Source organism: Schistocerca nitens, chromosome 11 (assembly GCF_023898315.1).
Source record: "Schistocerca nitens isolate TAMUIC-IGC-003100 chromosome 11, iqSchNite1.1, whole genome shotgun sequence".
In the NCBI taxonomy this organism is placed as follows: Eukaryota; Metazoa; Arthropoda; class Insecta; order Orthoptera; family Acrididae; genus Schistocerca; species Schistocerca nitens.
Window position 1 is genome coordinate 145,522,920 of NC_064624.1, and position 72,089 is coordinate 145,595,008.

General features: G+C 43.5%; 1 protein-coding gene across 1 annotated transcript; it reads right to left on the minus strand.

Annotated features, from left to right (window-relative positions):
* Positions 1–12,854: 12,854 nt before the first annotated feature.
* LOC126213023 (uncharacterized) lies at positions 12,855–60,603 on the minus strand. The gene is made up of 5 exons (XM_049940587.1): positions 60,558–60,603; positions 48,259–48,438; positions 37,296–37,471; positions 27,897–28,105; positions 12,855–15,450 (listed from the first exon to the last, which is right to left on the minus strand). The coding sequence occupies exons 1-5, from the start codon at positions 60,585–60,587 to the stop codon at positions 13,961–13,963; spliced, it is 2,085 nt and encodes a 694-aa protein (XP_049796544.1). The 5' UTR covers positions 60,588–60,603; the 3' UTR covers positions 12,855–13,960.
* Positions 60,604–72,089: the final 11,486 nt, after the last annotated feature.

Here is a 72,089-nt window from a genome sequence, read left to right on the forward strand (position 1 = left end):
ATTTCCTCCTTTATATGAAACACACTTACAAGGGAATCTCCCCATCGCACCCCCCTCAGATTTAGTTATAAGTTGGCACAGTGGATAGGCCTTGAGAAACTCAACACAGATCAATCGAGAAAACAGGAAGAAGTTGTGTGGAACTATGAAAAAATAAGCAAAATATACAAACTGAGTAGTCCATGCGCAACATATACAACATCTAGGACAGTCTGAGCTGAGGACCGTCGTGGTCCCGTGGTTAGCGTGAGCAGCTGCGGAAGCAGAGGTCCTCGGTTCAAGTCTTCCCTCGGGAGAAAAGTTTAGTTTTTTATTTTCAGTTTATGTGACAAACTGTTTATGTTTTGATCACTTTTTTGGGAGTGATTATCATATCCACAAGAAAACCTAAATCGGGCAAGGTAGAAGAATCTTTTTACCCATTCGCCAAGTGTACAAGTTAGGTGGGTCGACAACATATTCCTGTAATGTGACGCACATGCCGTCACCAGTGTCGTATAGAATATATCATACGTGTTTTCCTGTGGAGGAGTCGGTTGACCTATGTCCTTGCGATGAAATGTTTTCGGTTCCCATTGGAGAGGCACGTCCTTTCGTCTACTAATCGCACGGTTTTGCGTTGCGGTCGCAAAACACAGAGACTAAACTTATTACAGTGAAGAAAGAGGTCAATGAATGAACGGACAGATCTTAACTTTGCGAAAATAAAGAAATTAAACTTTTCACTGGAGGGAAGACTTGAACGAAGGACCTCTGCTTCCGCAGCTGTTCACGCTAACCACGTGACCATGGCGCTCCTGAGCTCATTCTATCCTTGATGTTGCATATCTTGCGCATGTACTACTAAGTTTGTATATTTTGCTTATTTTTTTCATAGTTCCACACAACTTCTTCCTGTTTTCTCGATTGATCCGTGTTCAGTTTTTCAAGGCCTATCCACTGTGCCAACTTATAACTAAATCTGAGGGGGGGTGCGATTGGGAGGTTCCCTTGTTAGAACAACAGCTGCACTTTGCTTTCCCATCACCTAAATCGGCGAAGAAACCCCAAATATCCCTACTTTTACGCGATCGCGAGTTGCTAGCCATAGTATAAGAGAGTGTTGGGACGAGACGAAGCCACCACTCGGCTGATAACCCGAGGAGAATTCGTCGAGTGACCCTTCGGTTTCCGGGCTCGCGCCCCTCCGCCAGGCCAACCAGACTCAACAGTCTCAGCAAGCTGGAGAGAGCCTTTAATCTCCCCTGCACAGCCGACACAGCTGTAAGACTAGGCGACAGTGGTGAATGGTAGAATGGCGATGTTGAACAGCTGAAAAAAAAATTTTTTTTTTGGTCTTAGTCTCTTTCATGGTTTCAGACCACTCTTTCTCACTTCTCTTTCGCGCTGCATTTGTCATTTCCTCACTGACGCAAAATTTCCGCTCTAGTTTCCTGTTACACTTTCTCGGGCACGCAGTTTCGCCAGCTTGTGTCCTAATTCATTCGCAGGACTGCAGACTTTTAGTTCTGATCATTCCAAGATGAGGTGCCACTTCCCCTTGCGCAGTTATCATTTATGCCCTTATTTATGTAAGATTGCTGTAATTTTTCAGGGAATCCAGCGTAACTGGACTGTCTGTGCATATTTCTCGTGAGTCGTCCTGAGCTTCTGTGCCTATGTCTGGAACAAGCAGCATTTTCTAAAATATATTTTCCAGTTCCTAAAATTATTCTCTGTTCCGTGGCTCGAAATGCCTCGATAATGCCCACGTGTAGTTCATACATGTCAACAGTCACAGTTACTTTCATCATTTCCACCGGAAGATAGCGTTGGATTTGCAAGTATGTGTGCAAACTGACGAAGTAACTTAATGAACCATGATCGCTGCACCTCAGAACTCTGACGATGCTAAAATGACGGTCGAGTGGAGGATGATTAAACTTTGCTATCAGCACACGAGTAACTGGCCTTTTCCACTACTATAGACATATTCGTAAGGTACAAAGAACGAAATACAAAAGGACCGACACGTCAAAAAGAGTGAGAGGTAAACTATTTAGTGCTCGTTCCACAGTATCGAACGTGAAAAAGTGCTCATAGCTCATAAGGTATGCATTTTAGAACTTCGTTTACTGGACCGTTTCTCTCTGATCGCCCTTTATAGAGGTGTTCATTCTTATTCTACTGAACTGGCTAATGCGCTATATTGCAGTATCAGTAGCTTCAGACACATTTAAGCTTGCCTCTCCATTACTTAGTACTTACGTATTCCACTTTTTTGCGTATTGTTTCTTCCTGACTAATGTTTCCAACTTCAGTCTACTCTTCACCACTATTAAATTGTGAGCTGAGTCTATAACTGCTCCTGGGTATGCGTTACAATCCAATAACTGATTTCGGAACCTCTGCCTGACTGTAATGTAATGTAACTGGAATCCTCCTGTATCTCACGGCCAGCATGTTCTCCAGACATAAACCCTATCGAACATGGCTGGAACAGATTGAAAAGGGCTGTTAATGTGCGACGTGACCCACCAACCACTCTGAGGGATCTACGCCGAATCGCTGTTGACGAGTGGGACAATCTGGACCAACAGTGTCTTGATGAACTTGTGGATAGTATGCCACATTGACTACAGGCATGCATCATTACAAGAGGACGTGCTGCTGCGTATTAGAGATACCGTTGTGCATAGCAATCTAGACCACCATCTCTGAAGGTCTCGCTGTATGGTGGAACAATATGCAATGTGTGGTTTTCATGACCAATAAAAAGAGCGGAAATGATGTTTATCTTGATTCTATTCCAGTTTTCTGTACAGGTTCTGGATCTCTCGGAACCGATGTGATGTAATACATTTTGATGTGTGTATCTACAGGCAGATAGGATTTGCAAACCTTTTTAGCATCAAATGCTAAGCATTGTCCTAACAGAAAGCCTGAAGGTAGTATTATTGGACCTCCTCTTACAAAGTCAATACCGTCGTTAGTTGCTCATATCTCTCTTTAAGTATGTGGGTATTTGCAAGTAACTTGAACCCTTTATAAGCTGTTTTAAATGTGTGTTTATATCGTCGAAATTTATTGACACTGTACCATACTGGCTCTATTCATTCAATGAGTGAATATATTTACTGTATATATGATTGGGGGGGTGCGGAATAGTATGACGTGTTTATCATATCTGTGAACATCTTGCATAATATTTGTTTTGCACTGGTGCTCTTACAATGAAAGACAAGTACACATTGTAAATAACTTTGTTTATTAACGTTTTGTACATGCAGAAAATAAAATATCCCTACATTATTCTTTAAATAACTGTTCTTTTTACGCTATACATTCTGCTTCCATTGTGTTCAAACCAACGGGAGCAACGACGTATTTCCGTTCTCTGTCTGTAAACCAGGCTCTACAGTTTCAATATTTATAGGAGTTAACAGTAGCAGCCATCGGTGCTGCAAGCATACATATATTTACATATTGTTCTAAATCATCTTGTATGCAACATTCACTTACATAACATACAACATCGTTTAATAACGCTTTCACATATAGTTGCCACCGTATTTGTCTGTTGCAATGCATGGAGCACTGCATAACCAATACAACTTCACGACACTTCAAAGTTTTAAATAAACACACCGTGAAGAGTCCTCCGCTGACGATGAGAACTTTAATTAGGAGTTTTATACAGGTCGATGATGGTTGCCTTATTGCTACAGATGTTCATGTGGAGAGGAAGTTGAAAAGGATCGCAGTCTGTTGTCATCAACCTCTCAGTGTGCTTCATCGGCTAACAATGCTCGCCCTAACTCCTATCTGTAAATTGTGTTTTACATTACGACGGACATCCACAGTTTCTACTATAGCTCTACACTCACGATCACAACTTAATCCTACATTTACATGTTTTGAACCATAAGCTGGTATGTACTGGTAAAGAGTAGCATTCTGAAATGAACTGACAATATAAGAGAGCTGTATGGTTTATATACCTCTCTGCAGTCTAGATCACCACGAAATCGCAAGTCTTAATGCAATAAAATGTAAAAATTATATACCACAATGGCAGGGGAGTTAACACACTTTCTGAGCAGTGAAGAGATAGTGAAAATGACACTGTGCAACGACTCCCGTCGGTAAGTACTATTTCAGTATCCACGGCCCAGTTCACCTCAGGATACAGAGACCAAGACCGTGGGAGAAGCATAACTGATAAAAACATATGTAATTATTTGATGAAATTATGATATATATCTCAGGATCCAGAAGACAGCCCCAGGGTAATTACATATCTTGATAATTAAGCATGCATATAATCGAATCAGCACGTTTGATGATAAAAGATCTCTGGAATTAGCACGATTTGATGTGACGTCACAGCAGCGGGCAGGGCATGCAGCTGCCTCAAGGGTGTTGCAACATGTGACCCTGTTTCTGTTGTGATAATACTGAGGCCATTGAAACTGGAATATTTAGAAAGCGACATTGAATTGTCTGTAAATAGAACACTCACCCCATGCTTGAGATAAACACATCAGCGTTCTCCACTGCTAATCCATTTCAATATCCTCTACTGATGTCTGGGGAGATGTGGGTCCTTGACTAGATGCTTATTGACTATTGAAGATGGATTCCACTGAATTTTCCGTGAATGGTTGACAAAAAGGACACAACAAGGATTTCTGCTGTGCATGATGAGGGTTTCCTTGATCTCAAGTGTTGATGTTCTGCCTGTGCAGCATCTCGATGACTGGCTAGCTGAGGATTCTTCAGAATGTTTTTCCAGACCTTTAGGAAAGCTGGTTTCTTAGAGGTGGAGGTGGGATGGTGCTGAGAACAGAAAGCCTCAGAGCGATTGTACTCTGAATACATCCTGTAATACCTGATTCAGTTGGACATCTATCTTCTTAGTATGAGCACTATTGATCCTGGTCGAATAGTAATCTTCAGCAACAGAGCACCTATGATACGGTTAAAGGTATGGATCTCAAAACACGAGCATTAGCTCCCCATAAGATACCACCAAATTTTTGAAGACTGTTGTTTCTCGTTTTGAGTTTAGGTGCTACTTGTAAGTCAAGAGTTCTATCTGGCGCTGTTCCTATGTATTATGGTGTAATGCAGTACAACGAGACTTGGTCTCTGAATCTGTCTTCTGGTGTGCACTCTGACTGTCTTCTGCATAGATGTGATGTAGATACAATTATTTTCTGTGGAATTAGGTGGAGCCACTGTTTATTGATTTATATATCTAAGACTTCCATATCAGTGGATAAAGAGGTTTCAGCATCATAAACGTTGAGGCTCTGGGCCACCAAGCAAATGTCATCAGTATAAATCAATTTTTTTGAAGACTTTTGGTAAGCTGTGCATGTACAGACCAAAGTGGTAGTGGACTCAGAACAGACATTTGAGGTAAACTATCATTTGGTTTAAGTACCCTGCATCTGTCATTGTGAGAATGGATATGAAATGCTCTATTGCTTAGCATGTTGTTAAGTAAGTCCTTAAATTTACGACACAATCGTGAATTTCTAAAGAAGTGCTTCTCACCAAGCAGTGTCGAGAACAGCTGATAGGGCCAAAAAGGCAGCTACACTTACTAATTTCTGCTCATACTCATTTTCGATATAAGTAACTAGAGAGAGTGTCTCTTCCTTAAATTACTTTCGCTTCTGAAGCTGGGCTAGCGCCTTTATTCTTAACGAAACAGTGTGTTTCTATTGTTACTATATGTTGAGAGTTGCACTCTGTAACTTTGTTGGTGTAACCAATAGTCTATGGAAAATGTGGTTCATTTGTCAGCATGGTATGTTTTCATTATTTCTATTTGCTTATTTCTTTAATATCTGAAAACAGTTTACTATTGACATTCACCCGATAGGTACTTTCCAATTACTTACACAGTTCCAAGATATGCTATTAGATGATGGCGTTCAAGCCTACAGAATTCATAGCCACATTGTATTTACTATGATTGGCATATCATCACGCAATACTACGTAACTTTGTTAAATTTTGTTAAATCTAAGGCAATTCCCTGTTTATTGTTTCTTTTACAAGCTAACAATAGTTGATTGGCAACCAAAACGTGTAATGAATGGTAAAGCAATGTGTTTTTGCGATCAAGAAAATTAAAAGGTTTCGTAATTAAGTTTTAATGTTTTAGAAATACATAAGATCACTTATCTGCAGCACCTGATAAGTCAGGTCTTAATAACATGTGATTAATTTCAAGATCATTCGTCGACTACTTCAGACTGACTTTGTTAAAGAATGTCTGTTTCTGAGTTGCTGATCCCAATTACAGTCACTGTTGACAGGGGAGAGGTGAAAATGAAAATATTTAAGTTTAGTACAACCAGCAATGTGCCTTACCAAACGTGTTACTCTTTGAACGGATATGCGCTTAATGATGTAGTGACGGTGTTCATCTTTAATCTGAGGCTCTTATTTGGTTTGGACACAGCGTGTAATCCAGGCGGATTGGAGGACGATGTTATTCTTACAGCTGAGTCCTGGCATTCGCCCTATGAGTGGGTTAAAACCTTCCTTTAAAAAAGCATCACCTGCGATTGTTTGTCGATCGTTACGGCATTTTGTGTCCTGTTACATTGTACTAGTAGTCTTTAAGACTAATGCTTAGGAACTGATCTCTAGTATGATACGAAGGGATTTGTAGCATAACCGTGTAAGTCAGAGGTAAGTGCCATGTTATATAGAAGAAACTGGAGTCCTTCTGAATGGTGTAGTGGTCTATGTGTTTGTATAGTGAATAGCATAGCTACATCATATTTAGAATTTCTGCTGTCATGACATCAGATAGGTTTGTTTTTTGCTAATGTAGTTATGTCAGATATATATCTTACTGAAGGTAATATTACAGATAGGGAAGTGGTCATGGATGTAAATGAGGTGGGAGATGTAACAATGCAAGATCAAATTTGACAGTGTTCTGAAATATCTAAGTCGAAACGAGGCCCAGGGAGTAAACAGTCTTCTGGCAGGATTACAGGCAGCCTCGGGAGAGCCGGCCACGGCGGTGCTCTCCCACCTGTTGTGCCCGGCGTATGAGACAGGCGAAGTACCCACAGACCTTAAGAAGAATGTAATGTTATCAATTCCAAAGAAAGCAGTTGCTGGTAGGTGTGAAAATTACTGAACTATCGGTTTAATAACTCGTCGTTGTAAAATACTAACACAACTTCTTTACAGAAGAATGAAAAAACTGGTAGACGCTGACCTCAGGGAAGGTAAGTTCGGATTACCGAGAAACGTGGGAACATGCGAGGCGCAACCTGACGAAATGGAGGGGCGGTTGGTAGGACACGTTCCGAGACGTCGACAGGTAACCAATTTAGTTTTAAAGTGAAGTGTGGGTGAAAATCGTAGAGGAAGACCAGGTGGTGAATACAGTAAGGAGATTGGGATGGATGTGGGCTGCAGTGTGTACTTGGAGATGAAGAGGCCTGCAAGTTATACAGTAGAATGGAGAGCTATTTTTAAAACCAGTCTTCACACTGAGGGGCGGAACAACATCTCTCTGTGTTATAACATCTTATTTTCCAGTTGGTGTATTTCTTCATTGTTGATAACTGACTGTCAGAGTACCTCTGAAGATGACGTGAGGAATAAATATTTATTTAAAGTAGGAGTAGTTGAAGATCACAGGTTGGTGCTGAAAGATAGATTTCGTGGATCCACTGTATTTTAATCTACTCGACTTGCTTAGCGATGGTTCCTGCTTGTTTGTGAAGGGGCTGACCTGCTCGTTAATTCTGCCGCATGTCGGGCCGCGACAACAGTACGCAGTGTCGTCTGTGTACAGGGCTCTTCTTTCGATCCTCGACCTTTAGCGATGTCAGCCGTGTTGTTGGTGTGTAGCAGTGTAGACGTGACGGTCCCACGCGGCGTCTCTGCGGCTGGCATAATACTCGTCGAATGGTGATCACCAAGCAGCGCTTGTACTTACCTGTTTCCAGCAACGGTTTTAGTAAGCTGCACACTTTGGCATGCGAAGTTCAAAAGTAACGTTTCAAAGAGCAGCCCAGCATGCCATAACCAATGGAAGGCGCCTTCGCCGTCTACGAGAAAGCGTGCTGGCGTTGCGCCTGCCGTGTTGCGTTCAGCCTGCGTCGCTCTGCTGCTCAGTCCTGGGACCGGGTCACCTGTGCTGTGGTTGCCGCTGAACCCGGCTTGTTCTTGTGCGATTATGTTGCTCTATTCTTTGAATAATTTTAGTCTGTCTCGAAAGCTTTCCCTGTCACTGAGAGCACTGTAACCTATGATTTGGTGTTGTTTTTTGGTCTTTCAGGTTGGGAAATCATCTTGCTTCCATTTTAGAGAGACTATTTTCAGTTTCTTGGGCGCGATGAAGAAACGTCTTATGTGTTTGAGGCAGGTGTCTTGTGAAAGGAGTGATTTATTTTGTTATCTTCCAGTGCCTCCAGTCTCTGAGCTGCTTTCTTTTCATTTCATATTCGTCAATCTTATAAAGTAGTGGATGTTAAGCGGTTGCATTCGGATTTTCGAGTATTACTTCTTCGTCGGTTTCATCGAATTTTGGATACCGTGGATGACCGTGAATGTTTTTGTAGCACTTTGAGGAACTTTCTTGAGGTCGTCAGTAATGAATGACATTCTCATCTGCTATTAAGGATGGCTGTTCGCAAATGGTGTGCTATGACCTGTTGGAACTTTTTTCCAGAAACTACTGCTATTGTGGGACCTAATTCTTGTGATTACCTCGCGCATCATTTGGTGGGTTTCTCTTCTTATTAGGTCATTCAAAACGTTCAAGCCAATCGTAGCATATCCATTTGGTTAGTGCCGTATGGTCTATAGAATTTCCCTACTGTTTAATTTTGTTTATTATGTACGTCAGGAGTGTTAAGGAGTGGTTTGAATAGTTGATTCGTTAGGTTTTGTGTTAAAACGTATCAATCTGAATTTTTCGACTATCCGATTTCGTGAGTTTATGATCGTTTTAAGTTTTTTCCTAGTTTTTGTGGTTCACCGCATAATAAATGTGAGGTATTCGTTAGCTATGCAGTCGCCAAATTCAGTGTAGCTTCAGAATGTGGGTAGCTATGTTATACGTAGTATATGTTCTAAGATACAGGTGCCATAGTGATTGATAAAAGGCGGCGAGTCATTTCTGAGTCTTGCGTGATTCAAAATGGCTACAACAAGTTTAATATCTTTCTTGTTCAATTTTTCAGCAAATATCGCAGATCTAGTACTGAGCCTCCTGTTCCTTTAGCTGGACAAAATGAGAGTATATAATTAACGAGATCAGTTGGCAGTTCCTCGGCAGGATACATCATTGTGGTGTTTTATATGAAAGACTCTGAAGCATCTATGTCAGCTTGTACTACGGTCTGGTTTGCGTGACAGATACAGTTATCTAGATTGATTTCTCTACCTGCTCATGAGGTATGTGCTGCGACTATAATACCAACTTCTTTTTCTCTTACTATGCCTTTAGGGAGTTTGTTTTTAGAGCAGAAACCCAGTGTGTTGACAATGCAGATAGTGGCAATATCTGTCTTAGGCTTGAATGAGAAGGTTAATTCTTGTTTCCTGGTGTCTCAGGCTAGGTTGGACACAGGCCTCCTTGTCTATCAATATGGCGATATAGACGTAGATCCGTGTTCGCCGAAGAACGTAGTAGGAGCTTTTTAGAAACTGCTGTTATTATTTCCCTTCTTCCAAATATCATGTAGTGAAGACTCAGAGTATGTTTTCCGTTTGATTGTTATCTTGACATTCTTGGACGAAGACCGTGATAGTTTGATAAATGCGCTTAATGTTTTCAGTTTTGTTTGCTGAGATAGGCTGTTTTGGTCTTTCTTTGCAACTCTCATCACTATTAACGTTATCAGTGTTGCAGCTCCTGCATTTTGGTGCTTCTTGTTTCGGGTCTATTTTGCAATTAAAAATTGGATGTGCTCGACTCCGTTCTTCACATTTAAATTTACGAGGCCTGTTCAGAAAGTAAGCTCCGATTGATTGCCAAATTGAAACCACAGTGAACATCAGAAATGTTTTACTTGTAACAATTAGTTACACCTTTCAGCTACTTCTCTACGTAGTCGCCGTTCTGACTTAGACTTTTGTCATAGCGTTGTACCAACTTTTCAATAGCCTCATCATAGAAGGCAGCCGCCAGTGCTTTCCGCCAATTCTCCACGCTGGCCTACACCTCGTTGTCTGTGTCAAAATGTTGGCTTCAAAGACACCGGTTCATGTGACCAGAGATGAAACTCAGGGGGAGACAATTGCGGACTGTATTGTGGGTAATCTAACATTCCCATTTGAAAACGATGCAGGAGCATCTTCATTGCCCCTGCAGAATGCGGCTGAGAATTGTCTTGAAGACGAAACAGCACGACAGTTATGTAATGTTAGCTGCATAGCTTCAGGCGAAATTTCTCACCAGGCCCTCGTACTTGGCGGCAGACACTATTTTCTAGACATCTTTACGCACTCACTGCGAGCTCAGAAATGAGAAGAGCGACGTGATGCTAACTGGGGTTATACTAGAGACACTACCCAACACATCTGTGCAAAGCTTTATCGGATTTTCATAGTCGTTTCCATTTCGCGACCGATCGGAGCTTACTTTCTGAACGCCCCTCGTATATCGCAGCTTTTCGTGTCTTATTGGAAAGTGTTGCAATATGGACATTGCTGTTATTGAGGAGGTAGTGTTTAAATAGTCCAACCTTGTAAGGTACACAGTGCATTCTGAAATGGTGAACAAGTAGCTCGTTAGTTGGTTCTTTGTAACTATAGATGACTGGAAGAAATAGCGGGGAATTTTGATTTAGTTTCCCGGTGGCTTTAGGTCCCCTTCAGTTTTTTCGTTTGTTATATCACGGTCAAAATTTGTTATCACAAAGGCGAGCGTGAGTCCGTGTGGTTTCTCTTTTGCTTAGTGTTTGGCTTGCGGTGTGATTTCTGTTACTGTTGCTTCAGATCGGTAAGTAACTCAAACTGTTCTCTCGGGTTTCGATATCTGATGGGTGTGTTGTGATGTTGGCAAATTTTTTCGGATTTTTTTGTGAACGACTTGGTGGCCCAGGCAACTGTTTTAATGCAGGTTACAACGATTTGGTGGTTTCTTTGCCACCTTCTTAGTTTATAGTTTATTGTAGGGTTTGCTAAAGTGCCATAAATTGTGTTAGATGTGCTTTAATTCCATCTGCATCCAACCAGTTGTAAACCTTGTTCTTCGTGAGATGTATTTGGATGAGTGTAAACTATTTGTAATTGGAGTATCGTGTTTGTGGCGACTTTGCCTGTTTACTTCGGGTTTCTTGTCTGGGTTTTCGGCGTAGCGTTGCGCTTCTGGAGATCTGCTGGAGACAGAGTTTTCTACTTCAGTCTGGTGCGCTGAAAACTGTTGTTGCATATGGGAAACAGGACGATCCATAGTCCCCACGCCCTGCTTGAGAACGGTCGCAGTCAGCGTTGAGTTCTGTGCCTTTAGCCTGGGCAGATGCGGGTTGGTCGTCCCTGTCTCAAAGTGTGGCGGTTGTGCAGACTGCCGATCCCAAGTCTGAATCGCTCTGACAATGCTGCATTTGACGACCGTGGCGTGAGTTACGCATGATGCACTTTGCAGGGGACATCGTCTGAGTAACACGTGTGCTACCGCACAACTACGTACATGTAACAACAGTTCAAGCAGTTTCGGCTGCGAGAATGCTTGTCTCCAGATATATGAGAGGAAAGCCCTTAATAGGTATATCGCTTGCAGAAGTTAATGCTTGATACCCCACGAGTCAAAGGGTTGTAACAGGTGATTCCCTGACCACCCATATCTTCTCGCTGGTTCGCCTTTTTGAAGACCAGAACGTGACAGCAGCGGGTGTAAGCAGCAGCAGGGAGTGGCCAGTGGTGGGGCTTCCAGTCCTCTGCTGCTCCTGATTGGCTGAAAGGCCCATGTGTAGAATGATTTCGTGGAGAGGCTCGGAGCTCGGGGAATCGAAAGCTGGCCGTCGGCGCCCGTGTGGCCGACGTGGCGGGTCGCGGGCGCTCTGGAGCGGAGTTCTGTGTCGCGACGCACAGTGTTCTCGAGTTTCCAAACGCCTTTTCGTTTGCGCGCATCCATTACCGCTTAAGAACTTTCCTGTCGTTATCTGCGAATGTTGAAATAGTAATTAGTGTGGGCGTTTACGGCGAATTGTAGCTCAGGGAAAACTCGGTGATGTTAGCGAAGTGGTAGTGGTCCTCCGACTCAGACTGACTTGGCTGGGGTAATTGGATAGCGATAATCTCAGTTTGTTATCCAAATCTGGGAGTAATGTTTTTTGAGTGACCGTCTTCCTGTTGAGTTTGAACTGTGTATTTCGTACAGCCAGTCGAAAGTAATTTCCTGGACTTGGCTGTGAATGTCCCCAGTACTGCGGTCGGAACTCGGGATCTTGCCTGGGGGTAAGTAGGTAGCACGAGGGCCGTTAACTACTGGCTTTCGAGCGATGAGGTTCGATACTTTCCAGCGGGTCGAGGCTCGGCTGGCGACCACTGTGTCGGACCGACTTTACGCGTGTCCCGGTGGTGCAGGACGCTTGTGTGGGTGGGCCACGTGTCGGCTCTGGCCGCCACCACCTAAAGAGGAGGCCGCGGCGCGCTCTCGTGACGTCACGCAAAGCGGGCCAGGGTTGGCTTGGCGCTGCGCTGACGGCATCGAGGCGCACGGCCTGCAAATCTTCGTCAAACGGTTTTACAGAATGTGTTGAGCTGCCTCCCTCGTGGCGCTGCGGCCTCTGGTTCCACTGCGTCCAACACGGAAATCGCGGTTAACACTGCGGGTGCCTGGTAAATGCAAAATTCACGAAAATCACTCCACGTAGTACTATTTATCACAGGATTTTCAGTTGGGCTGGATACTAAATTCACACAGACACTCCTTTACTTTGCTCACTCAGGTTTTATTTGAACAAATGGGAGATCGTCTATTGATTACGAATCACAACAATTTCGGCGTACTGTGTGCTCCTAGTGAAGCTACTATGGCACATGTTTTCCAGGACTCACAGTACTGGCACAAGTTTATCCTTCCACAGTACTGTTTCTGTAAATACGCCTTTAAGTAATGTTCTTCCTTGCTCAAGAGTGGCACATGGAACATTAACTTTTAACATCTGCCATAGTACCCTTACAAACCTCTAGCTTAACAAATCACCATCTTGTCTCACAAAGGCAATAATGCTAATCTCATATAACTCTGCCATTCGACACTTTGCGTTCACTTCAAGCCACATTTCACACAACAAGTCATGTGTTACTTTATTACCATACCTGTTTGAGCCACTCTATGTCATCGAACTACTAATAAGCTGAACAAACCCATTTACACTTTTATCCACACACCACTTCAGTCATTGGCGCCTCTCTTTTGATTTTATATCTGAATGTCTCTTGTCATGGTACTTGAATTACAAATCATGTAAAAGTACATCTTTCACACACATATGGAAAATTTCCTTGTTTCAGACATAATGTTATATACTAATATCATACATTATACATTAATAAAACCGACAAACTGCAAAGACAGATCCTCGAAGGAAAACGGAGAAAAAACGTCCTACGAACATGTGTCCAGAAATGCACCATCGCCACGGTAGATGACACTGACCAACGGGAATTCCTCCGACAACGTGTTGCGTTTTCCTTGTATATAACAGGCCGTGTGACTGACGCAGCCTATTGTATACACGAAGCATTTCCCAACAGTTTTAGTAAGTAGTCTCAGCGCAATAGAATACGTAGACAGAGGCTACCACTCACAAATAAGCACACAGTTATAAATGAAGGAGACGTTAGGAAGGAGAAGTACTGGCTGTACGATATCAGATTTAATGACATTTAATATTGTCATACCAGGTAGAGTCCATTGTTATAGCTGGGTTTAATGCAGTGTAGTGTGGAGACAGTTATTTGCGAAAAATACTGAAGGAGGCTACAGCGAGGATTCTGAAAAGGGAGACTGTTCATTGTTTCTCCTGGCCAGATTCCTCTCGGCTGCCGAACACAGCTCTAGACCTGCAGGGATGTTGGTTGGGTTCCACCAAAGAAGTATCCTGTTCTTCAGTAGGGGGAGCGTCGTTCCATTGCAAACAAAACACACGAAGAGCACTGGCCCTTGCACCATCGTAACTAGATGCATATAGTACACTAACTGCGCTATTCCCTGAGCTTGGTGGAACCCAATTCTAATAATAATTCCTGTTCCACTCAATATAATGGCTTTAACTGACATAAAAAGACATTGCTTCTTTGTGGCAAATTTCTTGTTATCAACAATTTCGAGTTGCCGCATGGAGCACCGATTACGTAGGTACATGTATCCAACCAGTCCTAGACAAATAAAATTGAATCCCACAGACACTGAAATCCCTGCAAGGACTACTATACGACTGTGGATCAGGTAATGTTTACTCGTCTTTTCTAAAGCAACAGCTGCCACACATACTATACTCCACGGTATAAACACACACAGCACCTCACGACAGAATAACTGTCTTACTTCAGCAGGTAGCAGCTGGTCAGGAAGCCTGAGATGGCGAACACAAGCATACATGTGGTAGCAGAATGAGTTCAGCCAGATACAGCTGAGAAGTGTGAGGGCGCTGTCTATCAGCACTGCTGTAGGTAAGTCAGGGACGCCTGCCATACGATACACGACCTCAGAACACAGGATCTGGGTTATGCACGTGATCTGAAAGGACAAGAATATCTTTCCAGGCAAGTTACGTAACTGGGGAAGGTACAAGTATACTCCGGCAGTCGAAAAACGGAAAATTATATTTACCAGTACAAATGAGATTTCTAAAGGCTTCAAGCTGTCGATTTTGAAATCCTTGTATTTCAAGGTGGCGTTGGTTAAACTGTTTTTGTAGTTCAGTGTTTCTTCTGTTAGCTTTTGATCCAGTATGCGGCTAGAGTTAGCATATCTAACTGGGACCTGTTGAAATCGGTAATGAAAGAGCGTACAATTATCAGAAGCCTTAAAGGAGGAAAAATCGCGACACTTCAGCAACAGAATAGCTCTGGAAACAGAACAGATGGCATCTGTAGTGCTCGACTGCAGACATGATTGATCACCAGGACTATCGAAATAGCAGCGAGCATCGTGCACGGACTGCATCATACTAAACGGGACGTCCTGACAAATGCCGTACGAGTTGACAGCCATCCAGGCGAGCAGACAGAGGTTGACATTTACCCTCTGCGTGTAGGCCAGGTAGCTGGTGACGGGTATGTGGGGCGACCTCTGCACCACGTCGTCCCACAGCTGCTCGCGGCACTGCTCGCGCTGCTTCACGGCTTCCAGTGGCAGGTCTTCCAGCGGACACGTGGGGTGGTCCAGAGCGTTCACCAACAGCTGCACGCAGTCAGTGCCCACGGAGAGCGTAGCGTGGCTTCTGTCCTCCAGCTGCCACTCCTCGTCTGCAAGTAAACGACAGCAAGTAGGTGGTGGCCGTACACTGCAGGCAGCTGAATCCAAAGTCTCCTCTGGATGACGAGCCTGGGCGTTGTTTACCCACATTATCCAGGTTCAGTTACCCAGAACTATGTAAGGCGGCATGTCAACACAAAGTAAGAGTATTAACATAGACAGATATCATGTTACTATGCACGTCTATTTCATCATGTCCAAGAAGTCCCTGCATCGCTCTTGACATAGTAAAAATAAGGAAGTAAATAGGTTTTATTGATAGTCCTGCACTGAAGATGTTAAAGAAACAATGTTATCAGAATTATATTTTTGTTTCAGCACTGCAGTCTTTGAGTTCCGAATCCATGGACCAACAGTTATCTTGTAAAGGAGAGATTAGTGGAGGATTCGTGGGGGCATGAACATCCGCAGATAGGAAAAACTATGTAAGGCATGATGAGACCATTTGCCTCAGTCCCCCTCGTAAAGTAGCCATGCCTGATTGAGATAAATGTCCTGTATTTTTAGGCTGTCTCAAAGACAGACCACATATTGGAAGAAATAAAAAGTGACAGGAAATGTGTGTCACCCACTCTTAATCAGATGAGCAGTCTCCAATGAAAATCATTTGCAAAAGAGCAGTTCGACTTCAAGCATCTTGTTCAACAATGCACGAACATATTGAAAAAATATGAATACGAAAGGATTTAGGCCCATGTTTGTTACTGAATTATCTGACAGTAGTGTGGACCAACGATTTGTAACCTACCGTACTTTGTTGTGGCGACTTCTGCCATGTCTCGCTCAAGAGTGTTGTTTACGTATAAATGTGCCATATACCACTGTTTGCTCAGGAAAAATATTGTTTTCTTGTCTAAGGAAAGTACCCATTATCAGCAAGAGTTGGAAAGGAACCTACCTCACATTATGTGGGCCATTGTGTGATCAGAATACCTGTTAGGACCACATTCTTTTGAAGCTTACATGAATGGGAACTTCCATTTCTCTGTACAACAGAAGTTTTCAGTATCTCAGCTCCATGACAAGGCAATCACGGATCTTGTGTGGTTGTAGAAGGAAGGAGCTTGAGTCTCGTTTTGTTGTTCAGATGTGTGGGTTTCTTAATGAACAACTTATTCTCCGATTGTATTTGGTTCTGCAGCATTTAAAGCCACATTAAAATGGTTACCACGAAATCCCAACATTACCACCTCAACAACCTTTTGAAATCGTCATGACAAACTTTTGATCTTACCATGCAAATAACTGAATATGAAGAATAATAAAGTCTCATGTGGCACAACGTTGAAAGATTAATGGAAAATTGACACAAGTGTTGAGGAAGTCTTTCTAAGCAGATTTACTAAAACGATCCGCAATAAAGCAAGGGGGACAGCGAGACACATAGATATCTGAGGAAAGTGTGATCGTCCATACACTGATCCGTTGGATACGTATTTTTTTTATATCTAACTGCGTCCATATAGAATATACTCTTTTGACATAACTCCATAGGCGTCCTGTACAAAGAAATAGGATGCAGGCTGAATTCTCGTCTGTGTGAAATTTCACTTTACTCCGTGAAGTTAATGACCCCATCACGCAGCGTAAAAAAAAGTGATGGAGCGTATTTGTCACCAGTTTGTTTCGTTAGCACGAGATAGTCGAGAAATAGCACAACAAAATACAGTAACTTACGATTTTGGAAGTACCTTTACCACAATGAACGATTTACTGTTAATACTCTGTTTGCATACATTCAAAAACACGCAAAAAATGTAATTACTTCGTCTCATTCGTACCTTGTGTAGTGATAATGATGCAGCAATAAATGCAATTGGGACATATATGCCTCAGCTGCTGAGTGGATGAATGTGGGATTACAACTCCAGAGATTTGGGATTCAGGCATTGCTCCCGAGATTCCTTCTGTCATTTATCTCTTCTTTCACCTCTGATTTATGGAAATCGAAAATTTTGGAACTGTAGAATTGTTCGGAGACCCAATAATTAATTTTGTCCCACAATTATTAACTGGGTAAGTTAGTTCAAAAGTAGGAAGACGGCGAGTGACCACAACCTGCAGCAGGACAGCACTGTGGTGACCAAACCAGGCTTCAGCTTGATGACGGCTTTACCTACTGCATTCTGAGAAGTCCTGATGGTCGTTTGCCTCGAGCACTATTCCTGTTCAGAGTACAAATCAAACGAGAATGATACTGATATGCTACACATCATCCAATGTATACAGGGTGAGTCACCTAACGTTACCGCTGGATATATTTCGTAAACAACATCAAATACTGGCGAGCCGATTCCACAGACCGAACGTGAGGAGAGGGGCTAGTGTAATTGTTTAATACAAATCATACAAAAATGCACGGAAGTATGTTTTTTAACACAAACCTACGTTTTTTTTTAAATGGGACCACGTTAGTTTTGTTAGCACATCCGAACATATAAACAAATACGTAATCAGTGCCGTTTGTTGCATTGTAAAATGTTGATTACATCCGGAGATATTGTAACCTAAAGTTGATGCTTGAAACCTCCGACGTTCAGTTCCGTCTTGTAACAAACACGGTCCACGGTCGGCGAGCAGCATCTGCAGGGACATGTTTACGATGACGACCGTGTTTACGAGTGTGGCTGTAGTGCACTGTTGTGGTTTGGTGTAGCTGTCGCAGTGTCCGCATGTAGCGCTTGCTGCTATTGTTATTCTGCATTCGTCTCCGCACGCAGACCAACTGTAGTACACCGTGTTACCAGACGTCTGTGATAGTGTAGTGTTGTAGGAACTGTGACCATGGTGTATTGGAACTCTGAAAAGGCGGAGATGATACTCATCTATGGCGAGTGTCGACGAAATGCAGCTGAAGCCTGCAGAGTGTATGCAGAATGGTACCCGGACAGAGAGCATCCAACTTGCCGCACATTGCAAAACATCTACCGCCAACTGTATGCAACAGGTATGGTCGTAGCACGCAAACGGATCTGTAACAGGCCCGTCACAGGAGAAGCGGGTGCAGTTGGTGTGTTAGCTGCTGTTGCCATGAACCCACACATGAGTACACGGGACATTGCGAGAGCCGGTGGACTGAGTCAGTGTCATGCGCATACTGCATCGTCACCGCTTTCACCCGTTTCATGTTTCGCTACATGAGCAATTACATGGTGATGACTTTAATCATCGAGTGCAATTCTGTCAATGGGCATTAACAGAGAATGCGTTGCAGTTCTACCTGTTTACCGATGAAGCGGGTTTCACAAACCACGGAGCAGTGAATCTACGGAACATGCATTACTGGTCCGTGGACAATCCTCGCTGGCTCAGACAGGTAGAGCGACAGCGACCGTAGACTGTAAATGTATGGTGCGGAATCATTGGCGACCACCTCATTGGTCCTCACTTCATTGCAGGGGCCCAAACAGCTGCAAAATACATCGCGTTCCTACAGAATGATCTGCCAACGTTGCTCGAAAATGTCCCACTGGAAACGCGTCGACGTATGTGGTATCAGCATGATGGTACACCTGCACATTCCGCAATTAACACTAGGCTGACCCTTGACAGGATGTTCGACGGGCGTTTCATAGGACGTGGAGGACGCATAAATTGGCCAGCCCGTTCTCCTGATCTTACACCTCTGGACTTCTTTCTGTGGGGTACGTTAAAGGAGAATGTGTACCGTGATGTGCCTGCAACCCCAGAGGATATGAAACAACGTATTGTGGCAGCCAGCGGCGACATTACACCAGATGTACTGCGGCGTGAACGACATTCATTACGCCAGAGATTGCAATTGTGTACAGCAAATGATGGCCACCACATTGAACATCTATTGGCCTGACATGTCGGGACACACTCTATTCCACTCCGTAATTGAAAACGGAAACCACGTGTGTACGTGTACCTCACCCCTCATTGTAATGTACATGTGCGTCAGTGAAAAAGACCAATAAAAAGGTGTTAGCATGTGGACGTAATGTGCTGTTCCAGTCTCTTCTGTACCTAAGGTCCATCACCGTTCCCTTTGGATCCCTACATAATTCGGTGCTCTCCGATACACACGATCGAACAGCGGAGGAGTGGTACTCAAGCGTCAACTTTAGGTTACAATATCTCCGGATGTAATTAACATTTTACAATGCAACAAACGGCACTGATTACGTATTTGTTTATATGTTCAGATGTGCTAACAAAACTAACGGGGTTCCATTTAAAAAAAACGTCGGTTTGTGTTAAAAAACATACTTCCGTTCATTTTTTTATGGTTTGTATTAACCAATTACACTAGCCCCTCTCCTCACGTTCGGTCTGTGGAATCGATTCGTCAGTATTTGATGTGGTTTACGAAATATATCCAGCGGTAATGTTAGGTGACTCACCCTGTAAGGTTCATTGGCGTGTTGAGCGCAAATGTATACCCAGTAAGACGAATAAGTTCTGAAAGATTCTTATACACAGGCACATTCTGTGAAAGGCCGAATGCACGACTTTGTCGTAAACACTCCATTTTCTTTGTCATTTGTTCCACTCCCACCACATTATCGTGTGGTGCGCAAGCTTCGGACACTTTGCTGCTCTTCAGCCTATCGAAGTTAGGCCAGTATAGCTTTTATGAGAGAAAGAATAAAATGACAGGTTTCAAAAAAAATAAAAGCCATAGCGTCTCTACATAAACACATGTACATTGAAGTTGATGATGGTGCTATGGTGAAGATAAGGCTCGAGCTTCTGGAAAGTCACTGGCAGTTACTTCCCAATAACTACTATGAGGGTAATACAGTATGATGCAGGTGCCGGCCAGAAAGGGTGTATGTATTCAAGGTATTGGAGTGGGCTGGGAAGTATGATTGACAAGTTGATGTGGGTAGAGGGAGGTGTGAGGGAGGGATTACAGTGGTCAGGAGGCTGGAAGCGGGATCATCTACATATTGAAGAGGCGTAGACGCTAGGATTATAGCTGGTTGGAGGAGTAAGTGTCTACATACTATTCTGGAACAGGAAGAACCAGCCAGCTGAAGTTCGGCTCGAATAGAATACAGAAGGGTGGCAAGTGGAGGGTGGATATGACATGTTGGTATAGGCGCACCAGAAGCCTAGGTATCCAGAGGATAGGCGAGAAATATTGCTTTTGTTCCCCACGTTTATGGAATGTTTACAATTTGTGACAAAGTCTGAGGAACTTCAGAAGAGAGGGCAATGTAATCAGCTGGCAGAGGTTGCGTCTGAGACGGCAAATATGATACAGAGTGCAAGGTGTTCTAAGACTGTAAGGAATGGTAAATTTTTGAGAGTGCTGAGATCCAAGCTATATTGGCGAAAGTGACACTGGGGCCACTAAGGCTTTAGGAAAGACGAAGGAAGAAACAAGATCAGGGGTTAACGTCCTGTTGGTGAAACAGCTATTAGAGCATAACCCAGAATTGGGAAGAACGGGGAAGCAGGACAGCTGTGTCCATCCATTCACCATCGTGTCATTCACCATAAGCTGTGTAGGGACATCGAAGAGAAACTAAATATGGTCGAAAATCAAGTTTGGAGCCAACAGCTTACCACAGCATCGCCTCGTTCAGTGGGTTTTACCCAAGTACAGAGGATGGCTGAATGATGGAATCCCCACATTGTCGAGTTTCCTGTCCTCTTAATTTGAGTTTGTTGTAAGCTGAGGATGCGTGATTATTCCAAGATATGAGAAGGTGAGAGTACTCTGCCCACGTCAGCAGAGAGGAATGGAGCAGCAGGTCCACCGCCTTACTGCAAGCGCTTATCTTCCTCCACGTAATTGGGCACTGTCCTTGCATTGTGAGAGAACTGTGACTCGGAGTTATCTGTTGAGTGTACGTGACTGTAATGGATGCGTTAAGAGCTTAACATCCACATCTGACACACATGTTGTTGTGTCATGCTTTTAATAAATTTACAAGCAGATAAATGAAACAGTCAATGATCAGAACGCCTTATTGTTTGGAAAGCAATACACTTATCTTTAGCTCGTCGTGGCTGTGGCTGTGTGAGTACGTGTGGTATTAATTGGGTTCAGATACACAGGAGCTGCTGAAAACACTGAACGGCATTACAGTGCAAGTCTGCAGATGATGAGCACTGAACGTTTACTACAACTGTGAAAAATATGTGTCTGTTGTTGGCCATCGACTCTCTGTACGTGCATGCTTGGCCTAGGCTTGACTGAGTGACGTTACGCCGACACTGCACTCTGAAGGCAGAGCTTCGTCGCTTCTCTGCAGTCGTCATGGAACTGTTGATACCCTCGTAGACAGAACAGAACTCAGGCTGGACTCTGGCAGAACTCGTACCAGGCACTGGCAGAGCTGGAAATACTTGTCGTGTGTGGCGCCTCGAAGCTACAGGAGGAGTGGCTTACTACTTCTTTCTCATAGGCGGTGGCGACGCTGCTTAGGTGTACAGCATCTCTGCGGTGGTCGATTGACGATTTGCTGTAGGCGATTATCGTCGACACCACATGTGTCTCCTTCAACAGTGTCACAGGCGTCATCAGTGTATCACGATACACTGAGGAGAGGTAATGTAATGTAGAACACTGACACGAGGTCTGGTGATGAGAAACTTTATGCTTCAATTCCCCCTCCCATTACTGGGGAAATACCAGCAATGCAAATTTCTTCCATCACCTGGATTCGAACCAGCTTACCTTTGAAGAGAGTACCACCACACAGTCATGTTTATGTGTACCATGGTGGAAGTTAGGGAGAGAGAAATGATTGGTGGTATTTATTATAATAATTCCTTGGGTTTGTAACAAAAGTGTTTTTGATGTAGCAGAGGCTACACCAAGAGGTGAAGTTATCGAGGCAGATGGAGATATGCTGTTGAGTAAGATTTACAGTGACAAAAGAAGCATGGTGTGCCAGACAAGGAGCTATACAGTAAACATAATTCATTGGGACACCTGGCACTTGCCAGTTTCCTCCCAGAGATCCGAATGTGCGACTAGTGCGGAATATTTCGCTAATTGAGGAGTCATCATACCACTTTTCAATTATAGGTCACAAGTCCTGTGGACAGACACCAGTGGTTCCCATTACCTTCTGCATTCTCATGCCTTTGACCACTGCTGACTCTTCAGGGTTTTAGGAGCAGGGGAAAAAAGTGCCTTGAAGCTCTATCCGCCCATCCATCATTACTGACGATTTTTGTTCTAAATTTAAGCAGTAGCGAGTTCGAACCTGGGTTCCATGACGTTTTGATTAGTATACAAAGACACTACCCTTAAAGCATAGGTGAGCCGTGGGATATAAACATAACCTGACTTGAGCTAGTAGGAAATAAGAGTTTCTTTTTTTAAGAAGGTCGAAAGTAATGGAGTCATGAGCAGCCTCTCATAAGAATTTCCTGAAATTGTAAGACGTCGTGGTCTCCTTCATTGCTTACATATTCCGCCCTCACAATCATATTCTGCACATCAAGACGCTTCATTCGAGCCCAAACTCGATAAGATAAAGTCAGTATTGTATGAATTCATGTAAACGATATGCAAATAACTAATAAATCGCAAGTGCGCACCGTGATTGAAATACCCGAGGCTGGCGTACACACATACATTCCAGACTCGACGGTCACAGGAGCTTTTAGGAGAGAGGCAACTGCACCCCAGAAGGCCGGTCCCAAGCTATCTACGTTGGCCAGTGAGCGCCTGTAGAGCAGACAGCGTTAGCCCGAGTGAAAGGACGACCCCGTGTTCGGCTTAAAAGCAAATTCCGCTACATTGTGTGTGGGCGGTTAGCCTACGCATTCTTTACACATAGCACGCAGTTTCAGAGATTTTCACAGGGAGACAGCAAACGCCAAACACCGATACTACAGATTTCCGGATTGGTTGCCTTAAACGAAACGTCATTCTCCCGTTTTAGAAGAGCAATGCTGATTGGCAGACGATATTTCTGACGCCTTGAGCTGAAGGAGTAATGGAAGAGTTCGAAAGATATACCCCTTCACGTCTGGCGTGCAGAAGGGCCGTTCCGAGAACACGTAACAATAGCGTGCGCGCTCGTACATTTACTCAAGGAGCTAGGAACAAGTCTCTCCTCAGTACTTCACTGGGAGAGCACCTCTGTCGAGAGCGAATCGGAGTGCGACTCTATATTGAGTCCTTGCGATTAAGCATTGTTCGCTGTGTTGGCCGCCACACTTATTGTGCGGTGTGAACAGACTGAGTAATAGTTAAACGCCTGCGAGCGAATTTTTGAGTGGCATCGCGGTGGACTGGTTATCTGACTGGTGTACCACGCCAATAGACTAGGGGCGAATAGGAGTCCTTGACTTCATCAAGGCGTAGGGAGAATTTGATTGGCAAAGGTCAAGTTATAGAATGAGAGTTATCTTATTTGTCGGCAGCGAGCGGCGCAGACAGCAGTCATCACAGCTACAGCTCTTGCGTCCCCCACATTTCCTCAACAACAGTACCCTTCACTGCATGTCACACGTGACAGCCTCGACTGTACCTAGCAACATTCTAACCGATAAATATTCAAGTTGAGTAGGTGCAGCTCTCAGCCATTCTGCCAAGTCAATAACAATCTTAAACTTTGTATAGAAATTTCATTACCGAATCCTATCCTTAAGAGGTAACTTCACATTCTGAAAAGAACATGCAAATAATGTGTTCAATTCATAACTAAAAGTGCTATTGTGATTTCTCAGAATTTAAAAAGAAAATAATAATTTTCGTTACTTTCATGTTTTTCTTACACTAACTAGCACTACTCCAGTACCAAGTATCCCACTAGTTACGTAAGACATTTTGTGAATTTTTGTGTCATTTCCTTACAGCGGACGACTCCAGAAGGTATTTATTGCTGAAAGTTTTTAAGGCATTTCTCTTTGGAACGTCAAGACTGTCTGTCTGACTTCTTTAGTAGTGTGGGGGTGGAAATTGCATCTTGCAGGGGCCAAAGGGTAAAGGGTACATCTCAGATTAATCTGTTGTGCAGAATGACAGAATAGCACCAACCCACACGCTCACAAAATGTGTGCCTTTATAGTCTTGTGTTGTAAATGCTATATTTAATTCGTTTTGTGGCGTTATAGACAGGTATTTTAAACTGGGACCAAGAGATATGGTGGTCGTATTTGTGTGACATTGTACGTACCGATTTGTCGAGCAGTAATTAGATACAGTGAGCATATCTTTAAGATATGAACACTGAGTCTGGCTTGTTGAGGTTGTTTGGTAACGTGTGGTTGTTATGGATGAGAGGACAATGAATCCTTTTTCGATAGATTGTTCAGTTTATGGAAAATGTGGCAGTGTTTCTGTTCATGTGTATCGCCAATCCCAGGGTTTCTGATCTGCAGAATGAGGTGCTGGTATCAGGATATCTCACAAGCACCCATTGGCAGTACCATCTGATTGTATGTTGTATCAATTATCTGTGCTTTGTAGAGTGTAGAGTCACTGGGACTGTGTTACGAGACTGTAACAATTTTCATTAAAGCATAGGTGTAGCATTGAGATAACATGTGAGTGATGAAGATCTCGTTGGAGCTGAGGGAACAGGCATGTGGGTTGAATGCTATGCTGCTGCTTTGTCTTGTGTTTTATGTGGCAAAACAAGGTTAGGTGTAGGTTTTAAGCTGATGTTTTGGTGTGGATGAAGTTGGATTGCTTTTTGGAATAGGTGACTTGGATGTTAAAATGGAAGGTGACTGTGGCTGTTATCGTCATCTGTTGGACGATATGTGGACGTTGAAAGAGAGTGAATGTTGTGGGAAACAGTGGTTCTAAACTGGATGTCTTTCATGTTAGGGACGCGACACAAGAAACTGTTGGGAAGATGACGGTGAGCTCGACTGATGGTGTAGAAAACTGTGCATCTGAACTCAATATCTTTGATGGTGAGGATGCAATGCATGTAGTTGTTGGGATGCGGAATGTAAGTTTAGTGTCGTGAATAATGCGTTTACTTTATACTTACGAGATCATTCGAGTTGAGGCTGTGTAGATCATGCAGTTGTGCAAGGATTGTACATTTGGGCACAGTTAACATGGGTGGTTTTACGAACTTCCAGTATGCTGCAGTAGTTTGGGTCAACTTCTGCTAATCAGTGAACGAAAAAGCGTTCCAAGGTTTTGTTCATTGTAGGCCAGTTGGTTCTGCGATACTGTGTCAGATAGTCGTCACACAGGAAGTATTTTTGACATCTGTAGCCTTGGATTTGCGATTTAGTTGATTTTACACAATGGCAGCGACAACAGATCAGGGCTTAGTTCTTGATACGTTGGTCTGTTGTGGGCAAGCATCTAGTTCTGCTGGACAGTGATGCGTAAAGAAGCCGGCAGAGAAGTGCCACGGTTTTAATAGTGGCGATGGCAACTCTTTCAGACAGGGGCGTTGTAGCAGCCTGCTTGATGGTGCACACCATTTCGAACATCGCTACGTGCTCAGAAGAGATTCGCATCAGTTTCTTCTTTCCCTCCCCTTCCCCCCCCCCCCCCGTCCCCCGTCACCCCTCATCTCGACCGAACTGCCACGACCTCTCCGATCTCTCTGGATTATCACAACTTTCCCCTGAAGATAAAATGGCTCTGAGCACGATGGGGATTAACATCTGAGGTCATCAGTCCCCTAGAAGTTAGAACTACTTAAACCTAACTAAGGACATCACACACATCCATGCCCCAGGCAGGATTCGAACCTGCGACCGTAGCGGTCACGCGGTTCCAGACTGAAGCGCCTAGAACCGTACGGCCACACCGGCCGGCCCCTGAAGATATCTTCAATGTCGGGCTTAAAGTTAGCTTCCAGACAAACAGCTAGTGGTCCACAACTCTGTAAGGTCTTGTCGCTGCTCATTCTTTAATATCTTGTCGCCATTCGTGAGGAATTGAAACATCAACTACAGCTCACACGTTTGTTCTCGGTGTCCATAACAGTTTCAGTCATGATTATAGACATGCTGCAGAGTGCAGCTCAGTCTAGCAACAGATGGGGTAAGAGTCTGCTTGTTTGGTAACTTGCTAACAATGCATATTTCCTTTTATGTGCCAGTGTCTGCAGTAAATTATCGGCGACAGCCGAAATTTTTGAAAGGCCTTTCTTCTCAGTATTAGAGTTCCTGGTTCTAATATACGGATATTCTTATGATAACTTACTTCTTTATCTGTTGCAACCCTTTTGACCACCTTAGTTTCTTAATTAGTCGGCTTACTACCATTGAAAACCCTGCAAGTTCGATTGCCTGAAGCGGTCAAGAGTGACAACGGCAGGCATAAATAATTTTTCCGCTGAGAGAGCACAAGCCCACTGTCCTCCCTTCCTCTCATTTAAATGGAGTTACTCCCTGCCGAACAAGAAGCTATCAGACAGGTACAAAGAGAGAAATGAACGATTACAACTCGTTTCATGTCTGGTGCACGATGGATAGGTGATCGAGTAAGAGATAAAGTCCAGCAACGAGAATAAAATAATAAATTAAAAAAATATAGTGATTCGAACAAATAGAGTTGTTTAGCAGACAGGTGCGATAGCTGAAAATACAGTGTTTCCTCAGTCCTACTACAGTTCATAGTATTAACACTTCTAAGGATAATATTAACAGTGTACCTCATACAATTAACTGTTCAGTTACAAATCAAAATATTGTTCGTCAAAGAAAATTAGTAAATACGGACAGTATCGTGCTAGGATCACACATGAAAAATTTAGATCACTACACCTGTTACAGTATTGACAGAAAATTAGCTTGTCTGTAGCCGTTATGTTGCAGAAACCATTCGCCATTTTTAAAAAGCCTTAGACTAGGTCTGAAAAAAACTATATGTACAGAATTTTAGAGTGTTTATAGAAGATAAAAAGGAACACTTTTTTATATGAGGCACGTGTCGCACATGTATGAGGGTCTTATCTGCACTGGCGTTCAGAGCCGTTGTTCAAAGTGCTGTGGGATGGGCACTGTTTTAGAGGTGCTGCGTGCCTCCTACGGGAGGGAGACGAGGTGTTCAGTGTACCAGGCACTGGCAGACACCCCAGGTGAGGTGGTCGCCTGTTGGGCTGAGGCTGCAAACATTGTTCGAGAGAGACCCACTTGTTTCGAGTGTGTTAGCGCCCAGCTGCCACTTGAGTAACGTCTCTAAAACATCACACCTGTGACATTTGTGTCACATAAAATTTGTTCTTTTTAATCTTCTCTAAACACTCCAAAATTTTGTCTACATTTTTTTAGTCCCTGCATAACAAAGAAGTCAATAATACATCGAAATGAAGTAGTTAGCTTGTCATAGATCCAGACGGAGAGTTGCCGAGGAATCGAAAAACTGACTTTGGAAAGAGCACCAGAGATCATGCGTGGCGTGCAAAATCACGCAAGAGCTAAAACTACATATTCAGAAGGATATTTGAATATCATTCCTCGAACAACTGAACAGTTGTCAGCGCATAACCGTGAAGTGGCCGGGTCTCAGTATTAAACTTACCTACAATCTTGAAATCATCTTCGTAGAATGTATCGATGTAGTCAGCTGCATTGTACCAGTAGACACGATAGAAGGCGTACAGTTCGTCAGCGAGGCTGAATATTTGCGACGCCTCTGGCTGCCGCTCCTTGCACAGCGCACTGAAGTCGTCGTCAGAGGAGAGGCTCCACGGATGATAGCGCAGCAGGCGTTTACTCAACAGCGGCCGCCTGTAGCACACAAGCTGTCAGGTTAAAAGTTAAAAACCTAGCATGTATAGTTTATGCAAGAACGTACAAGTATCCAGAACGGATTTCCACTCAGCAGTGCATTAGAAACTTCCTGGCAGATGAGTACTGTGTGCCAGACTGGGACACAAACCTGGAACTTTTTCATTCTTTAAAGGCTGCATAGTAACACAGCAAACAATCGCAAATCCACTGGTCTTTTTAGCATTTTAGCGCATCGAGATTTCATCTTTAGTTTTCAGAGCACTTGAGTGAGACACCGATTATAACTATTTCTTGCAGGTCATCCACTCCGTTCTGTGCTGCTATATCGTTTTAAGTGGTTTCAGACACATCAAACAGCAGAACAGCAGCGCTTCCCGCAGAATACCTCTTTTCTTTAAAGAAGAATTTAGTATGCATTGCAAGAGAGTGAACGTGTGACATTTATGTTAAGGATATGAAGGACTTGTTCGAATTTGTTATAAATGATTTTAGATGCTGACATGTACACATGTCTGTCATGAGCTGAAGCAAAATCGTCCTCATTACCACTTGAAAATGACTCATAAGGTCGAAACTGCAATTGTAAAACAATTTTTAAAGTCAATGGCGAATATGACGTCCTTATAAAAATAGACATCGAGCTGGGCAGGCAGGAACCGAGAACCGCCGTCACAGCCTTCTCGTACTTCCGCCAGTAGCTCAGCCGCTGCCTTCCGGCCGTCACAGAAGCTCCCCTGCACGGCCGGCGGGACCAGCGCTGCCGGAAGGATGGGCACTGCAGTGACCAGAGGCCTCGGGAGTTGCTTCCTGGACGAATCCTCACTCTGCAGTGGAGAGTGAAGTCACTTGAAACGTCGGGGATCCGACACACGGCTCTGACCTGCCAGGGAGTTTCCTATCTGCTTTAGGTGATGTGACATCTGTGATAATTTTCCGTAAAGACTGTATGACACAGGAAGGTGAGTTCAATGGACAAACGTGAATGTACCGTCAAGCAGCTCCACTTATTGAGTCCCTTTCAGCTGATCCAACGGCTAAGGACAGCGCTATACGATGACTTAAGCTATTTCAAATCCGTCTTTGCAAATACCAAACATGTGTTTTTATTTCACAATAGGTCTTTCGTTTTACTCATTATACCCTTACCAGTTGTGGCATTTTTATAATGTTTCTGCGTACATCCGGCAGTGTGCATCGCACCATCTCACACTTCTATGCTTGACGTGCAGAAGTACATGTCTGCCGACGAAAAACTTGACAAAATGACGCTTCAAAAAAATGGTTCAAATGGCTCTGAGCACTATGGGACTTAACATCTTAGGTCATCAGTCCCCTAGAACTTAGAACTACTTAAACCTAACTAACGTAAGGACATCACACACATCCATGCCCGAGGCAGGATTCGAACCTGCGACCGTAGCAGTCCCACGGTTAAAATGACGCTTCACTTTTGCATACAAATGTTTGTTTACTTGGCTCTGAAGCATTCGCTCGGTCTCGTTTCGTGATTGGTTGGCGCGGGTCTCTCGTTTGGCAGTGAAAATTATCATACAGAAATTGTTGGCCGTAAAACTTTCTCCTAAGGTCAGTGTTCCGTACATCGATTCGATGCATCTCTGTCAGGTACATCTTATGATGAGAATGGAGCCCTCAGAATCGGGTATGAGACAATTTTTTTCCTGATTAATCTACAATTGCATTCCCTATAGCCCATCAACGATGAAAAGTTTCCATACTGCCAGATACAATGCAGAACAATCATTACTCCCTCTACTCCTTGTAGTATGGTCCTTGGTTATCACTGTTAGTTACTTGACAACGACGTTTTCAATTAAAGCATGAAGCTGCATCATAATGAGTTCCGTGTGATGTCTGGGTCCCCAGTTTGACCGGAAGGCTGTCCCTCCCATAAGACATGTGGTGCCATGGAGCTAAGGCTGGCAAATCATTTCCACGCTGCGTACACCAGCACGCTGTTCTGCTTGGAGGTACAGTACCACACCTACTCCACTGACAAGCTGGGACTCAGAATCCGTGCCCTGATAAAGTTTATCGTTTGCATGCCACAGATCCAGAAAGTAGATGCGTACTGACAATGTTCTGAATAATCATTATACTGAGATTTTTTTGGCAAAGAATTTCGGGAAAGGGCTGTTTTTAACGCTATGGAACCGTTTATTTCATAAGGCGACCAAAGAAAGTATTTAAGTGGAGGAAGGAGGTAAACATACGGCCGGTGTGGCCGAGCGGTTCTAACCGCTTCAGTCTGGAACCGCGCAGCTGCTACGGTCGCAGGTTCGAATCCTGCCTCTGGCATGGATGTGTGTGATGTCCTTAGGTTAGTTAGGTTTAAGTAGTTCTAAGTTGTAGGGGACAGATGACCTCAGATGTTAAGTCCCATAGTGTTCAGAGCCATTTGAACCATTTGAGGTGAACATACAATCTCCACTAAAATGGTAAAGAAAGCCCGGAGACTTCTGGACAATTTGCCTATGTACTACACAGCAGTAATACTACAATACTGACTGCCATATTCATTTTGGGGGAACGTGCGTTGGCACACAGAGAGGCGAATCCACAGAAGACGCAATCAATACTCGCCACAGGGACGTGGAGTGTCGATAAGCGAGGCAGAGCGCTACCACGGAAGGCAATCGTCGTCAATTAGGGTACAGAAAATGGTTCAAATGGTTCTGAGCACCATGGGACTCAACTGCTGAGGTCATTAGTCCCCTACAACTTAGAACTAGTTAAACCTAACTAACCTAATTACATCACAAACATCCATGCCCGAGGCAGGATTCGAACCTGCGACCGTAGCGGTCTCGCGGTTCCAGGCTGCAGCGCCTTTAACCGCACGGCCACTTCGGCCGGCTAGGGTACAGAGGCAGGGTCAGTGTGCTATAGGCGGCTTTGGCCTGTAGTGCTGGAGCCGTTACTAAAGGTATCATGCGAGTCTAGTAATGAAGTGGAGGAATTTAGAAATGACCGACTGTAAGTGGCGATACGTGAACTACAGAAGAGACACGAAATGGTGCGCTGCGTGGACTAGGATGGCGGTACCTAAGCTGCACCACTGCCGCTGGAGGTCTGTGAACCCCCCCTCCCCTCTTGCATATCTGGTTTTCGACTTTGTACTGACATCCAACAGAAGGTAAACACGCTGGGTCGTATGAATAAACAAGACGACGTTCTCTGGAGAAGATTCTCCGAGCAAAAGAACATTCTCTGAGAAAGCTCTTAACGAGCAAAACATTCGAAGCCATAATCTCTGACGAGAGGGTTCCTTTTTCTCACTACCTCTGCTCCCTGCTGTTCTCGGTGTGTGTGGTCTGCCGTGTCCGGCACAGAAAGCACGCGCAGTGTCACGTGTCATTCAGCTCGCTCAAACGGGCGACATGTCTGGAACCGGCATCAGTGTGTTCAGGCAGAGTTGCACTACGTTTCATTTTGTTTATTTTATGTGCAGCAACAAATTATTAAGACAACTACTTACAGTTTACGAAAATGTATTTACTTGCGATGTTACCGAATTTACAACATGTGGAAAACTTTTCAGTTATAGATGTTAGGTGAACACATTATGCGAACGAAATCTTAAGATTAAATAACACCAAATCGGAACTCTGTCACAGTTCTCCAACACGAGATAATTTTGGTTAAATACGGCGCACAACTGTCTGCTCTCGTGGCAAGCACGTAAGCGCCCCACCATGCGTTCCTTACGAGTAACAGGTCGCAAGGTTTGCAATAAACCAGTTATTAATTTTTCTCGTAACCCTACTTATTTCTAACATCACACTATATAAGACTTATGCTGTGAGAAGACATGAAGGTGAACGTCTCGAAATGTCAGCGACACGGTTGTTTGGTGTAGGCCTACAGCTAAATGTTCTCGTACGTCAGTCTGAAAACTGGGGTCTATTAAACAGCAAAAAATGTTTCAATTTTCACTTCTTTTGAGAGGTCGTCCGCAGATGATGTTCTTATTGTCAAAGCGATATAAACTTCTACAGCTCCTCAATTCAGCACTTCGTTCGGCTATATATTTCTTTTTCTGCCTCCCAAGCAATATGAATTCTGCCATCATTGCCAAAATGTAGGTAAAACTTAACAGAACTTACTCAGCCCGAAGAATGCTACAGATCTCGCTTCAATATTTTCCGGTAGTGAGAAGCTCCTCTAGTTTTGTTCACACGAAATCGGAGAACGTTCTTTGTTTTGAGCAACATCCCTCACCCTTTCACTCGCGATGGGCACATTCCCCGGCTGGAGTATATTCTCTGACTCGCTTTACTCATGTGAACCTCAAAATGTCCTCTCAAAATTTCCAGTACGAAGTATATCCTCCGTTTTACTGACACGCCCCACTATACTTCGCCAGCACCTCAGCTCTCACCTGGACTCTCCCAGTGGTTCTTCGCCGATCATCTCCCACCCTTCGTCGTCGTCCTCATTGCTTCATCACTCACAGAGAGCCGTAGTCTGGCAGCTCCTTCGCCACTGCCTCCGTCACATGCTCCACCACCGTCGCCGCCACCTGCGCCACCGTCGACTCCCTCTCCAGCAGCGTCGCTGCCTCTGTCGCCAACACCGTCGCCAGCCCCAAACCGCGGCCCGCCCCAACGCCCCCACCACTGCCGGTGCAGGAAGTTCCAACCACATTTACCACCACTGTAGCTTCGTCACCGCCGTCATAAACTCCTGTCAATGTCCTTATCTACACACAACTGGGGCCACCTATTACACCACCACCCTCATGCATACAGTCATAAGACCAAACAAATGAAATAGAATAGATAAAACATCACGATTCCAAATGAAACCAAGCCAAAAGTGTTTTCACTAAATTTACGAACATGAAACCAATAATTCCTCTCAACTATCGTCCTTTGTATCTACGTCTACATACATAATCCGCAAGCCACCGTGCGGTGCGTGGCGGAGGGTACCCTGTTCCACAACTAGTCGTTTCCTTTCCTGTTCCGCTCGCTGACAGAGCGAGGGACAGACGCCTGTCTATGTGCCTCCTTAGGAGCCGTAATTCCTCGTATCTTGTCTTCGTGGTCCCTACCAGAAATGTATGCTGGCGTCATTAGGATCGTTCTGCAGCCAGGTTCAAGTGCCGATTCTCTAAACTTTCTCAGTTGTTTTCTTCGAAATGAGTGTCTTCTTCCCTCCAACAGTTCCCTGCTAAGCTCCCGAAGCATATACGTAACACTTGCATGCTGATCGAAACTCCGGTAAGAAATCTACCTGCTCCCCCTGAATTGTTTCGATGTCTTCTTTCTATCCGACCTGGTGCAGATCCCAAACACTCGAGCAATGCTGAACAAGAAGTCGCTCTGGCGTCCTATACGGGGTCTCCCTTACACACGAACCACACTTTCACAAAACTCTCCCAATAAACGCAAGTCGACCGTTCACCTTTCCAACCAGAATCCTCACACGTTTATTCCATTTCATCTCGCTTCGCAACATTACGCCCAGTTATTTCAACGAAGTGACTGCGGTAAGCAGGACACTTGGAATACCGTATCCGGATATTACGGGTTCGTTTTTGCTACTCATCCGCTTTCTTCTACAGCAAGAGCCACCTGCCATGCATCACACCAACTAGAAATTTTGTCATCTTGTGTCAACCTGCAGTCACTCAACTTATTCCATATGCTCGTTCTTCCGTTATCACCCCGCAATGGGACACCGTGCCAAATGCTTTCGAGAAATCTAGAAATATGGAATCTGCCTGTTGCCCTTCATCCATAGCTCTCAGTGCATCATGCGAGAAAAGGAAAAGGTGAGTTTCACAGAAGTGATGCTTACTAAAACCGTGTTGATTTGTGCACATAAGCTCCTGAGTCTAAGAAAGTTGATTATGTTGGAACTGAGAATATGTTCATGGATTCTGCAGCAAACAGGTGTTAGGGATATTGGTCTGCAATTTTGTGGGTCCGTTCTTTTACCATTCTTATACACTATAGTCACTTGCACTTTTTTCCATTCGCTTGGTTGTTAGCGCTGATCGCAAGATTCGCGGTAAATGCAAGTTAAGTAAGGGGCCAGTGCCGCACACTACTCTTTGTAAAACCAAACTGGCATTCCATCTAGGCATTGCCACTTATTTATTTTGAGCTGTTTCATCTGTTTCTCTACGCCAGCGGTACCCATTACTATGATTTCCACACGGGACTCTGTGCGATGGTCAAACGACGGCACGTTTGTACCATTCTCCTGCGTGAACGATTTCTTAAACGAGGAATTTTTAACTTCGGCCTTCCTTTTGGAATATCCTAGCGCCAAGTGCAGACTGGGCAACGTGTGACTGAATAGAAGCGTTAGATCCGCTTAACGATTTTGCAGAGGACCAAAACCTTGTCCGGTTCTCCGGTGGTAGCTGTTGTATGCTTCGCGCACAGATCTTTTCACAGACGCACGAATCTCTACAAATCTTGCTGTCCTCATTTGCGCGTTCTCTTTTGAACCGAGAATGTAACAGCCTTTCGTTCCTCAGCATTTTCCGAATTTTGTTATTAAAGCACGATGAGTCTTTTCCGGATCACGATTTACAATCTCTTTAAACTTTAGCCATAATTCCTCTATGGCCATAGTTCTGGAATTGAATGATTGTATTTTACTGTCTAAGTGAGACGCTGACAACTGCATATCAACTCTCCTAGCGTTCTCGACTGATTTACTGACTTTCGTAACCATAGTCGCTATGATGACATCATGATCACTAATCCCCATCTCTACGCTGACGCCATCGATAAGGTCCTGCCTGTTTGTGCTGGCTGCCGAACTAGCTGCTCAACACAGTTTTCGGAAAACGTGTTCGAAAGTCCTTCACAAGACTGTCTGTCTGCACGAACTACAGTGAATCCATAGACGTCCCAGTCTATACTCGGTAGGTTAAGGTCACCGCCAGCTAGTGTCGCGTGACCTGGATATTTATGCAATGCTGACTATTTACCTTCTTTGAATGGCTCCACATCTGTCCCAGCGGAGTCGGGTGGGTGGTAAAAACATCCAACAACTGATATGGTTTCACCTAGTCCTGTTACGTGCGACCACGTAACTTCACTATTGCACTCAAAAATGGTTCAAATGGCTCTGAGCACTATGGGACTCAACTGCTGAGGTCATAAGTCCCCTAGAACTTAGAACTACTTAAACCTAACCAACCTAAGGCCAACACATACATCCATGCCCGAGCCAGGATTCGAACCTGCGACCGTAGCGGTCGCGCGGTTCCAGACTATGGCGCCAGAACCGCTCGGCCACCAGCGGCCGGCTATTGCACTCAAATTCAACCTCAGTAAAGAGGATGTTTTTTGTCAACTGCAATAAACACTTCCCCTCCTACGGCGTCGAATATGTCTTTCCGATAAACATTCCAAGACTCGCTAAATATCTCAGAGTTTTTTACTTTGGGTCTTAGCCAGCTCTCAATTCAAGAATAATTTGAGGCTGAGAACGTTCATGGAGGAGAGTAAATTTGGGAACTATGTTACAAATACTTCGAGAGTTGACTGATGAAAGTTTCAGAGTCGAACTGACTTTACTCTGAAAGCTATCTGATATCCCTAAATGTGTACCAACTGGCGAGTGTTCATAAGAGTACCTCAAACTACTGGCTAGCCTGAAACCCCCCATGTACACTCCACAAGTACTCTGCTATCCGATTAGCTGCTTCCTTTGTGTAGTGCACCCCTGTCTTGAAATCTACCCATCTCCGATTTTCAGTTCACCTTCCCAACCACTGTTCATTCCCACTGCCTGACAAAATATCGATAGTTTTATCCCGTCACACTATCTGCATGTGTCCGTACACAGTGAACCAGTAACCCACTCACAGTTCTGATGACAGATGTGGAGTAGCAAACCAAAAATCCCCACACGATAAACATCGTGGAGTAACAATACCGTTCCTCAAAAACAGCTCCACTTGGCTACAAATCATGTTCAATCATCCTGCATAATACTTTATCCTGAGTGTGTATTTTACCACCCTGGCCGTGATCTGTCCTACTGCTTGTCTCTGTCATCATCCTATAGCACATAATTTCGTTCCTCACACTGACCACTGCCTCTCCACAGCTATTTACCCACATCAATTCTCATGATGAACTCAACTGTGGATGTCGGTTGATCACCTTCGTTTCAGAAGACCTAGTCCATTTCCCAGACACACTCATCCCAAAGCGACTCCCCTACCGACCTCTTCAGATATAACTGCAGAAGTCTTTCATCCTATTGTTAGTAATCACGACTTAGTCTAATTGTCCATCCTAATCCATGTTCTCCACCTCCATAGCTATCCCACAATAAGCCACCTAAAAGAATCCAACAACACCGCCACAAGACGTGGGGTGCCTGCTGGGAGCTTGCCCATTCCCACACAGGAAGCCACCTGGTCACCCTCCGTAGTGCCAACATATCTCCTACACTACTCCATTCCACGGTTCCATATGTCAACCACTCGAGAGACTATTCCGCTTTCCTCCCGCTCGCAACCTCCAGTATTTACGCTCTATGCTACGGACTGATTTAAACACACCAACCACAGGACAAAATATAAGAACGATGGCTATCCGCTTCCTGCCTCTGCTGACGTCTTCCCATCTTCCCTCATCGCTGCTTAGATTTTTCCTCCATCTATTGAGATGAACATGACTTCCTCACCGACTGGATGCCAGTATCTGGACTAGAGTCGCAACTACACGGTATTACCGTAATTTCTCCCGAAGTGTTTTTTTTTTTTTTTTTTTTTTTGTCCCGAATAAGACACGCTCGCTTTTTGTGTCAGGTTCCACATCATTGTTTCCACAAATTATGAAAACTTCGGAAGTGTCTGTAACCATCAATACTTTCTCTAGTAAATGCAGTAACATCGATTTTTGTGTCAGTTTTCTCTGCTTGTCTGTTACGTAATACGTTGCACATTTTAAGACACAATGCGAATAAAAAAATCGAAGGCTAAACGGAGTCAAAAACCTTTGTAAATCACGAGTTTCTGTAACCATGTCCTTCAGTACTGTCTATTAATGCTAGTTCTTTACTCCATTCTGAATTAAATGATCCCTGTGTTTTCTATAACTTTAATGAATACTTCCATGGATCAAAGTGAGATAAACTCCAATAAACCATAGTGGGTACGACAGACATTTGAGTGTACACTGGTTTATACCTGAGTATCAAGTGCCCTGGCCCGTCCTTGTCTTCTTCCACCTCGTAGTGCTCCACCTGTTTGCTGGCTGATTGCATGTCCTGTACACATCCGGTTAATTTCGTGCGCAGCATGTTTTTCACACGTTCCACGTCCTTAATCCAACCGTGGAGTTGCTGATCACTTGCGTGGTTACCCTGAGACCCACAGAAAATAGTTCAAATTACTTTCATAACATCCACAAGCAGCAGCCTGTCTTAGTATACAGTTACATGTAGCACTATTACATGACACTGAAATTACTGCCAGCGCATGAGTGTAGTACATTCAGTTTTGTGCAGGCATAAAAACATTACTGCACAGCAGATGCCTAGTGGGGTTTTATTAAATAAATACATTTCTCAAACTGTGACATCAGATTAGAGAGGTGCAGATATTTCTTGGTAGTTGACATTACAGACGTCTGAATGTATGAATGTATACTCCCGTGACGATGTATCCAACTGAAATGTTCCTACGTGTAAAGCCACATGGCGTGGCTGGAACTCTGAGGAGATTCTATTCAAACTTTTGAACGATTTTCGAAAATAGAATGGCCAGACTGTTGACAAATCCTACTCGTTACCAGCGCTGTGAGAATCCTGAACACATGTTATGACCTTCTACAAACGCAACGATAGACATCAGCCGCTCTATATCTGAAACATTACAGTTAATTGTGCACACACGAAATGTCAGTTTGACTCAAAATTTTGTAGCGTTTGTCTGTTGCCTGGCTGATCGCTTTTGCCGAAAATTTGCGTTTGTTGCTCGTCATCTAACACGATGTCGTCTGTATCTGAACACGTCTCGAATATTGCAGATTTGATGGAATGTATTGACTGTCCAAGTGTTAAGATCATTTTTTCTGGATCATTTTCGGGTACGAAGTTCCCATTTATGTCACATATTAAGGTCTATGCTCCTTTGGCGTTGTACAAATTGTAGGCTTCTAAGTCAATGCAGTAAAGAAATGACATTTTAATAACACATTTTCGTACTTGAAAAATCAGTCACAAAAATCTATAAGGCGCTCCCTGTTGATTTAGAATCACGACATTTTGGAAGAAGCCAGATTTCACAGTGCAAATAAAGGAAAAAAATCTTAAAATTCATAATTGGTAACTATATAACTCTAGAAAATACTTTTCGTATTATTTTTTATCAGTCTATTTATCTGTCCATCTGCTGGGAATCTATTTCTCTGGATCAGTTCTGGGTATCATGTTCAAATTATGTCACATACAAAGGTATTGGACCCTTGGCGGCGTAAAAATTGTAAGCTTATAACTGACTCCAGTCAACAGATACGGACGGCCGTTTATGTCTCGTGTTTTGATAATCGAAAACTCACTCATCGAAACCTGTAGGGTGCTCTCCATTGACTTGGAATCATGAGATTTGGCTACAACTAAGTTTTCCGGTGCAAGTAAAGCAAAAAATCTGAAACTTGTTAACTTGTAATTATATCACATAAAAATGTCGTTTTCGATTTGGACATACATTATATTCATCACCTGTTGAAAGTATAACATACGAGCATTACTGCATACAAAAATAAATTGTATGTTGTATTCATGATTTAGTACATAAACAGAAATGTGTTATTAAATCTTCTCTGCCTACATACATAAACTAAGATCCTCTGCTTGCTTGTTCTTGTTTGTTTGGGCTGGGCTGAGGAAATAACATAGAATGTTTGAACCGATCTTGGTATTCCTGGGACCAGTATCTTGCCAGTAAAGTTACAAAGTGTCGATAACAGGCAAAAATCATTGGGAATCTCGATTCCCAGGATGGGGAGTTTGTACAGAACCCTTAGTGCGTGAGTCCCTCTCGCACTTGCCCATTCTGTTTTCCTTTTTTCTTTCTACCCTAGCATCACCCAGTATGTTGTTCTGGAAGGTGAGTGCTCACCACAGACATGGGAGCCGTCGGGAGAGTCTGAGGGAAGTGGGACAGAACTGCTCTTGTTCTCTGAACGTGGGGTCCCCAATCCTTTTGGGTCACACTGAAACAGGTGACAGTGGTTGCACAATAGATTACATTGAGATAGGGAACCAATACTCGAAAGTGCATATTTATTGTGTTAAGGACATACACAGCATACACCACCTAACAACAATGTAGCTCATAGTAATTCTTCAAAGCAACGACGGTCAGTCTGAATGAATGCATGTATTGCAATGATGCCTGCAGTTCTTCACACCCTTGCAAAGATCTCGGGTGTCCGTTGTGCACTCGAACAGTAGCAGCTGATAAACAGTGTACACACCTGACCACCAAACGGACCTACTGTACACAACTAGGCTCGCAGCACTCAAGCATCGCAGTGGCGCATTAACCTGTGCCGCAAGCACACCACTGACCCTGCTGTCAGCTGTCCATTGCATCAGATAGCTTGTGTCGTGTTCATGGTGAGGTGTGTTGCTGAGTACAGCGCACAATGAGTAATCAAAGATGAAATGTGCAAGCACTGGGACGAACGGATTTTGAGCCCTATGTCTGCTTGTGTCAGTCCAGTATCGTTCACAGCGCTGTACTGTCCAACTTCATACAGTTTGTATTGTTTGTGGATGAGGCCTGATTCATCCGTGATGTTGTTTTCAAAAGCCAAACAGGCAGATCTAGAATGAGGACAACACCCACGCCACCCATATGGGAGGCCAATTTTAAAGATGTAGCTTTTGTCACACACGTCGACTCAGTCTGTGTTTCGACAAGTTTCTACACAGTTGTCACTTCCGCCCAGCTGCTCAGAACAATGAAGTGTGACATGTCTTGGAAGACAGTAGCGTGACTGACTCGATTCCACTATCGCAGTAGCCGCCACGATATAGGAATGACCTGTGAGGATATGCTGACATCACTCCGAAACTGTGATCACAGAGAGAGCGTCATGCAGTCAAAGGTCGTGAGGTGGTGGTATGAATGTGGGATATTTTCAAGAACACTGCCATCCTGAATTTGGAATCATCAACTGTATGTCAGTCCGACACCTTAGGCTGGAGAGAAAAACGGATTTACTTGTGCTGCAGATATGTGCAAGTATTATTTTCTTAATATAATTTTTGTTCTTATTTAGATACTCCCGAGCTCATTTTTTACAGTTCTTTTGTCAGCTGTGTTTATTTACCAGGCGACATCTACACTCTTATTGGAGAACTGTCGAGACGATTTCCCAAGTTTCTGCACTGTGTCGCTCAAAACGTAGCCGATCAGCAGCTGCTTGCAGCCAGCATATTCCATTTCGTGCGTTTCTGTCACAGCACAATCCCACTCGTTTAATATGTGGAAGTTCTTTTCTTACGAGAAATAAACCCGTTTGTGCTGCCTTGCGTCCACGCTTGGTAAGTAATGGGAGTAGTAGCAAGTTGTGAGGGGCATGTTCAAATGTGTCCCAACGCGCTGGGCACTGTCGCAATGCTCTATGTGTAAGTAATGTTAGTGGTGAGAGAAGAAGCGTGATGAACTGCGGCTTGAATTGCTGATCAGCGCACGCTGCGTGGCTGAAGGCTTTTGTAAACAGCCCTGCGGAGGGCGACCCGAGTCTTTCTCTCTCTCCGACTGCCAGCCAGCCCTGATATCGGAGTCAAGCGCTCGTGCGGTATCCGTGGCGACGATGGTGACTGCAGTCATGGCCAGCACGTTGGATAACAATGATCACGCCGCACTGTTGCCACTGTTTACCGACGACGCTGTGATGTCATTCATCATGGTCACCTAGGCTGAGGATGAAAGCAAGTATACATATTTTCTATAGTGTTGTTGTTTATACACTACTGGCCATTAAAATTGCTACACCACGAAGATGACGTGCTACAGACGCGAAATTTAACCGACAGGAAGAAGATGCTGTGATATGCAAATGATTAGCTTTTCAGAGCATTCACACAATGTTGGCGCCGGTGGCGACACCCACAACGTGCTGACATGATGAAAGTTTCCAACAGATTTCTCATACACAAACAGCAGTTGACCGGCGTTGCCTGGTGAAACATTGTTATGATGCCTCGTGTAAGGAGGAGAAATGCGCACCATCACGTTTCCGACTTTGATAAAGTTCCGATTGTAGCCTATCGCGATTGCGGTTTATCGTATCGCGGCATTGCTGCTCGCTTTGGTTGAGATCCAATGACTGTTAGCAGAATATGGAATCGGTGGGTTCAGGAAGGTAATACGGAACGCCGTGCTGGATCCAACGGCCTCGTATCACTAGCAGTCGAGATGACAGGCATCTTATCCGCATGGCTGTAATGGATCGTGCAGGCATGTCCAGATGGGGACGTTTGCAAGACAACAATCATCTGCACGAACAGTTTGATGACGTTTGCAGCAGCATGGACTATCAGCTCGGACATCGTGCCTGCGGTTACCCTTGACGCTGCATCACAGACAGGAGCGCCTGCTATAGTGTAGTCAACGACGAACCTGGGTGCACGAATGGCAAAACGTCATTTTTTCGGATGACTCCAGGTTCTGTTTACAGCATCATGATGGTCGCATCCGTGTTTGGCGACATCGCGGTGAACGCACATTGGAAGCGTGTCTTCGTCATCGCCATACTGGCGTATCACCCGGCGTGATAGTATGGGGTGCCATTTGTTACACGTCTCGGTCACCTCTTGTTCGCATTGACGGCACTTTGAACTGTGGACGTTACATTTCAGATGTGTTACGACCCGTGGCTCTACCCTTCATTCGATCCCTGCGAAACACTACATTTCAGCAGGATAATGCACGACCGCATGTTGCTGGTCCTGTGCGGGCCTTTCTGGATACAGAAATTGATCGACTGCTGCCCTGGCCAGCACATTCTCTAGATCTGTCACCAATTGAAAACGTCTGGTCAACGGTGGCCGAGCAACTGGCTCGTCACAATACGCCAGTCACTACTCTTGATGAACTGTGGGATCGTGTTGAGGCTGGATGGGCAGCTGTACCGGTACATGCCTTCCAAGCTCTGTTTGGCTCAATGCCCAGGCGTATCAAGGCCGTTATTACGGCCAGAGGTGATTGTTCTGGGTACTCATTTCTCAGGATCTCTGAACCCAAATTGCGTGAAATCGTAATCACATGTCAGTTCTAGAATAATATATTTGTCCAATGAATACCCATTTATGATCTGAATTTCTTCTTGGTGTAGCAGTTTTAATCGCCAGTAGTGTAAGTGATTCTTATGGGTTCTACTTCTTCTTTTCTAGCTGTGAGCAGGCGTTACTCGCTGTGGGATCTGAAGCCAGCAGCTGATAATGATGATGACGATGATGATGATCTCTGGGGGACGACTTCGATTGGTCAGAGGCAGATATCGCTTATTCTACACTATTAAATTGTTTGTTATTTTTGAGATGCTCTAGTTTGTAGATGTTCTCAATGCGAATTTCGGTGTTTTGACACGACCACCAGCTACTAGTTCTTTTGCACCTGTGTTTCGTTTGGGTTTGTCCGTATTCTTTCAGACACATTCCCCTGCCGACGTCATACACCTCCTCCAGTACCCATGCTGGATATGCCCTTAATGACAAACATGCCCACTGATGATGGGTTGCTGGAAGTGTGTTCCAGTAATGAACACAACAACAGTTTTACTTGTAAGTACTCAGAATTTATTATTATTATTAGACGAACACGGATTTTTATTTCTCCTTCCTTAGATACTTATCAACTGCGTCTCTTTCTCCTTCTCGTGTGCAGAGTTATTAGGAGTTGGACGTGTTGTTGAGGGGAAGAGCATTGTCCAAGTTAGGGGGAGAGCTGTCGTGACGTCATGGGGTGAGTCGGTACCAGAGCGGTCATACTGAGTCACTTTTCTGAGGTGCAGGAAAGGGAGTCCTGTAAGACACTCAGCTGTATGCTCTGCCTTGATTTATGTTCATAAGATTTTGATCAACTTATTGTGGGGTCCAGTTACATCTCTCTTCAAAAGTATATACTGCTAACAAAAAGCCTGTCCTAATGCCCAGAATCATGATAAGAGGAATTTAAATTGATTTTCATGGTTGCTTCTCACTAGTGATAGAAATTAACCTAAAAATACAGGGCATACAGATACACAACAAACACCAGATGTCCACTGACGTTCTAAGAAGACAAACATTAACACGCTGTGTGGCACATCGACAAAGAAGTCGAGCGTAAATTAGGTGGTCCCCTCTTCTTGTCCATATTAGCCGAGAAACATCCAAAAAGTGTAGACCTGCTGCTAATCTCTGAAGACGATAGGCAACACAACGTTTGGATAAAATGCATGTCCCACCTACGTCCCTCTGAAATGAAAACAAAAAAGGTGCAAGATATTTTTGCTGTAGATGTCTCAAGACGTTTACCAAGAGCATGTATCTTGAAAGACACCTGATTGACTGCTAGAGCCAGGAAACAATAGGTGTGGAAATGATTATCAAGGATAAACGGTTCTAGAAGTTTAAGAATGCCTCTCACCAACACTTCCGTCCCTTCGTCGTTTACGTCGATTTAGAGCGCCTCCTAGCTCCTGTGGTACAGTGTGAACGTGGTGCCTCTGCCTCCCGTATCACTGTCACAAAATGATGCATACGATATGTGGCTACCCATCAAGTTCTGTGCACTAAAATTAAAATCTTATGTCAAGGGGATAGTGCGAGATGGCTGCTCACTGAGCTTGAAAGTCTTGTACGGGATGTTTATAACATTTATAGTGAAAACGCCCTCATGACCAACGTGAAGGAGAATGATGCACTGTACAAGCAGGCAGCTGATCGTTGTACCTGGGGACTGTGACTGGACAGAGGTGAGGAAGCTCCCTGTAGAGACTGTCGCCACGTAACGGGGAAGTCCCAGAGTGCAGCTGACAACCCATGTAACTTTAAATAGTAACTGCCACAGCACACAGCCCTCACAGTTTCAGTGAGCATGATGCCCACTTTCTAGTTCAGCACTTTGACGAGTCTGGGTAGTAGGATGATAAGATCAGTGTCATTGCTGACACCGTTGACAAATACATGCCGCTTCAAAGAGGATCACACCAAGAATCCACTTCCTGGATTCACAACGCTTCATTCTCATGTCTCTTTAGAAATCTGCTGAACCAACGCGTCCTGAAGATATTCGTAGCAAAGGGAGCCACTTATCTAGATGATGTAGAGTTTCAACTTGTGAGGGAGAAGCGGTCTTTCCATACGAATATCTGGATTCTCTAGTAAACTAAGAGGCATTTCCATAATTAATGCAAATAACGGGCACTTGGTGAATGAATGGCAGGACTTAAGCATATCTGATTTATCAGAACATGTAAAATGATGAACGCCAATGTATATTTGACCGCCAACATCTTCGAGAAGTTCTGTAGCATATGGCTGAGGTTTCGTGGGATGCCATGTTAAGAAAGACACAAGCCAGCAGCGAATTCTTGACCAACGTTGAGATGCATGTCTTCCTGGAACATGCCGTCCACGAGTGACTTTGCCAATGTGTGCGCAGGTATGCCAAGGCAAATAACTTGCAAATAATCGAGAGGGAGTACAGGTTGTCTGACGATTTCAGTTTCATCCTGTACCTGGATGTAAACTGTCTCTAAAGGCAACCCATGCAACAAAGTCTCCCTTTTCAAGGGCTCTCATGGATGTCCAAAGGGGAAATCACAAGACTGAGGAAAGAGATCAAATATGTGGCTGCTGATGCTGTTGAGGGATATGTCCTAGAGGTAGAGCTGGACTATCCCACAAGTCTGCATGACAGACACGGTGATTTGCACAGCCTGAAAGACTTTCACGTTCAGGGACTTCAGCAGGTGCCTCCTGTAGGGCATTGGCGCTGCACCACAAACGCTTATCAGGAGACCTTTCGATTGAGGTTATATACTGAGGTATATACTGCAATTCCAGCTGGAAGCAGGGGTGTCCTATCACGATCACAAGTGGTTCATCGGGGGGCATAGGTGTGGAAATCTGCAGCACCCACACTATTTACTGATGTGTCTGGGTGGGTTTATTTGTTAGTAAAAAGGTAAAAAGGTGTTCCACTTGACTGGGTGTGTGTGGAATAGTTTGATGAGCTGTTTGCCACAGTTCTGACTGGCCACAGTTCTGACTGCATGTTTCAGATTATGAATGTTTCATTGCACACTGCGTGCGTCCATATGTGTGTGTGTGCGTGTGTGTGTGTGTGTGTGAGAGAGAGAGAGAGAGAGAGAGAGAGAGAGAGTTTATATTTCGTGTGGAACATGTACAATATGCATCCGTGTAAAGAAAGTATTTTATATGTTTATGGTGCGTGTGTGTGTGTGTGTTTGTGTGTGTGTGTGTGTGTGTGTGTGTGTATGTGTATTGTTTTTGTGATGTCATTGCTGTTGCTGTTCTAAGTATGTACACACTCAAAACTTCTCTCTCTCTCTCTGTGGTACTAACAAGTGTTTAATAGATATTGGAAATTAAAAGTATGTTCACACTGAAAACTTCTGTCTCTCTCTCTCTGTTACTAATAAGTGTTTCATAGATATTGGAAATTAAAAAATTACCTTATTCACAAAAGAATGTTTATATTGTAACAAATATGAATTAATTACGAAATAACAAAACTGTTAGGTATATCACAAATACGAGAAAAAATCGAAATTAAAAAACTTTCAGTTGTTTTCGCAATGCAGTTGTTCTTCTTCTTCATATTTTTTTAATAAAATACCTCTTTAAGACTATCAGTTTTATATTGATGGGAGGTGCCAGAGAAAAAAGAAATCCTTTTCGAATACAATATTTTTTAAATTTACATGCATACATGGCCGACCAGTTTTAGGCGATACAATCTGGAACCGCGCGACTGCTACGGTCGCAGGTTCGAATACTGCCTCGGGCATGGATGTGTGTGATGTCCTTAGGTTAGTTAGGTTTAAATAGTTCTAAGTTTTAGGGGACTGATGACCTCAGAAGTTAAGTCCCATAGTGCTCAGAGCCATTTGAACTATTCTGAACATACATACATATTTGTATACAGTATTATGTGAGAGCCCAGTTACCAGGGGCACAGGGTCAAAATCGTAAGCTGCATCGCTACCTGGGCCACAGCACGCTTTGCCGTACTACTCTGCAGGGCTGTAGTGAAGAACCACGAGAGGAATTATCTCGAATACGAATACCTCAAGACTGCTGCAGCTGTCTGAAGACTTAAGTTTCATTCAGAAAGCAAAGTGTGTCTTTAAATCGAAACTATCTGTACAACATTGGTTTCACGGAATAACTTTTCGCAATTACAATTTTCCTAAGCAGGTGCAGTGTATGATCAACGAAGCGTAGCTGCACCGCAAATGTAATAAAGAAGTCGTCCTTTAAATATTCTCGCAAGCTATGAGGTAGTAACTCTACAAAATATTGGATACGTATCAGGTAAATTGCCTTTGCTACAGTGAAATGCATGGATGATGGTAACGAAAACAAGATGCAATGACAGGACATGATACGATGTCGGCAGAAACCATTCTTAAATACGGAACCCGCTACTATCAATCGTTGAAATTACCATCCAACAAACATCAGTAATATTTACAGGAAAAAGATTTAATCTACTCAGAACCTTTTCAGTTCACTAAGGTATCGCGTAATTCTCTTCTCAAAGAATCCAAAATGAGGCTCACACGATACTTTAGGGACTGGCACGTTGCTACATACGCCACAAAAAGTTACACAAAGACACAGATCATACTGCGTCCTTTTGATTTCCATGTATAGTACTGTCAGAATCCAAACAGTCATAATGCACAGTGGCCATTCTATGTGTTAAGGTTGGGTTGTTTGGGGAAGGAGACCAGACAGCGAGGTCATCGGTCTCATCGGATTAGGGAAGGATGGCGAAGGAAGTCGGCCGTGCCCTAAATCAGAATGGCCGGACACGGGATTGAACCGTCGTCCTCCCGAATGCGAGTCCAGTATATGTGTTAAGACCACATAGCTTTTATTCTCGGTAGTGGGAAAATCACTGGTGGTAGTGTTCATAAATGATAGACAGAGAATTCAGACTCGACAATGGTTCGAATTAGGCCACGAGACACATGCAGAAAGGATTACGACTAAGATGAATGCTCTCAGAAAGCAGCATCCGGTTTCAGGTTAGTCTGGCACAGATTTTCACTGGGCTTGACGCATTCACCAGATATTCCGCTTGTGACTGTAGTAGCACAGTGCCTTTAGCAAAGCCACTCGCAGACGCAACACGCGCTAACTGGTGGACCTCAACTGCAGGTTTTCGTTATTGACGCGCGTCCTCTGTGGCTGCGGCGGCTGGGGCATTGCCGTGTCACACGGACAGTGCTGGCTGTCAGTGATGAGCACAGGGGGCCGCCAATGGCGTCGAGCCACAAGTGTCAGCTGCGCTATCGTCATGGAGTCCTGGGAAATGGTCACGTGAATGTTAAGGTTGGAAGACGTTGAACAGTTGTGTCGAAATGTATGAATTATGTGGTATGTATACAGGTTCATTACGAGATTGGAAGTTGACGAACCTCCATGTTGAGAGAAGTAATTTTATAGGCCTTCCATATGGAGTAGAGATTCTTAGGAAGAGAAGATGCTGATGGAGACTTGAAATGCCACACTGAGACTCTAGACCACTCTCCACTACATATGAAGCTAACATGCTTCATCTTGTAAAGCAGCACTGTATACAAAGTTATCTGAATCTGTTAAAGAAGTAGCTAGCAAATACGAGAAAAGAAAGGTACAGACGATTTTCTTCCCTATCTCTAACCATTCCGAGCTTAGCCTCCCTGTATCATAGCCCCAAAAGGCTCACAGAAGTAGAGGTTGGTTCAGAATTCTCCCAGATGGTTAGTATTAGAACTGGAGAGCCAAAGATAGCTACAGTGTGAAGCAGGTAAACTGAGAAACACTCTCCAAGAACTGGCCAGGTGGTGTGTGTCATTTTCTAACCCCCTGTACGTATAATACAGTTTATAAGAGGAGGAAAAAACTCCACTTACCATACGTTCGAATGCGAGGGGAACCAACAGCTGTGACAAGTGCGTCGCACCGAGTGAGAGCAGCTGCGCCAAGTCCCGCCAGTAGCTGGAGAGTCGTTTCCGGAAAACAGCCGCCTGGGCCTGCAGTTCTGCACAAGACGGGAGACGACGGACTGGTGAACAAGCCAGTGGATCAGACTTCTGTAGGAAGCACAGCTTTCACTTTCTGCCCCCACAAAGTGTATGCAGACAGCATTTACCTTTTGAAACTAGATCAATGTACAATGTCAGTAATCGTATGAGTTACAGCACGGACATCTTGACCAGACATTACAAAGCTCATATTCCAGCGACAAATTAAAAAAGCACATCAAGCAAAGAGAGAGGAGTACCACCACCTAACATAGATCCAGTAATAAAAATTAACCTAAGGGTAGAAGTATCAAAATACCTGAAGAAGTGGAAATATACAACTATTTCAAAAATCACCCACACAGCTTGCCCAGCAATAAGACAGATTTAAGAAATAAGAGATCTTGAGATAAATTCGAGTCTGTTTTATGTGCTAATAATAGAAAGTAACATTAATGAGGATGTATAGTTTGGCTATTTGACTTTGACTTACTGACAAGCATAGGACGTAACGATTTGCACAGGATCGTGTATATGCTGGTTTTATAATGTGAGTAGTCTGTACGACGTTTCCCCTGAGTTGTATGATTTTTATGGAAATGAGGAAGAATTATGTCCACTCATACACTTTTTTGTAATAGGGTGTATTTATTTTAACATAAGTAATATACACTCCTGGAAATTGAAATAAGAACACCGTGAATTCATTGTCCCAGGAAGGGGAAACTTTATTGACACATTCCTGGGGTCAGATACATCACATGATCACACTGACAAAACCACAGGCACATAGACACAGGCAACAGAGCATGCACAATGTCGGCACTAGTACAGTGTACATCCACCTTTCGCAGCAATGCAGGCTGCTATTCTCCCATGGAGACGATCGTAGAGATGCTGGATGTAGTCCTGTAGAACGGGTTGCCATGCCATTTCCACCTGGCGCCTCAGTTGGACCAGCGTTCGTGCTGGACGTGCAGACCGCGTGAAACGACGCTTCATCCAGTTCCAAACATGCTCAATGGGGGACAGATCCGGAGATCTTGCTGGCCAGGGTAGTTGACTTACACCTTCTAGCGCACGTTGGGTGGCACGGGATACATGCGGACGTGCATTGTCCTGTTGGAACAGCAAGTTCCCTTGCCGGTCTAGGAATGGTAGAACGATGGGTTCGATGACGGTTTGGATGTACCGTGCACTATTCAGTGTCCCCTCGACGATCACCAGTGGTGTACGGCCAGTGTAGGAGATCGCTCCCCACACCATGATGCCGGGTGTTGGCCCTGTGTGCCTCGGTCGTATGCAGTCCTGATTGTGGCGCTCACCTGCACGGCGCCAAACACACATACGACCATCATTGGCACCAAGGCAGAAGCGACTCTCATCGCTGAAGACGACACGTCTCCATTCGTCCCTCAATTCACGCCTGTCGCGACACCACTGGAGGCGGGCTGCACGATGTTGGGGCGTGAGCGGAAGACGGCCTAACGGTGTGCGGGACCGTAGCCCAGCTTCATGGAGACGGTTGCGAATGGTCCTCGCCGATACCCCAGGAGCAACAGTGTCCCTAATTTGCTGGGAAGTGGCGGTGCGGTCCCCTACGGCACTGCGTAGGATCCTACGGTCTTGGCGTGCATCCGTGCGTCGCTGCGGTCCGGTCCCAGGTCGACGGGCACGTGCACCTTCCACCGACCACTGGCGACAACATCGATGTACTGTGGAGACCTCACGCCCCACGTGTTGAGCAATTCGGCGGTACATCCAACCGGCCTCCCGCATGCCCACTATACGCCCTCGCTCAAAGTCCGTCAACTGCACATACGGTTAACGTCCATGCTGTCGCGGCATGCTACCAGTGTTAAAGACTGCGATGGAGCTCCGTATGCCACGGCAAACTGGCTGACACTGACGGCGGCGGTGCACAAATGCTGCGCAGCTAGCGCCATTCGACGGCCAACACCGCGGTTCCTGGTGTGTCCGCTGTGCCGTGCGTATGATCATTGCTTGTACAGCCCTCTCGCAGTGTCCGGAGCAAGTATGGTGGGTTTGACACACCGGTGTCAATGTGTTCTTTTTTCCATTCCCAGGAGTGTATTTTAATAATTCAGTAAAAAAATGAATAAAGTGTTTTGCAAGTGTAGCTGAAAAGCCATTCTCGGCCTAAACGTTCTAAGGAGCATGGAAACGTATGACTACATTTGTACTGGTACAGTACCTTATATGTTAACAGTACATTTTACAATTACATGATGATACACATAATGTTCTGTAATTTGTGACAAGTATCCCATCACATGTTTTTATCTCATTTTTGTACTCCTTTTTCTTTTTATTTGTCCAGTGGATCAATTCATGTACGAAAGTTGTTGTGAATACGATGGATACCATATGTACTATTACGCCCTATCATAATAAAGAAATGTCTTATTTTATTTCTTTACATCAAATGATTGTATCGTAAACATAATGGCAAATTCCGTTAACGAATGTAAACACGATGTTAAGATACTCTGATATAAAACGTTTACTGTGGGATGTATAATCACTGCTAAGAACAAAGAAGAAATGACTTGTGAATATGTTCCCCACCAACCGCCTCAGTTGTCATATGAACAACATGAACAGTGATTTGAGGGGATTCATGTTAGTGAAGTTAACATCAGTAACAATAAATTTACCTTACGCCATAACTATGATCCTTACGCTCATCTAAAGTTGATGCAATATAACTGCCTCATGTATGGGATGATAGTGGCGTTCTATACATGCCATCTGCCCTTCACTTTTCGGTTATTGCTGTATACCTGTATAAAGGGCATCGGATCGAAACTCTAGTCACGAAAACAAATAATTTTACAGTTAATGGCAGATACGACGCCTTTAAGAAAAATACTGCATTTTTTTTAATGCCTGTGCGAGATTTTTCGCATTTCGTCCTTATGCGAGCTTATTTTCAGTACAGAAAAGACATTGCTACAGATGGAGAATGATGTGTGTACACGATGTTTATTGTGTTCCTGATGCTATTGGGATTACTCAGCGGCAAATCGCAAAAGAGAAAGTCCAAGGAACGTGCATCTTTATGTCTCTGTAAAAAAACGAATCATCGGCATGAGGGACTTGAGAGCATCGTACCGACACATTACACAGGCATGTGGCTGTAGGGCAACGACTGCAGAATGTATAGCCACGGGTTGGGGTGGAGACAACAGAGTGCTGGGAAGTTCACCAGCCATCACAGACAGACCGGTGTAGCCTCGGCTGAGATCTGTGGCTACCACTGACACCACACCACAAGCAGCATAGTGTAGGGCGTTCTGTGGTGTTCAGCGGCGGGAGTCGCTTTTGCCTGTGGCGGTCAGGTCGACGCTGCTCTGTCCTCAGGTGGCCTCGTGAGACGTCACGGGAAGCAGCGGCCGTCGAGATGCCTACCTCCCCAGCCCACAGAAACAAACAGGGGTTAGGAAGACTCGCGATCAAATCATGTGGAAGGCATATGGAAGAGTTCTTAGGAATTTCGAAAATTGTTCAGAAATTTGGAAGCCAAATTATTATTCAAACTGGTTCTCCAGATAAGCAATCAGTATCTCTTGAGAATATCATTCACATAGTTCTGTATGTTCAAGGACACATAAGTGCGAGGACATCCGCACAATTACCTAAAGAGCTCTCACACTCAAGTTGCTGACAAGAATATGTGTATAAGAGGAAAAAGAAGATTGAGGAAGTGCTAGATTACGATCAATTTGGTTTTAGGAAAGGTAAAGGCATCAGAGAAGGACTTTTGGGTTGGCGATTGATGATTAAAGCGAGACTTAAGGAAAATCTAGAAACGTTCGTAGTATTTGTAGTTAGTTAAAAATCGTACGAAAATTTAAAATGATGCAGGATTTCCGAAACTCTCATAAAAATGGGTGTAACCCCTAGCAAAAGAAGGGTTACGTGCAATATGTACATCAAACAAGGGGAAAAAATAGGAAGACCAATAACAGCTCAGATTAGGAAAGGTGAAAGACATACATGTAATCGCCCCTACCATTCAATCTGTACATCGAATAAGCAATGACAGACATAAACGAGGGGTTCAGAAATGGAATTAAAATTCGTGCTGACAGGAATAGCTGATATCATTGCTGTTCTCAGTGGAAGGGAGAGGTTGTAGTATGTGTTGAACAGAATGAACAATCTAATGTGTACACTCTATGAATTAAGACTAAACTGAAGAAAGACTAAATTAATGAAGTCTAGCAGAAATGGGATCAGTGTTCAAGTTAAGGTCAGAACTATAGACGAGGATCTAGACCAACTAAAAGAATTCTGCTACGTTGAGAATAAAGTAACTCATAATGGACAAGTTAAAGAGAACATAAAAAGTAGAGAAGAACATTCAGAGAGGATGTTCCTGGCCAAACGAAGTCAACTAACATCAAATGTCAGTTTTGTAATAACGAAAACAAACAATTATTGATAAAATTATTTAATAGGATAGATAAAAGAATCTACTCACGAAGCAGCGGCAGAACACCCATGAAAGACTGTTGTGATTGGCAAGCTTTTGGAACCAGTGGCACCTTCTTCAGGCAGAAGGGCTGAGGGGGAAAGAAGAAGGGTGAAGGAAAAGGACTGAAGAGGTCTAGGAAAAGGGGCAGATTTTTGGAAAGTCACCCAGAACAGCGGGTGATGGAGTCTTACCGTACAAGATGAGAAGGAAAGACTGATTGTTGGGGACTGCATCGGACGGGATTTGGAAACCTGAAAGCTTAAAGGTGGAACACAGCGTAACATGCAACACAGAGATTACTGCTAAAACAGTGATCACAAGTTAATAAGAGTGTGTCCTCCTATCACCACCTATAATAGCCCTCTAACTGGCAAAACATATTCTATCAAAGGGAGAGCCAGCTGCGAAACGACACAAGTCATATCCCAGCTATTATAACACTGTTCAGCCTTCTACATAGGCATGACTACCATCAGATTATCAGTTAGGATGAATGGGTATAGGGTGAGCGTATACACTGCCAACTCATAATATCCTGTGGCAGAGCGTGCTCTACAGCATGACATTCGTGACCTCGGCGCCTGTTTCACCATCTGGATTCTTCCCCCAGAAACCAGTTTCCCAGAACTCTGTAGGTGGGAACTACCTCTACAACATGTCCTTGGTTCTCGCCACCCAGCTTTTTATCACTGTAACTCTTTGCTTCACTCCGTTTCTTTTCCTGCATCTTTCATTGTCTTTCCCATCTATTTTTCACCGCCCCATCCCACCTCTGTTATGTACAATGCACTTAGTTTCTCACTCTTTATAACTTGTGATAAATGTCTTAGCAGTAATCTCTGTCGTACATATCACCTTGTCTTCCACCTTTAAGCTCTTAGGTTTTCAGTCCACAGCTCGTGGTCGTGCGGTAGCGTTCTCGCTTCCCGCGCCCGGGTTCCCGGGTTCGATTCCCGGCGGGGTCAGGGATTTTCTCTGCCTCGTGATGACTGGGTGTTGTGTGCTGTCATTAGGTTAGTTAGGTTCAAGGAGTTCTAAGTTCTAGGGGACTGATGACCATAGATGTTAAGTCCCATGGTGCTCAAAGCCATTTGAACCATCTTAGGTTCTCAAATCTCGTCCGATGCAGTCCCCAATAATTAGTCTTCCCTTCTCATCTCGTACGGTAAGTCTCCCCTGACCTGCGGTTCTGGGTAACTTTCCCAAAATCTACCCCTTTTCCTAGACCTCTCCAGTCCTTTTCCTTCATCCTTGTTCCTTCCCTTTCAACCCTCCTACCTAAAGAAGGAGCCACTGGCCAGAAAGCTTGTCAATTACAACAGTCTTTTATGTGTGTGCTCTGCTGCCGCTTGGTGAGTAGTTTTTTTGTTTATCTATCCAATTAAATGTCAGTTTTTGTTGGAGGACGAGTAACTCATAGTGTAAGTTTGGAGCACGGTATTCTATGAAAGTGGATCATGGACAATGGGAAAACCGGGACAGAAGAGAACTGAAGCGTTTGATATGTGGTGCTAGAGAAGAATGTCGAAAATTTGATGGACTGATAAGAAAAGAAATGATGAGGTTCTCAGTAGAATCGGTGAAGCATGGAACTTACCAAATATGGGACAGCATTTTGTTGTTGGTCATGCAACGTTATTGTTCCCTCTCGGTTCTTGTACGTATTACCCGTCTTTCTTTGCAACTTACTCTTATTTTTCTCAATATTTCGAACATTTTGCAGAATTTTACATTTCCGGATGCTTTTCCTTTCAGGGCCTATGAATGTGTCCGTTTTATTTCCCAAGTTTTGCTTCCCACATCAGTTACAATGTCAGACGTGCCGCTCTCTTGTGCTATTAGCCTTCTGACAGTCAAAATGATCGTCATCTATCATATTCTCTATTATCTTTTCCATTCCTCTGTATATATTATTCCTGTCGGCAAATTCCATACATGAGGTGTTATGCTCATTGTGCGATAGGCCTCGCAAGTATCTGCTTATATCTTCAGGGTTGTATCTAATGGTATAGCGCCATTCTTGTATATTCTAGACGCCAACTTCAATATTTCTTGGTTGACACTTTCGCCAATGATTTCGGAAACTCCGAAGCTATGTTACCTATTGCTTCTGCCTTTCAAAGCTGTGTTAAGCTCTGACTCTTATGTGGGATCTCCAGTGTCTTCCACTGTGATTCTCATTTCTTCTTCTGTCAAGTCATCAGACGGGTCTTTCCCCTCGTAGATGCCTTCAGTTTACTCTCTACACCTACCTGCACTCTCCTCTGCATTTGACAGTGGAATTCCCGATGCACTCTTAAAGATTACGTCAAATGTTCTTTGAGTAATCTGTACAATGAATAAATCTTTCAGACGCCCATGTGATACTCTTTCTCTTCACATTTTTCCAACAGACATTTCGCTTTGGATTCACATCTACCCCTAGTTACTTCGTCCCCAAGTGACTTATACTGCTGTATTCCTGTGTTCCTCTGAACGTTTTTTCACCTTCTACATTTACCGATCAGTTGCAGTGTTTTTTTCTGTTTGCCAAGGTTTCTTTTCCGTTAGCTCCTTATATCTATCTTTGTTTGACATATAGGACATAAAATCCCGTCTGAGGCCTGCGATAATTTTTATGTTAATAATTGGCCACCAATGCTGTACAATCGCAATAAAGTCATGAGATGTTCAATTGAATATTTTATTAGAACATGTTACGCGTTTCGGGATTACACCCATCTTCAGACATATGTTACAAACAAGTACAAAACATAAGTGAACAGCACACTCAACACGTCTCAACGTTACATAAAATGAGATCTGGTCATATAAGTTACATACCTCAAACTTGAACTCCTTCCTACCCTACCAGGCGTACAGTCTTGACAACGCAACGAAAGTGTCGGGGCGCTGCATTCACAAGTTATTCAATAATAATATACTCAGAATATAAATCTAACAGAGTGTAATTACGACGGGCTAACGGGTACTAGGAAAAATTTATACGAGAGTTTGGAGCTAAAATTCTTAACAAGACGCGGCAGTCAGGCCGCCAAAAATTAAATAGTAAGTTTGTGTCAATGGAATATGTTGGACCATGTTGCCAAAAAATAGCTAGAGCATTCAGGGAGGCTGGCGTTCGCGTAGGCTTCCATACAAGGAAGAAGTTGGGGGGAATATTACTACATAAGGACGAAGGGAAAACAGATAAGCTTAAGCAATCCGGTATATACGAATTTAAGTGTGGGGGATGTGCTGGGACATACATTAGCCAGACGGGTAGGGATTTTGCCACAAGGTTTACAGAACATAACTATAGTAATAATAGTGGGCTGGGGTGTCATATGAAGGAGACTGGCCAAAAGCGGGCCCTGATAGAAGATAGCCTAAGAATTCAGCATTTATAACCTAACGGGAAGATTTTAGATAACTTTGAAGATCTGGAGATCTACGCGCGTATACAGCACGCTGCACACCCAGTATTTAATAAACAGGCTTCCGGTGGGAGCAACTGGTTTTCTGACTTGTTTGAACAGATACTGTTTGAACTTGGTATCTATTATCCCCTCATTAGAAGTATGATTGTGTATTTTATAGGAGCCGGTGGTGTTCTGTCCACGTACCGTCATGATAAGCTATGATTTTTGCCTAGTGGTTGGCTAGTTTATCGTCATACAGGGAAAGTTAGATGGGCATATAGGTTGGCATTTACAGATTTGTTCACCACCGTTCCCTTTGGGTGCTCTTTGGTGACACCATGGTTTATTTTATTGATTTTAGACTAAAGTTTTAACACTTTTAATGTTTTGTATTCGTTTTTTTAAAATCTTTAGCTCTCCGGTATCCGGATAGCATAGGTAGGACTCGGGCAATTGTCGTGCCACTAGTTTATATAAGGAATGTATGAGGTATAGCCCACGTATCTTTTGGGATTTTATGAAAATGCTCTTCCTCTCACCATTAAACTTTTCCCATGTGGTAGAGGGGTGTAAGTTGCTGTCTGAAGGCTTTTGTTTTGGCAATCATGGCCCATGAGTATCACTTGGCTGTAACTCGATAGGCGGATGGCTTCCGCCGATGTGGTTGCCGTTGGCTATAACAGATGCCACCTAAGACGTTTGGGTACGCGAGCTGATCACAAGGTTTGAGTTTATGATGGATAATGTTGGTTATATTTAATTTGGTGGTATTCTTTTAGAGATTTGAGAGGTTGAAAGGTTTATTCACCAAGGAACTCCTCCCCCCCTCTCCCTATTATTTATTTTATATTGACATATGGTTTGTGTTTAGTGCCACTACTGGCTATAGGCATAGTATGGCAATGTAAAAAAATTTGCAGGTTTAAAAAAATTTAAGAAACTTTTAGTGTTAACGTGTGCAGAAGTACTATTCCGACTGCTAGTCGTAATTACACCCTGTTAGATTTATATGATGAGTCTATTATTCTTAAATTACATGTAAACCATACAGCACCCCCTACCGAGGGCACTTCGCTGCTGGTTGACTTGTTTAGCGTCAGTATACGCTCTGCTTCAAGACTGCTCGAGCCGCAGTCATATATTATTCGACACTTTCTTTGAATTGTCAAGACTGTACGCCTGGTTGGGTTGGAAGGAGTTGAAGTTTGCGGTATGTAACTCATATGACCACATCTCATTGTCTGTAACGTTGAGACGTGTTTAGTATGCTGTTCGCTTATGTTTTGTACTTGTTTGTAACATATGTCTGAAAATGGGTGTAATCCCGAAACGCGAAACATGTTCTAATAAAAGATTCAATTGAACATCTCATGACTGTATTGCGATTGTACAGCATTGGTTGCCAGTTATTTGTTTGTCCAACTTCTGTGATGCCCTTTTCATAGACGTCCATTCCTGTTCAAATGAACTGCCTGTGTGGTATTCATCAACGTAGTATCTACAGCCCAAGAGAAATTCAGACGCATTTCATGAATGACCTCCACTTCAGTGTCCCACTCCTTCCCGCATTTATTCTGCCAGACAATTCTCTTAAACTCCTATCCACGCTTCATCGCAATTCAATTGAGATCTGAGCTTATATCTGGCCCTACGGGTGCCACACAATCTACGATCAGGATTTACAAAACGATAGATTTCGACTGCTAAACGTAGATAATCGGAAAATTCTTCCCATAAATACAGAAGTCCGAGTATTAACAAGAGTCTCACCACGACGTAACCTCAGATGGAACTTTTCTGTGCCTAGATCCTTTTCGAAGCGTACCTCCCGTGTGGAAGCGAGAGTGTTCTATAGCTACCGACGGTTGCGAGTTAAAACAAAGAGCGACAGAGGGAGAGAGAAAGGGACTCCCCTCTCTTCCACTCCGCTCCAAGGCCAAACCTCGTGTGCAATCATGACTGTTTGTACTGAAGCAATAATGTTATGTAATAGCAGTACGTAAAGTTTTGATATTTTTATCATTATGTAATTTGTTATAAGAAAGGCGAACAAACATGTAAAAGTAATGCATCTACAGTTCGAAACAGTTACACTGTTTTACATCTAAGTCAACTTAAAGATGCAGAGCTACAATTTTTGTAGTATGTGTATTCTGATATAAACCATAGCATGTGGAATTTATGAAACCCCATATATTAATTTCTGTCATCAGTGATAATACCTGCTACAGTTGCAAAATTGTACATCAGCAGTTGATTTTATCACTGGGATGTGTATCAACAGTTCTGCATGTCCCATCAAGAGAAACGTGTGTTCTTATGTGTCTCCATTGTTGTTGTTGTTGTTATTAGCAGAAGTAGTATAATTATCACTACCGTGTGCTGCCCGTGTACTTCACATGTCGTAATATTGACTCATTGAGATGTCAGTTTATATGTAAGAGAGTGCACGAATGCCTTAATTTTATCAGGTGGAATAAACGCATAAAGAAGTAAATAAATGTACACAATGTGCCAAATTCCGCTACTTTTTTATAACGCACTTTACACTATTTCTAAGGACACGGGCTCTGTCTTTTCTTGCGACTCTTAATGTCTGTTCTGCTGGGGTTGGCATCGTGTAGTGGATCCCCGTACGCTCTGTAGCGTATGGCATTAAAGGTCTAAAAATTTCGGAAAAGTTACAGTACCTTCCTGCATTGTCACCTTTATCGCAACGACAATGAACGGGAGTCTTAAAACGTCACGTGTCAGAGATCTGTGCTGATGTTTAGTGAGCGAGCAGTCTAGATCGCATCACATCGCACAGTGATCTTTTAATCCGGACCTGTGCGCTACCCTCATGCTGAGTACCCTGGGGACGCTCCCAAGACAGCAGCCGTGTTCACAGGCCACGTGGACACGCTCCTGGCTGGACGGCCGAACACTCAGCCGTCCTGCCGCATCCCGACATGCCCGCTAAGCCATCCGGTCTCAGCCTCACAGCAGATGTCTGGCTCCAGCGTGTGGACAGCGGCGGTCTCAACGTCCCTGCGACTTGGCGGCTCTACGGGACCTGTTGAGTGACGTCAGCTGAACACGACACAACTGGAGAGACTCGTGGACTCTCGTTGTCGGCCAACTCAGGCCCTTGTCGAGGCTAGAGGCGGTGTGCTCTACTGATGTGTCAGCATGATCTCTCCTTATCTGACATCGAATGAAATCTGTCCTCAACCTTCATGTTTATTACTTGTAACCTTCCACGTAAACATAACTAACTCGACCTTGTTTTGTAAGGAGAAAAACGTACACTTGCGAGATCTCAACCCTAGATACCAAACACCCGCCCCCTCTTAAAATAAGTGGCCATGCTTATGGTATAACTCATTTTAGACGTCTTGAATGCAGAGTTTTTAAAGTTCTGTAGGTGCAGGTTGCCTGCCACTGGCTCCGCCCCACTGCAGCTGCCTGATGCACGAGTGCAGAGTACTGTGCAGCGGGGTGATGTCCAGAGCCCTCAGACCCGCTTCATGTCGCAAGTGTGGGAAGACGTGTGTGGAGCCGGTCACGTCTTCCCCATGTGTTTCGAAACTTTGTTCTTCAAGTAGAACACATGTTATTTGACATGAAAAACGGGTAAGCAATATGAGCAGATAGTATTTCAATGCCATGCGCATATATGGTCAACACTGTTTAGTAAGAGTTAGTCGAATAGCCACATATAACGACGCTTACCGTTCACAACTGTAGCGAGCTTTGACGTTTAAACGTGGCAATTTGACCGTCACTGTATACTGCTCCTGGAGGTGCCACACTGTCGCTTGTCGGTTGACCGGCACTATAAACGCGAACCTCTTACTCACCGTACCGTACAGTAGTTCCAGCTCCGACAATGGGCGAACGCAGCGGAGCGTGCCAGAAACAAGTGGTACAAGAGCGTTGAAAATCTATGTGTTCAGAAGGTCTTAACTGCGTACAGTCATAATCGTGGCGCAAATCTCCGCGCGACATAGACAGCTGGGGCTCACACCTTGCAAGTGTGCGTTTTGTATGTGAGACCAGGTTGGTCAACTTCTCTTGTTAGATGCAATCGGTTGTGATTAGATAACTGTTTCTTTTCTCCAGTGTGATTATTATTAAGTTCTTATGTTTTTATTTCTTTGCACTTTAATTAGGACAGAATTTTCAAATGTGGTGCAACTCCATCACCATGTGTTGATTAACTTCGACGAGAGTTTTTATAGAAAACCTAAATGAGCACATTGCGCTTTATTTAACAATAACGAACTTCCAAATAATATACTCACCAGGTTTATCCCTCCACTCAAACTGAACATGACACCACCTCTCACATCTCACCCTGCCGACCGTGGCTCTTGTGACGCGTCGAACAGCATGCGCTGACTGGGACAGGATATGATGCCTCAGATCGTCCGCTTGCAGCTTTGTCATGTTCCATTCCATGTTGTTCAACCTTTCAAAATAAAATGGAGTCAGCTTATGTGACAGATGATACTCTGAAACTTGACTGTATTTTGTAGACTAGAATAGTCAAAACTAAACTGAACTTGCCTTTCTCCAGCTTTTACGTTTCCCATTGATAGAGGTCGCCAGCCCATTAGAGACGAATCGAGGTGTCAGACAGGAATTGTTGCGTACATTACGACTGGTATGCGAGTCGGCTAACATATTCTGGCGAACTGATCATTTCTGATGAAATACAAGAATTCACATGCAAACATGCAGCCAGAAGTATGATTGGACAAGCACAGCAGACCGCCTTCAAAGGCATGGAGTGGGCGCTCGTCTGCTCCTTGGCGCCATAATCACGAGCAGCACTTCCACTATAATACCACGTTTTCAAGACGTTGCCATGTCTCTCTTGTGCCATTTGGATGAGGTTGAATCTTGATCTTTCTTGACAAGAAAGACCATACTGCGCTACCTTACTCAGTTGGACTGAATTCTTATAGCACTCTGTCTTAGGAATTAGCACCATGGCATCCTTGATTGTGAGATTAGCAGGGACAAAATTGGACAGAACATGCAACCACTAAGTGGGAGCTGTTGTAGCAATGTCATTAATAGTCAACATGGGTCCTTAACGCTTTAGCACAATATGCAACAGCTCAATATAACCAAGGCAAATTGCAGCGTTGTCTTTTTGTCTGCATTTGCTCCCCGGTTTTTTGCAGGAATGTAGTGCAGTTGATTTAGAATAGAACCAAACGACTTTCACAGGTCCGCGCAGTGCTGCATAAATGACAGTGACAGGAAGAGGGAGGCACCAAAGTAATTAAGGAAGTAGCTGCAGGAAATTTTGGTCCTATCCAGGGGCACATATGACTGCCTGTGTGCCTCTGTATCATGGGGGTAGAACTCTGTGGGCTCAGTTCCGCTTGTGTTTTGCTGGAGTCTCTATCTGTAAAAGTACTCCCTCAGTTTGGTGTCAACTCGGAGGCTCGTCGACACAGTCAGTAAGTAGCCAGTTCCACACGATGAATTTGGTCACTAGGCGACCACTACGAACAACAACAAAAAACTACCTGGTACCTTGGAGTGCGAAGAAATTGCCTAAGGGGACACGTGAAACGGAACCTGGATCAGTGGAGTGGGCTTGTGTTCACCGGCGAGTACAGGTTTCGAATGTCGACTGGGGATCGTCGTACAAGGCTGTGTAGGCGACCAGGCACCGGTGCAGGTCTCTATCCATGGGTTCTGCTGCGGGGCGGGACGGTCGTATTTTGGCTTGCTATTATGGTAATATCAACAGTAGCACGAAACAGTATAATGGGAGTAGGATTCTTTAGGAAGGTAGAGCAGAGAGTGTGTTACAGTGAACAGTTCTGTGATACAGTTACGCTTATCACAATCGACAGCAAACCAACACCGACAACGATAGTTCAGATAGTACATGCCGACGTCGGAAGCTTAAGATGAAGAGACAGAAAAAAGTATATGACGGTACTGAAAGGGTAAAACAGGACGTAAAGGGAGATGAAACTCCATTACTCGTGGGACACTGGAATGCAGTTGTATGGGAAAACGTGGAAGAAATGGTTACTGGAGAATATGGGGTTGGGATAGGGAATGAGAGAGAAGAAAGACTCAGTCCTGTAATAAATTTCGGCTAGTAATAGCGAATACTCTTAATCGCAAGAGGAGTATGTATAACTGGAAAAGCCTGGGTGATATGGGGAACTACAGTTAGATTACATCATGGTCCGACAGAGATTCCGAAAAGATATAGTGGATTGTAAGGCAGGAGCAGATATAGACTCATATCACAATGTAGTAATGATAAACAGTACATTGAAGGTTAAAAGATAAGTCAGAAAGAATCGATACGCAAATGTGTCAGATACAGAAGTACTAAGGAATGACGAGATACTCTTGAAGACCTGCAAGGCTATGGATACAGCAACAAGGAATATCCCAGTAGGCAGTCCACTTGAAGAGGAATGGATATCTCTGAAAAGGACAGTAATAAAAGTTGGAAAGAAAAACATAGGTACAAAGAAAGTAACTGTGAAGAAACCATGGGAAATAAAAAAAATAACTGAAGTATTTCTTTTATTACCCATGATGAACGAAGGAAGTTCAAAAATGTTCAGGGAAATTCAGGAATACAGAAATGCAAGTCCTGAGGGATGAAATAGGCAGGATGTGTAGGAAAGCTAAGACGAAATGGCTGCCTGAAAAATGTGAAGAAATCGAAAAAGAAATGATTGTTGGAAGGACTGAGTCAGCGCATAAGAAAGTCAAAGCAACCTTGAGTGAAATTGTTAGCAAAGGGTGGTAACATTAAGAGTGCAGTGGGAATTTCACCGTCAAAAAGGAGGAGGAAGTGGATATATGGAAAGAGTACATTGAAGGCATCCATGAGGAGGGAAGATTTGTCTGATGTGGTAGAAGAAGAAAGAAGAGTCGATTTAGAAGAGATAGGAGATAAAGTAATAGAATCAGAATTTAAAAGAGCTTTGGAGGACTTAAGATCAAATAAGGCAGAAGGGGTAGATAACTTTCCATCAGGATGTCTAAAATAATTGGGGGGAACTGGCGACAAAGCCACTATTCATGTTGGTGTGTAAAATGTATGAGTCCGCCGACATACCATCTAGCTTTCGGAAAAATATCATCCACACAATCTCTAAGACTGCAAGAGCTGACAAGTGCGACAATTATCGAACAGTCTGCTTAACAGCTCATGCATCCAAATTGCTGACAAGAATAATATATTGGGGAATGGAAAAGAAAATTGAGGATGAGTTAGATGACTATCAATTTGGCCTTAGGAAAGGTAAATGCAACAGAGAGGCAATTCCGACGTTGCTGTCCTTGATAGAAGCAAGACTAAAGAACAATGAAGTTACGTTTATAGGATTTGTCGACCTGGAAAAGATGTTGAACAATGTAAAATGGCGCAAAGTGTTAGAAATTCTGAGACAAACAGGGGTAAGCTGTAGAGAGAGACAGGTAATACACAATATGTACAAAAGCCAAGAGAGAATAATAAGAGTGGATGACCAAGAATGAAGTGCTCGGATTAAGAAGGATGTAGGCAGGGATGTAGTGTTTCGCCCATATTTTCAGTATGTACATCGATGAAGCAATGATGGAAATACAAGAAAGGTTCAGGAGTGGGATTAAAATTCAAGTTGAAAGGGTATGAATGATACGATTCGCTGATGACATTGCTATCCTGAAAGTGAAAGTGAAGAAGAATTACACAATGGGCTGAATGGAATGGACAGTCTAATGAGTACAAAATATGGGTTGAGAATAAATCGAAGAAAGACGAAGGGAATTGGAAGTAGCAGAAATGAGAACAAAGGTAAACATAACATCAGGATTAATTGTCACGAAGTATATCAAATTAAGGAATTCTACTACCTAGGCAGCAAAATAACCAATGACAGATGGAGCAAGAAGGACATCGAAAGCAGATTAGCACCGGCGAAAAAGGCATTCCTGACCAAGAGAAGTGTATTAGTATCAAAGATAGGCCTTAATTTTAGGAAGAATTTTCTGAGAATATACGTTTGGAGCAGAACATTGAATGGTAGTGAAACATGGACTGTGGGAAAACCGGAAAAGGAGAGAATCAAAGCATTTGAGATGATGTACTACAGACGAATGCTGAAAATTAGGTCAACTTACAAAGTAAGGAATGAGGAGGTTCTGCGCAGAATGGAAGAGGAAAGGAATATGTGGAAGGAACACAATGATAGGACATCTGCTAAGACATCAGGGAATGACTTCCATGGTACGAAATTGGAGAATACATCCAGCAAATAATTGAGGACGTAGGTCGCAAGTGCTGCTCTGAGGTAAAGAGGTTGGCATAGGAGAGGAATTTGTAGTGGACATCAAACGAATGAGAAGACAGATGACTCAAAAAAAAAAAACAAATAAATGGAAAGGTCTCTAACGTTTCGTCTCCAAATGCTGGAAACATCTTCAGAGGCTATAAAGGCTCAGGCAGCAGTTTGAAACTTCTATAAACTCTACAAGCTGAACTGTTTGTTCGGATCCCTGCCACAGTCGGGCTGTGATGTCATCAGACGGCTGCTTAAGAGCGCAGAGTCACGAGTGCGTGTGTTGTCGAGCTTCTGCTGGGGAACACTTGGCGCTGGTTTCTGTATTCAGCACTGAGGCCAGCAACTAGTCTAATTTCTCTCATTCTTCTTTCCGTTAAAGTGGCTTTCGTGCTTTGGAATTTGAATGCCCTCTCTGTAAATTCCATCACAGTAATATTGGTTCGGTATCGCAGAGACGAATTTTTAGTTTCCCTGGTCCCAGTGGATGTTCTTCGACTGCCGATTTATTGCTATTTCGCAGATGACAACTGCTCTTCTGTTCCTTAAGCAAGAAATCTTTACTTCTCTTCGCACTACACATGTGTGCTTGACTGTGTGCCCAAGACAATTTATATATTCCTCCTGTGCCAAGTGCTGGCCGTACATTCTTTACAGTGTTCAAAACATTCACGCTCCTTCGTAATTGGTATAAACACTGCATCAATACTATGTACTCCTCGTACTCTGATCATGTGAACCATGACTGCTTTTACGAATGGGAGTAAATCTTTGTTTCTTCTTCATGAGAAGCTCCATACCTTTATGGACTTACTGCCCTATTTATCTCTTTCTCAGATTAATCATTTATTCTGAAAGAAGTGTTTAAATGGTCAGAGCGTTCCTCCAACTACTCTGGTGACACATTATTTAAGCCAAGCCCACCAATGTTCTCATCACTGCTCTTTTCAGTTAGGGACAATGACTGGAATTTTTGTGAATGTATCCACATGTGTGAGTGAGGTTTTTGCAGACCTTCTCTGCCTAACATCTGTGGATTTTCTAAGTAGCTGTACATTTTAAAATATTTCAACTTCTTTCTCTTTTTCTATATTATAACTAATATCATTCGGAAAGTTTAGAAATTCTGTGTTCTTTTTGTCCATGAGGCTATATAACGAAGTGTGAGTATCATCAATATAACAAAACCAACGATAGTGATTTTTCTTGCTGGGCTGATGAGCTGTTCCTTCCAGTTTTACATATAGAACTCCGTTGTAACTGTGCTGAGTGTGTTTCCTGTAATGTTGTAATGAATACAGTTTCAGAAAACTGGATGATTTATTCGAGAGCCTCACAAACTGAGCGAAGTCAATAACGCTTTGGTCCGCCTCAGTTATTTGGCTTCGCATCTACTGGCAGAGCTGTTGAATGTCCTCCTGAGGAACATCGTTCGAAATCGTGTCCAGCTGGCAGGTTAAGTCATGAAAACCCCGAGATGGTTGGAGGGCCCTACCCAGTATGCCCCAAACGTTGTCAGTTGGGGAGAGCTTTGGCGCCCTTCCTAGTCAAGGTATGTTTGGCGAGCAATAGAAACTCTCGCTCTGAGTGTGGGTGGGCATTACCTTGCTGATATGTAAGGCCAGTATGGCTTGCCATGATGGGCAACAAAACTGGACGTGGACATATCGCTCTGCTCTATGGGTGACTACTAAAGTGGTCCTGCTATGAAAGTGAACGGCACCCCAGACCATCACTCCCGGTTGTTGCGACTTATGGTGGGCGACAGTCAAGTTGATACCCCCCAGTCTCCAAGGCATGTCCAGACACATCTTTGCTGGACCTTGAGGCTCAATTTGAAGTGAGGCTCATCATTGTTACAGTCAATGAGATTCCTCGCCGAAGTCGCGTCTAGAGATGCCCCAGATGGTCGTGGGATACCAATCTTACTGTCGTCCGCTATGTGGTCTGACCACCTGGATTGATGCTCAGGGGTGTCATTTGTCTTCACAGCAGGACCTCTTTGGTTGTCATCTGTGGCACCCTTACAGCACACCAGTTCGCCTGTGGTGTTCTACACCCTATTTTGCTGCCCTTCTAGGTTAGCCATCATTGGCTAACTTTTTTTCCAAGATAACGCCCACTCACACATAGAGAGAGTTTCTGCTATTTGTCTTTGGACTTGCCAAACCCTACCTTGGCCAATAACTTTGCCAGACCTCTTCCCAATTGAGAATAATTGGAGCAAATAGGCAGGGACCTCCAACCAGGTCGAGATTCTGAGGATCTAACGCACCATTTGGACAAAATATGGCATCATGTTCCTCAGGGAGACATCCAACTACTCTGTCAATCAATGCGAAGCTGAGAAATTGCTTACATCAGGATGCATTGCTTACATAAGGACGCATTATTGACTTGCTTAATCTGTGAAGCTTCTCTCTCGAATAAGTCATCCACTTGTTTGTCTGTTCAGGTACGGAACATCTATTAGTTTCTGGACCTTTCACATAGTTCCTTTTTTTGCCTAAGAGTGTAATTTCTATATGTGACATCGTGCTCCCTCTACGATTTTTACCCTCCTCGCTGCCCTCCAATACTAAACTGGTGATCCCTTGATGCCTCAGAATATGTCCTGCCAACCGATTCCTTCTTCTAGTAAGCAGTGATAGAATGTCTAAATAGGCTAATATGTGATGGGCTCAGCATGAAGGATTCTATTTTTTGGATAAATGAACTAAACCTTTTATATGTCTTTTTTTGCTACAGAGGACTGTAGAAGACTTGCTAAGTGCTTGGCAACCATGCTTGTCGAACAGTCCATAGCGCTAACAACTGGTCTTAATGGAATGATGGGTTTCTGAATTTTTGGCACACCACACAGTCTTGGTGGGACCAGATCTGATTTGAAAAGACATTTATAATCTGTGGGAGAATTCGAGGAGGCTTTCACTAGCTGATGCATTTCCCAAAGTATTGCTGTTGGAGGATTGCTTTTCAACTCCCTGTACCTCCCTGATTGTTATACAACGCCAGTTTTTCTGCAGTAGGTTCGTTATTTCATTAGCATTGTAGCATTGCCCTTATCTGCTGGAAGCTCTAGAATACATCAAAATTGAAATCTCGGACATGTTTCTTTTCACGTTTCGTTAAGGCACTGATGTCTCAGTGCTTATTGCCTCTGCTAGTGTCTCTGGTGGTGCCTCCAGATTTAGGGGACGAAGTCTTTGGCACAGAAATACGCTATGCAACGTGGCCTAATACCCATTAATCAAAATTATCAGTAGGTTGTATTTTAATTATTTATCAGTACGAGTACATGTGTTAGTGTTTGTAGGAATCACGAAAGAAATGAGGAGTGTAGAATTGGGAGAAATGTTTAGAGAAGGGGTGGCCAAGACATCAGCTCACGGGCCATGCCCGGGCACAAGTGCATTTGGCTCATTATATACATCTCCCCAATTAACATTTCTTAAATTTCCTCTGAAGTGCTCAATAAACACTGGGTTGAGCAACCGTACAGTTTTATTTCATGATTTCTGAACTGTACACCTTGCTGTGTTTTCTAATTTAATCAATTCTACATCATGGGCTGATAATCCATTTATCAATGGGAAAGCATATGTTAGTTTTACACCCTCTTGCTGTACAAATACATAATCTAATAGAGCGCTACTGTCTTGAGCTATATGTGTAGGGAAATTGATAGCTGATTCTATATGTAATTAATAACACTTACACTTTTCCCATCTGATCTGGTTAGAAAGTTTACATAGAAATCATCACAGATTAATAACTTCCTCTTTTTGGCTGATAGACAGCGTAAAGTTTTTTATGAGTAGCTCCCAATCACCTAATGGGGACCTGTACACTGTTGCTACCATCAACACTACATTATCTAGCTGTAGTTTATATGCACAAACTTCAAAGTGCTCATCAATGCAGAATTTGCTTACTTCTCCAGTTTTGTATTTATATCCTTGTTTTTGTAAACGGAAACCACTCCTTTATCCATGCTATATCTGGAAGTGTAAGAGGCTAAATTATTCTAATTTATACTGACACTATCCATCACCACAGTTACACGGTGTTCAGACAAAGTATATCAATCTCATTGTTATTTGTGAGGTCATCTACACATACTAACAGATCATCTACTTTATTTTTTATTCCCCTGATATTCTGATGAAGTAAGTTGATACTACCCTTAGCTCATCCCTATTTACTGTACATGGAGCTTCTTTTATTCTATTTTTTTTAGTGTTGCCTGTTTGGACTTTGACCGTAACATAAAAAAACCTGTCTACCTGGTCCCATTAACCACAGGGGCCACCTTCTTGTGACTGAGGCTCCCCCTTACAGTGTCAGCTGACTTATCTTTCCCCTTCCTATTTAGGTGCAGGCCATGCGTAGTGTGTCCTCACCTACCAGTAATGTCAACAGGAACATCGCATATGTGTGGTTTTGGGGGTATCTGGAACATCCCGTTCCTCCACTACTTCAGATAGCAAGCCAAAGTGTTATCACGCCTTACAGCAGTGTTTACGCAGGACCGAACATGGCGCTGAAAGGCCTCCACAAACACCACATTTGTGTGGCCAGTTCATGTTCCTATTTCATCCATGTCTCTCGCAATAGTACACCTTGGATTCATACCACAGGCTGTTTCCTGCTGCTCCAACTGTAATTACCTCATCTCCCTAGCATTTGTTTTCACAAAACTTGTGAGCTGGTACGCTGCACCTACTTCCTCCTGAAGCTCCTGGCCTTGACTGTTAACTAGAAGCAATATTCTTCTTTTACTATTCTGATTTGATCCCTACATGTCTTTTTTTCTTGAAGCTAATATTCTGCTTCAAAATACATACAACTACATCTGGATGAGGCCCTTCCTGCACTAATTCAAATAGCAAGCCAAACTGATGTACTAACTGAATTTCGAAGTTTTTTCAACAGTTTCTCTTTTTGCTCCTACCTTTCCCGTCCCTGTTTCTTCCCTTAGCCTACATAATTCCAAGTACTCATTTTCTAATTCAGCCTTAAGGGCACAAATTTTTGCCTCATCTTCAGCAACTTTTCTGTCCTTTCTACATAACATACGTTGCCATGAAGGAGCGTCTTTATCTACCCAGTTTCCTCGCCGCTACATTCGCCCCAATAAACCATAACCTACACAGTCTTCACACCCCCGCCTTCGGATTTCTACAGCAAACATCGCATTTGCTAGACATGTTTTGACAGGAAAATTTACACAAAGGAAGAGGATAACTTGGGACAAGAGCACTGATGTTACGTAACCTGTATTAATACGCAATGAGGCGCTAATCCAAGCAAACTTCTAAAAATCTCAAAAACTTTATAAAACTACCCTTGTAATTCTTTCTAGGCCACAACGTATTCTTAAAACTCCGTATTTCCTTTAACACCAGTGATCTTAGGGAACTTCACTGTCTTTGTCAGAATGTGTCCGTTGCAGAAACGCGATTTTCTTTTTAAATCCATCCCCATCAAATGAGGAAAAAGTTACCTTGCAGTGAATTACTGTGGGCAGTGTGCAGTCAAGTCCAGTTAAAATGTGAAATCTGCACTAGATTGCACATGTTTTAATTTCGTTCCTGCATTCCTTTATTAAACGCTAGCAAGTTTTAAGTCGTTCCAGGTATGTCTCTCGACATAACCTTGCAGTACGATATGAAGTCTCCATAGGAATTGTTCAGTTTCACTGAAAACCGTTGCAGCTGAAAACGGAAGATGCGTGTGACTTCAGCAATTATACTATGCTTTCTTCCAATTTCGCCATGTGCCAAAGGCCTGCAAATTTAGCACAAAGTGCTTTTTGATATACAAAACAAGGAATCTCGTCTGTCGACATTCGTGATTTAATCCTGTTTCATTGTCAATCAAATCTTTAAACTCTTTCTGCATATTCCAGAATCCGAATCAAGAACAGTTCTCCACATGAGTAACCTAGAGGCAGATATCCTACGATTTGTGAGGCAACTTAAATCACTTAATAACAGCAAGTCTTCCGGTCCGTACTGTATACCAATTACGTTTCCTTCAGAGTATGCTGATGCAACAGCTCCATACATAACAACCTTATACAACCGTCCGCTGGACGAAAGATCCGTATGAAAAGATTGGAAAGCTGCACAGGTTACACCAATATTCAAGAACGGTGGAAGGAGTAATCCAGTAAATTACAGGTCCATATTGTTGTTGTTGTGGTCTTCAGTTCTGAGACTGGTTTGATGCAGCCCTCCATGCTACTCTATCCTGTGCAAGCTTCTTCATCTCCCAGTACCTACTGCAACCTACATCCTTCTGAATCTGCTTAGTGTATTCATCTCTTGGTCTCCCTCTACGATTTTTACCCTCCACGCTGCCCTCCAATGCTAAATTTGTGATCCCTTGATGCCTCAAAACATGTCCTACCAACCGATCCCTTCTTCTAGTCAGGTTGTGCCACAAACTTCTCTTCTCCCCAATCCTATTCAATACCTCCTCATTAGTTACGTGATCTACCCACCTTATCTTCAGCATTCTTCTGTAGCACCACATTTCGAAAGCTTCTATTCTCTTCTTGTCCAAACTAGTTATCGTCCATGTCTCACATCCATACATGGCTACACTCCATACAAATACTTTCACAAACGACTTCCTGACACCTAAATCTATATTCGATGTTAACAAATTTCTCTTCTTGAGAAACGCTTTCGTTGCCATTGCCAGTCTACATTTTATATCCTCTCTACTTCGGCCATCATCGGTTATTTTACTCTCTAAATAGCAAAACTCCTTTACTACTTTAAGTGTCTCATTTCCTAATCTAATTCCCTCAGCATCACCCGACTTAATTCGACTACATTCCATTATTCTCGTTTTGCTTTTGTTGATGTTCATCTTATATCCTCCCTTCAAGACACTGTCCATTCCGTTCAACTGCTCTTCCAAGTCCTTTGCTGTCTCTGACAGAATTACAATGTCATCGGCGAACCTCAAAGTTTTTACTTCTTCTCCATGAATTTTAATACCTACTCCGAATTTTTCTTTCGTTTCCTTTACTGCTTGCTCAATATACAGATTGAATAACATCGGGGAGAGGCTACAACCCTGTCTCACTCCTTTCCCAACCACTGCTTCCCTTTCATGCCCCTCGACTCTTATAACTGCCATCTGGTTTCTGTACAAATTGTAAATAGCCTTTCGCTTCCTGTATTTTACCCCTGCCACCTTCAGAATTTGAAAGAGAGTATTCCAGTCAACATTGTCGAAAGCTTTCTCTAAGTCTACAAATGCTAGAAACGTAGGTTTGCCTTTTCTTAATCTTTCTTCCAAGTTAATTCGTAAGGTCAGTATTGCCTCACGTGTTCCAACATTTCTACGGAATCCAAACTGATCTTCCCCGAGGTCGGCTTCTACCAGTTTTTCCATTCGTCTGTAAAGAATTAGCATTAGTATTTTGCAGCTGTGACTTATTAAACTGATAGTTCGGTAATTTTCACATCTGTCAACACCTGCTTTCTTTGGGATTCGAATTAT

What these genes read in the sequence shown, in the direction of transcription:
- LOC126213023 (XM_049940587.1), bottom strand. Translation starts at nt 60,587, where the DNA reads ATGTTCAGTTTGAGTGGAGGGATAAACCTG. An exon ending in CCAGGGCACTTGATACTCAG is followed by an intron (nt 28,106 to 37,295) that starts GTATAAACCAGT and finishes TGTGTGCTACAG; the next exon opens with GCGGCCGCTGTTGAGTAAAC. An exon ending in AGATGATTTCAAGATTGTAG is followed by an intron (nt 15,451 to 27,896) that starts GTAAGTTTAATA and finishes GTTTACTTGCAG; the next exon opens with ACGAGGAGTGGCAGCTGGAG.